General features: G+C 47.4%; 1 protein-coding gene across 1 annotated transcript; it reads right to left on the bottom strand.

The window, feature by feature from the left end:
* Positions 1-17,203: 17,203 nt before the first annotated feature.
* Positions 17,204-70,955, bottom strand: SLC47A1 (solute carrier family 47 member 1). Its single transcript, XM_036278318.1, has 18 exons — positions 70,911-70,955; positions 70,449-70,670; positions 60,208-60,309; positions 52,127-52,195; positions 38,840-38,988; positions 37,888-37,930; positions 34,469-34,513; positions 32,976-33,073; positions 32,602-32,699; positions 32,384-32,497; positions 32,239-32,306; positions 27,734-27,842; positions 27,549-27,624; positions 24,278-24,347; positions 23,929-24,061; positions 20,343-20,437; positions 19,320-19,395; positions 17,204-17,515 (listed from the first exon to the last, which is right to left on the bottom strand). Exons 1-18 carry the CDS (start codon positions 70,953-70,955, stop codon positions 17,292-17,294), a joined length of 1,836 nt encoding a protein of 611 aa, XP_036134211.1. The 3' UTR covers positions 17,204-17,291.
* Positions 70,956-71,536: the final 581 nt, after the last annotated feature.

Raw genomic sequence — 71,536 nt, 5'->3', positions numbered from 1 at the left:
TAAGTTTGGTGTAACCTAAGTGGGTAGTCTGGTGCAGCTGGTTGATTAAAGTCTGATCTAGAGCCTCTGAGACTAATAACCTCCCAGCAGGCAGTGTCTATTATTCGTTGATTTCCTTTATGACTTGTTTCTGCTTGGCTAAGTCATTTTCTGACCCAGTGTAAGTAGGAGTCAGAGGCAAACTTGGGTTTGGCGTGGTGACTGATATCTGGAGAGGTCCCCACTGGTTTTAGGGCTATCTGTTGAGCTTTCTTATTTGCAGTACGGTTTCCCCTTGCCCCATCAGAGAGCCTGGATTAGGGCTATGAGTTCAGCCCCTTGGGCTGAAGTTCCTCTGTTTAATGACTGAGACCAAATGACATGGTCCAGAGTTATTGTTGCTGTCCTAGCATACCTGATTTCTTCCTGGACATAGCTGCTCCTGTCAGTGAACAATACCCCATCTGATGATGGCAGAGGGACATCCTGAGGTCTAGGCAGCTGTCTGCACTGTCGATTGCCTCCAGGCTGTCCTGCAGAGGTTACTCCGGGTCATCATCTGGAGGCAGATTGTCAGGATTGACGGCCAACGTCTTGTGGAACTTGATCTGGGGGCTGGCCTGGAGTGGCAGTGGCCAGCAATTGAATAATCTCTGGAGTAGATCATGTCCAAGTAGGGGGTATGGGCACTCCGGCAGGAACAGAAACGAATGAGTTACAGTATTTTTCCCAAGGTCCATAGTCCTCTTTGAAGTCCAGGGGTAGGTTAGGGCCCCATTGGCTCAGTCAGGACTGAGTCTACTGCACCAGTGTCTACCAGGAAACTAACTAGTTTGTCCCCTATTATTTAGTATTATTCTGGGTTCCAGAGGGCTCGGTTGGAAGGAGCCCTAGCCCTGTCATTTTCCTAAATTAAGAATTTTTTTTTTTTATTTTGTTCCTCTATATCTGACTTTGCCTTTGTCTTTTCTATCCCTAATTGGGACCTAGGCCTGTTGTCTTGACTCTTCCTCATGTTTCCCTTCCTAGGGTGACCCTATTCTATGGGCCCTGTGTCCCTTCAGGCAGCTATTACTATCTTTTGCTAATTCAGCCAATTGGGCCAATAGACCTAACAGGAGAACACAGTGAAAAGTGTCTAAGGAAGCCTTTCCCCCGACAGTGTTGGGTCCCATTGCAGGTAGAGGAATGGGCACGTTTCCTCTGACCCTAGGTTTACAAAAGGACACAGGAAAGGGAAGTGACGTCCTAACATGCATGTTTACACGGGACAGAGTGTTTTTTAATTCTCTAAGAGTATTTCGTGTCCATGCCTGGATCCCTATATTCAATTACTCAAAGTTCAGAGAAGCCTGTTGGAAATCAGTTGCCATCAAACCCGCTGCAGATGAGCAGCCTAGGCTGGCATTTCAATGGTTAACAGTTTGCCTGTGAGAATGTTAATAGGCCTTGTAGAGAGGCCTTGAGACCTCACCATAAAGAAGCTAGCACATCCGAACACATCCATATCCATTCAGACGTTGGGTCCTCCCATACACAGGGGACACAGCAACTGAGGCTCTGAGAGAAGCCTGCCCTGCCGACAAGGCAGGAGAAAGCGGCAAAGAATCATCATCTTTTTTATTCCTTTTTTTTTTTTTTTTTTATCCTCACCTGAGGACATTTTTCCATTTTTTGTTCAGGTAGAGTGGGGGGGGGGAGAGAGGAAGAGAGAGAGAGAGAGAGAGAAATATCGATGCGAAAGGGACACATCGAGTGGCTGCCACCCGCACAACCGACCAGGGCCGGGGACAAACGGCAACCGAGGTACATGCCCTTAGCGGGAACCGAACCCGGGTCTCTCAGGACCGCAGACCAACGCTCTAACCGCTGAGCCAAACCAGCCAGGGCATCTTTTTTATTCCTTTATGTCAATTTTTTATTTTCTATTATTGATAAATCTTAAAATTTTTTTATTTTAATAATTTCCTTTTCATAAAGCCCTTCTCAGGAGGAGACCCAAGTACATCAGAGGTATCATTTTATTCATGCTATAGTAACCATAGCTCAGATCCATTTTTTAAAAAATATGTGAGTACATTGTAGCACCATGAAAAAAAAAACTTTCTTAGTTAAACCAAAAAGAGCTTGATCTTCAGGCCTCTGGGGCTTAATTAGGTTCTTTTTAAAAAATAATCTAAGCATGACTTTAAAAAATGTCTTATATTATATGCCCCTTTAAAGTGAGGACTCTTTGTATAACCCACAGCATTAGTAGAGACCTACATATAAGAGGCATCTGTGCATCTGCTAAGTGAACAAATAATCACTCTCAGTAGTGTGTATGCTCTTGCACTTGGAGTTTGCTGTCCCCTTATCTATACTCCAGTGGGGCACAGACTGTGTTAAGCCATCTACACTGATTGGTTTTCTTTCATAAGGAGAGAAAACAAATCCTTGAGGAATTCCAGGTCCCACTGGAATGACTCAAAACTAATTCCAGGTCAAGAAAAAGTTTTTTAAAATTCAAATCCTGGAAAGGTGGCCAAACATATTTGACCAAAAGATTATAAAGTATTATTATTATTAAATAGTATTTAATTATTTATTCATTTGAAGTGATGACAGATGTTAAACATAAACATAGGTCAGTGAGATTTCAGTTTTTATGATTAAGAAAATGTGTCTTTAAGGAATCAAGTACTTGATTAACATAACATAAAACCATTTCAATAATATATATATAATTTTTGTTTCCCAGGCAAATATTGGGGAAAAACTTTTTTCCTTTTAACAGGCTGAAAAAGAACCAAATAAATTCTATATTAATTTATTTTAGATTCACATATCTTATTAAATTCATTATTTATTTTATTTATGATTTCCTTCTAAGATTTCTTAACAAATCTTTTAACTTTCATAAACCTTTTTATTCATTCAGAAATAACCAGTTTTAGAACAATTTTCTTTTAAAGAATTTATATATATATTTCTTGAAGTTTTTCTCTCACTCTCTCCTAAGTTTCTAAATCTATCGTTCCTTCTTCTGGGAACCAGGGACAAACTTCTATAAGTCCCCCCAGTTTTTCTAGTAGGTCCTTACCGACCCTGACTCCTTTAGCTTGTATCTCTTGGTGAAGCTGGAGAATATTGATTGATTCATTAGCATCATACCATATACCTTGCAAATGAGATTGTATCTTTTCCCAGGCAATTTGATTATCATTGTATTTAGGTGAAATATAAATCCAATGATATTTTGCATGACATTGCAGCTGCATTCTAATTTTCATAGTTACTAATTCCTGTCCTATATTTTGTATCATGTCAAACAGAGCATTTACTTTTTTGGCTAATTTCTTATCTATATCCTCTTGAGTACCTAAAGCAGTTGTAACATTTTTGGACAGCTCATTAACATAATGTCCCGTCTGGATGGACTGACTTAAGGCCACCGCTGCCGTAGCTGCTGTGGCAACAATGGTGACTAGGGCTGCTATACCAGCAATTAGTAGCCCAATAAAGCGGCGGGGTCTATTAAGCCCCTTTTTTATTTTTTTCAATTTGAACCTTAAGGGTTCCATGAGCTCTCTCTACAATTCCTTGTCTTTGAGGACTATAAGGTATTCCAGTCTTATGTTGAACAGTAAATTTGGCACAGAATTTTAGAAATGTCTGATTAGTATATCCTGAGCCATTGTCAGTCTTAATGACTCTAGGTATTCCTAGAATTGAAAAGCATTTAAGGCAGTGGGCAATTATGTTTAGTTGCCTCTCCTGTCTGTGGAGTGGCAATTATAAACCCTGAAAAAGTATCAATAGTTACATTATAATCTTTTGTTTTCCAAATTCAGGAAGTGGGTAACATCCATTTGCCATATTTGATTAGGAATAAGGCCTCTTGGGTTTACTCCTAATAGAGGAGCAGGTTGAGTTAGAGGGCAGGTTGCACAATTTTTAACTATTTGTCTGGCAGCCTCCCAGCTGATTTTAAACTGCTGATGGAGGCCAGAGCTGTTTTGATGATGTATGGCATGAGATTGCTGAGCTAGCTGTTCCTGAGTGAGGAAGACTTGCCTAGTTGCTGAATCTATTAATACATTTCCTTCTGCCAATGGCCTGGAAGTCCTGTATGAGCTCGTAGATGACCAGCATAACAAGGTTGACTGCGGTTTCGTAATTTTTGCTGAGTAGTGTTAGAAATTTAGCAGCCGCCGCGAAGGGAAAAATGAACCAGAGAGGCCAATAAATTAGATAAAAACAGGTTCAGGTTTATTGGGTACACTCCAGGCAGGTTCACCGACTCTATGATAATGACAAAGGGGCGCCGGTATCTTTCTGGCTACTTCCTGCTGAATGGGGGCGTTGTCAGGGGAGGGGGCCCATGTCGGCATGATCCGGGCCTGAGGATCTGGTGAGAGGTTGATAACGGCTTAGCATCATGATCTCGTGCACCGTCTGGCTGGTGAAGGCCTTCAGTCGGTTTTGTAGTAGGGAGGAGAGCAGTCGCAGGAGACAGGGTCCGAAGGCTAGGGGTAGAAAAAGGAGAGTTAGGGGACCCATAAGCAGCAAAACCCAGTGTGCCTAGTTGGAATTGAACCAGGTGCTCCAAGATTGATCTCGCCTCTCCCGAATGCGTTGTCCTCTTTCTTTTAAGTTATTGGCAGCACTTCGGACAAGGCCTGACTGGTTAAGATAGAAGCAGCATTGCTCTTCTAGGAAAACACATATACCTCCCTTTTCTGCAGTGAGGAGATCTAGGCCCCTTCGATTTTGAAGGGTGACTGCTGCTAAGGAGTCTAGTTGATCTTGGATGCTGAGAAGGGTGGAGGCTATTTCTTCTAAAGAATTTTGTAGGTCTTCAGATAGGATGTGGAAATATGATAGAGAGGTTCCTAACCCACCTGCCCCGAGTCCCAAAGCTCCTGTAATGCTTAGGGCAGTGAGGAGGGGTACCAGCTGTATAGCCCGTTTGTGTCTTCTTGTATTAATCAGGGTGACGTTGGGAACAGGCAGGGAGGCATCCTGGGGGACAATATTGATGTTGGGGGTGAGATATACCAAGGTGCAGGTGCCGGTCCAGTTAGTGGGGAGACACATATAGGTGGTGGACCCACACATAAAGAAGGCCCCGGCCTCTGTAAGGCAGGCCGAGAAGTGTAAGGAGAAGAGGTGTATTAAGGGTTGGGTCCGTCTTACTGTTTCTGCCTCCCAGACGGTGAGAGTAGAGGATAAGGCCGCTCCGATAAGCGGAGAGAGGCCGGCAGTGCGCTGCTGGGTGCATTGGTATCTCTTTTTGGAGCGTAACCAGGGATGTATATTGTCTGTGGGGTATGAGCAATTATGGCCAGTAGCAGACACCTGAGGAGCCCCCGAAAAACGGACCTCGTTTGCGAAAAGCCCGTTGGCTTCAGGGGAGATGGCATAATCCACCCGGTTATTCTGGTGGTCCCAGGGGTGAGAGATGGTTATGGTGGTGCTGCAATGCTGGGAAGCTAGGTTTCCAAGGGACACGTTGCCCCCTTGAGCCAAGAAGCATAAGGGAGCCTGGGTTAGGAGGGGGGTGTTTATGGTTACCGGGCCATGGATGGGCGGAGTGGAGCCCTGAAATTGGGTGAGTCGTTGAATATAGGACTGGAAGAGTTTATTCGCCCGGTTGGCAGCAGAGGTGGGGTATCCACCAATTAAGGTGTCCGCTCTTTCAAAGAAGGTGGCTCCTTTCTGTACCTTATAGGGCAGAGTAACCTGGAGCTTTGAGGCCTCATATTCAGGTATAGGTATGGCAGAGTAGGCTGAGGAGGACAGGGATAGGCAGACCCAACAGTCAGGCGCAAATGTGGAGTTGGCCTTATAGAGGAGGCGCTGGGTCAAATTCAGGGTACGGAACAGATGGGAGGATTCCAGAAGCGAAGGAGAGAAGGCGGCAAGAATGAGTGGGCAACCAGGGGCGAGGCCCAGAGTCAGAAAGATGTATAGCAGAATCATAATGACTTATCGTGGATGATCCAATTAGGGCGTCTTGTGTATTCTGATTTTCATCGGCCCTAATGGAGTGCAGGTGAAGCGAGGCTCCGGGACTGGTTGCTCTTCTGGAATCGGGGCTTTCTTTATCCTAGAGAGATGGATCCAGGCGGAGATCCCCAACACCTTAACTGCAGAGGGAGTAATCAGAACCATGGTGTACGGTCCCTCCCATTTAGGGTGTAGGGGTCGGGGAGAGAGGGTCTTGATTAGTACCCAGTCTCCGGGTGAAATGGGTTGGGAGACCTCTGATCCCAGGTCAGGTCCAGGTTTAGGAAGGGTACGGTTAGCGTGTTCCCGGAGGAGGGAGCGAAGGAGGGAGAGGTAGGGAAGGTATGAGGCCAGAGGGGGTGGGGAGTCTATAGATGGAGTAGGAAGGAGGAAGGGTCTTCCGTATAGAAGTTCAAAAGGACTGAGGTGAGAGGGTCCCCGAGGCGTGGCTCGAAGACGGGTAAGGGCCAGGGGTAGCAGGTCAGGCCAGGACTGTCGGAGTTCCAGGCTGAGTTTGGTTAGATGTTCCTTGATGAGGCCGTTGGCCCGCTCAACCTTACCCGAGGACTGGGGGTGATAGGCCGCATGTAGTTTCCATTTGATGCCAAGAGAGACCGAGACCGCTTCAGTGACCTTGGAGATGAAAGCTGGCCCGTTGTCTGATTATATGGAGATTGGCAGCCCAAAGCGAGGGATGATGTCTTTCAGTAGGTGAGTGGCTACGGTTTCTGCAGTCTCTGAGGCGGTTGGGAGGGCCTCGATCCAACCTGAAAAAGTATCAACCATGGTTAAAAGATATTTTAGTTGTTTGTGTTTAGGCATATGAGTGAAGTCTATCTGCCAGTCTTGTCCTGACAGGTGACCCCGCATTTGGTGTAGGGGCCTGCGCACATGGCAAGCTCCTTGGCTGTTGGACCTGGAACAGACAGAACATGAGGCATGTGAGGCCTGGATAGCCGGCCGGAGTTTGTCAGGGTGGAGGATTGGGGATAAGAATCGGTGAAGGGCATCGGGGCCTATGTGGAGAGACTTGTGGATCTCCGACAGTATTTGCAGTCTTTGCGCATCTGGAAGAATTAGGAGGTCGTCTTGAAAGGCCCATCCATCCTTGAAGTGGACCCCGGGAGAAGACTGGAGAGACTTTAATTCTGTGGCTGAGTATTGTGGAGTATAGGAGCCTGAAAGAAAACAGATAGCAGGAGCCCGCCCCAGACGAGCGGTGGATAGGGCCGTTTTATCAGCGAAAGCATTTCCCTTAGCTACAGGAGAGTTCGAAGTCTGGTGGCCCCGGCAGTGAATGACAGCTACCTGCAGGGGGAGCTGGATGGCTCGGATGAGTTTTTCGATGAGTTTTCCATTTAGGACCGGGGTGCCTTTGGTGGTGAGGAAGCCTCGTTCCTTCCAGATCATACAGTGGGAATGTGCGATCAGAAAGGAATATTTGGAATCAGTGTAGATGTTGACTATTTTATCTTTAGCCCATATGAGAGCACGGGTTAAAGCAATCAGTTCAGCCTGTTGTGAGGTGGTCCCCGTGGGGAGCTGTTGGGCTTCAATGACGTTAGAGTCAGTAACTACAGCATAGGCCACCTGTCTGGTCCCGGAGGGGTCCAGGATGGAGCTGCCATCAATATAGAGAGTGTGGTGGGCGTTAGGCAAGGGATGGTCAGCCAGGTCAGGCCGGGGAGACTGATGATGTTCCAGGATTTCTAAGCAGGAGTGTGTGGGGACTTGCTGGTCTGAGGCAGGCAGAAGGGTTGCTGGGTTGAGGGAGCCACAGCTTGAAAGAGAGATTGAAGGGTTTTCTATAAAGAGGAGATGGTATAATTGAAGTCTAGAGGGCCCAAGGTGGGCCAGGGCCTGATGCGAGAGGAGGTCAGTAAGGCGGTGGGGGGAGAAAACCTGGAGAGGCTGTTGTAGGTTGATCTTCAGTGCCTCGTGGTGAGTTCTCCCACTGCTGCAAGGGCCCGGAGGCAAGGCTGCCATCCACAAACAGTGGGGTCCAGCTGCTTTGAGAGGTAAGCAACAGGGACCAGGATGGGGCCGAGTGGCTGAACCAGGACCCCTATGGCTAAGTGATGTTTTTCGTCTGTATAGAGGAGAAAAGGTCCTTGGGGACTGGGGGGAGCAAGAGCTGAGGCAGAGCACAGAGCCTCAAGGAGGGTCTGGAAAGCCCGGCGGACCTCCTTAGGGGAGGTCAGGGGTCCCTCGGGGGTGTCTCTGGCTGCCTGGTAGAGTGGTCTGGCTAGGAGGGCAAAATTGGGGATCCAGTGCCTGAAGAACCCCATAAGCCCAAGAAAGGACTGAATTTCCATTGCCGAGGTTGGGGGTTGTAAGTCCCTAAGGGCCTGCAACCTGTCGGAGGTGATTGCCCGGTGTGTCGGAGTGACAAGGAGCCCTAGATAGGTCACCGAGGGAGTCACGATCTGGGCTTTCTGTGCAGACACCCGGTAACCCTTGGTGTAAAGAAAATTGAGGAGAGTGGTGTTGGCTGAGATATCATCTCCTTCAGAGGGGGAGCAGATGAGAAGATCGTCTACATATTGGAGAAGAGTGGATGGGGACAGATCACATTCCCTTAAGTCCTGAGCAAGAGCCTGACCAAAGAGGCGCGGACTGTCTCGGAATCCTTGAGGGAGGACAGTCCATGTTAACTGTTGGGAAATATTGGAGACCGGATGTTCCCAGGTGAAAGCAAAGAGAAAATAGGAATCAGGATGTAGCGGGATGGTAAAGAAAGCATCCTTTAGGTCAAGAACCGAGAAATGAGTAGTATGGGGGGGAATATGAGAGAGGAGGGTGTAGGGGTTTGGGACTATAGGGGAGATGGGCATGACCGCAGAATTAATTATGCGAAGGTCTTGGACAAGGCGGTACTGCCCCGAGGGTTTCTTAACAGGCAGAATGGGGGAGTTTCAGGGGAAGTTGGTAGGAATGAGGAGGCCCTGGCTTCTGAGTTTAGATATAATGGGGTGGAGTCCTAGTCGGTGAGCCTGAGAGATGGGAAATTGGGGGCGATTGGGGTAAGATGATGGGTTTTTTAGTTTGATGAGGACGGGGGCGTGATGTGAGGCAACCGAGGGGGTGTTTGTTTGTGTTCCAGACCCCAGGGTGGACTGCCGGTAAGAGCTGGACCGCGGAAGCTGAGGCGGTAGCCTGGGTGGGGCCAGAGAGTAAAGCTATTAGATGCGGCTGCTGGGGGAGGAAAGAGATGGTAGTATGGAGTTTAGATAAGATATCTCTCCCCAAGAGTGGAACTGGGCAGGCAGGCATTACTAAAAAGGAATGAGAGAACGGGTAGCTTTCGAAGATGCAGTTAAGTAGGGCCGTTCGTTTGGGGGTTGTAGGGAGCCCATCAATTCCCATAACCGAGACCTGGGAAGGAAAAGTGAGGCCCGAATGGGAGGGGAGGACAGAGTAGGCAGCCCCCGTGTCTATTAAGAAGGAAATAGACTTACCCGCTACCTGGAGCGTGACCCTGGGCTCGGCGAGGGTGACCGGAGTCGCAGAACCAGGGCCGCCTCGGTCATCCATGAGCCCTAGTAGCTCCAATGCTGGGAAATCCTGGGTCTCATTTCCCCGGCATCGAGGTGCTGAGGATTGAGCCAGGGTCGGGCAGTCCGACTTCCAGTGTCCCATTGGTTTGCATTGGGGGCAGGGCTTGGTAGGTGGCCTGGGCTGTGGGCAGGCTTTGGCCCGGTGGCCTTCCTTGCCGCATTTGAAACAGGCGCCTGGAGGCGAGCGAGGTCCCCCTTTTGGGGCCTGGTGTCTTTTCGGGTCCCCTGCCGGCCGTAGGGCAGCTACCAGAGCCTGGGTTTGGAGGCTGACCTTCTGCTGGAGACTCACCTGGCGGGCTGCTTCAGCCGTCTCCTCCCGGGCATGAAAAACCTTAAAGGCCATTTTTACCAGGTCTTGGATGGGAGAGCTTCTTTTTGATATCAGGGGAGGACTGGGAAATGAAGTGGGAGGCAAGGACAGTGGCCCCATTTGGGGACCCCGGGCCCAGGCGGGTGTATTTGACCAGGGCATCCTGAAGTCGGTTAAGGAAGAGAGCTGGGTTCTCATCAGGGTGCTGGGTGATTTCTCTCACTTTATCATAGTTGCCTACCTTGTTGGAAACCGCGTCCATGCCTCGAAGGAGATATCGGAGCATGAGGTTCCGGCGCGGGATGTTAGACCCAGGGCCGGCCTGATAATTCCAGGCAGGATCGTCCTGGGGAACCGCTTCATTGCCAAGGGGGACAGTATTGTCCACCAGGTGGTCCCTATCTGCCTGCTGCCGGGCCTCCGCGGAAATGCGCTCATATTCCTCAGGAGTTAGGGTGGAGGCGCCAATGGCCCGAATGTCATGCCAGGTCAGGTCATATGTCTGGGTCACGGATGTAAAGGGAAGGTTCCGCCGAAAAAGAGCCCAGGCGCCTCTCGATTTGGGAAAGGTCTTGTAAGGAAAAGGGGACGTGAACCCGTACAAGGCCCTCAGCGCCCATGACTTCGCGAAGAGGGGCAAGGAGAGAGGGCCTTGTTGGTGAGTGGGAGCGAGTATGAGCGGAGACAGGGGACCCAAGGGGATCCTCGGGAAGAGGGGCTGTGGGAGAGGAGGGAGGTGGGTCCTGAGGAGGCTGGCGGACCGGGGGCGGCGCTAGGTGATCTGGGAGATCATTGGGGGGGTGTAGGGAGGAGGGTCAGTGGGGTAGTTTTAGATGAATGAGGGGCTGTCTGAGCCAGGAGGATCTGCAGAGTAGAGCAGCGGGAACACAGGTCGAGGCGGGAACGGAGGTCCCAAAAGGCCTGAACATAAGGGATCTCAGGCCGCCGGCAAAAGTTATCTAAGTCACGAAGGACATTGAAATCGAAGGTGCCCATCGGGGGCCATCGTGATTGATTGTCTAGGGTATATTGGGGCCAGGCGACCTGGGATAGGAAGATTATTTTTTTTTTCCAGAGAGTCTGAGTGTATCCCTATTTGGCGAAATTTTGGAGTAGACATCCCAGAGGGGTCTTGGGGTCAGGCTTGGATTCGGAATTACCCATGAGGCAAATTTAGTAGAGGGACTGATTCTCGGGGAGCAGACGTTCGTAAGGCGTCCCTGACAAACGTTCGTTCCCGGACGGAATCGGGCGAGAAGCAACCCTATGGGCGTCCCCAAGGGAAGCTTCTACCCGGGGACGAAGGAGTCCCGGAGAGAAGCGGGGGTCGTCCTGGCTTGGCCAAGTCTAGGACAGGAGACCCGGAGAGGAGAACCAGTACCCTTAGAGAGCCAAAAATGACTTACAGTCTGTTGTATTCAGAGGGCGACTCCGGATCCAAGCCTGGAAATCGGTGGCGGCGCTGGGAGAGGAGGGGGACTCTCGGCCCCGGGGTGGGCCGGGTTGCCAATTCCTCCCCCCGGGTTTCAGATGTTAGAAATTTAGCAGCCGCCGCGAAGGGAAAAACGAACCAGAGAGGCCAATAAATTAGATAAAAACAGGTTCAGGTTTATTGGGTACACTCCGGGCGGGTTCGCCGACTTGGGGGACAGGAGTCCGAGAAGCCACGCTCAATGTAGGGGCTTGTGTCTTTTATATCTGCCTGTTGCAGCTGGAATTTGTCTGCTAGGGTTTGGCCCTGCGGTTTAACACCTGGGGGACTGTGCCTGGGTGCAGCCTTGGGAACAAAAGATTCGTGGGAATGAGATCAGGGCAAGCAGTCCCTGGAGGGGGCGGAGCGGGCCGGGCCTCTGTGACAGAGCTTGGGCAGACAGTTCCCGGAGTAGGGTGGGAGTTGCGCAAGCGGGGCAAGGTGAGAGCCATTCTTATGGATTCGCACCAGGCCTCAGATCCCGTGAACAAGTAGACTGGAATCAAGCTTGAATTTTATTATTAACAGTTTCTATAAAGGCAGCAGTTTCCAAAATTTGTAAGGTGTTCATAACATAAAGACTGGCGGAATATAAATTAAATTTTTGTCTTGTGATTTTATTCAAAACTAAGCATATTGCTCTTAATTCAACAATTTGAGCTGAGGCTGGGGTGGCTTTCCCCAAATCCTTAGCCATCTGCCTTCTTTGTTGCCCGCTTTTAAAGGTATAAATCAGAGAAAAAAACGACATCCTCTTGGCGCCGCTTTTGGCACCATTAAGGGGGGGCGGGGGGCCGATACAGAGAAGGGGGAGAGAGGAGCTTGTTAGGTCAGGGCAACCATTAATCTCTCTTTTCTCATGGTTCCTCTGAGTTCCCCAAGGCCATTATTAACCCCTTATCTTTATATTTTGGGGGGGGTTCTCAAGGCCCTTCTCCGGTTAATTAACATTTTAGTATATCCTCAAGGGGGGTCCTGAAGGACTGGATAGAATTTCCTCGGGGGGCTGGGAGGAGTTAACTGTCCTTCCGGGCAGGCGGAGGCATTGTTAACAAAACTGTTTTTCCTTTCCTCTAGTCCACATTGAGAGCCTCCTCTCGTGTGGGGAGGACTTTCCCATGCCAGGGCTAATTGTGGCCCGAGGGGCTTGGTGCCGCCGGGGGTTGGGCGGTGGTGGAGGCGCCTGAGGATACGGGGCGGATTGAGGGCTTCCTCTAAGATATCCTCAGGGTCCCCCGACAGCACCGGGTAAAGCTGGTTTCGGGCGGATTGAGGGCTTCCTCTAAGATATCCTCAGGGCCCCCGACAGCACCGGGTAAAGCCGGTTTCGGGGAGGTGGCTCATCAGCCTTTTTGCCCTTCTCTGGAAGACTAGGGTTTTTCTTTTCTGGTCTCCGGGGCTTCGGAGCTGCTACAAAAATGGTGTTTCCCACTATCTTTGCTTTAATTTTCTTTTGCGACGGGCCCACCTGGCATTTCTTGATATAGCTAGGCCCATCTGAGACTGCATCAATCCATACATCAGTATAAACCCGTTGGTCAGGGTGGGGGACCTTATAAACTACCGATCGCACTGCAAACAGGAGGGACAGGTCAAACGAGCCCTCTGATGGCCAGTCTACTTGGAAAGTAGCCGCTCGAGTTCGCACAGAGCGTGGAGGAACCCTGGGTCCGCGGGCTTCCCGTAGTCGCACCAGCGCTTAAAGACACCAGAAAAGTTAGCAAGCACACATTGGGCGGGGGGGGCTTCCTTGTCCCATCCTGGAAGGCAGAAGGCAATGAAAACACAAAACAAGAAACACGAACAAAGATTACACTACACCGCGGGTGATTCCATTCATTCACCAAACCAACTTGGTACTGCAGAGCAGAACGAAACAACAGCCAGAGAACAGCGTCCTGTTCTGACCAGGGTGATGCAGTGGGTGCGGCGTCCTGCCCGCAACACCACCAAATGCCTCGAGGCACTGACAGGCAGACAAAAGGGGATTCCCCTTACCAAATTGTCCCGGAAACAGAAAGCTCCAAACCCAATCGAAATGTAGAGGCAGAGGATGTGCAGGCTCCTTCCACCTATTCTGAGGAGGTCAACCCCTTAGAGTGGGGGACCTCGCGGTTGATCTCGCTGGGGCCTCCAAATGTTGTAACCCAGGAGAGTCAACCTCACTGGGATACAAAGTTGGGTGAATTAAAGGTGAGCTTTATTACCTGCACAGGGACTGCAGCCAACCTACACAGAGGAGAACTGCAGCCCCAACTGAGGGGGAGGGCTGCTTATACAGGACAGGGGTCACTCAAGAGTTTAGCAGAGCAAGCAAGCTACCTGTACAGAAGCAGAGGCAGTTAGCGATAAGCAGGAGGGAACAGAGATGGGAGGGAGCTGAGGCAAAAGGGAACTGGGTGAACTGGGTCAGCACACATCTATCCTGCTATTCATTCCATTATCTAAGTTTTAAAAACTAAAATTCGAGATGGATATCAGTGGTTAGCCAGGTGCAATACATATATTTTTAATAGTTACAGTTTTATGGGGTAAAGGGAGCTTCGGTTTCTCCCTATCAGTTTCTTTACAGAGCATGCAGGACACTCTGGCCTTGGGGCCGTTTCTGTCCTCCCTTTTCCTGAAGGACGTTGCTTTTCAAATTCCCAGTGAAGGTCAAACTCTGGTTAATTTGTATGGGGCTAAAGCCCTCTATAACATCCTCATTGTTTCTCTTGTTGTCCCTGAGGTTGTTAATTAGGGCAGCTCAAAGACAAGTTGGTTTTTCTTTATTGAATTCCAAGGATAGTGAGCTATAACAGTCTTAATGAAGAAAAATTTCATTGGCTGATTCTTGTATGTGCCCTGACCAGAGATCGAAGCTACAATTATGGTGTATTGGGATGACACTCCAACCAACTGAGCTACCCAGCCAGGGCTCAGTGGGATATTTTCTGAGCCTGGGAAAAATCACCTGCCATCACCAGCAGGAAGAGTTTTTTCATCTGTGAAAGCCTGGATGCAACTTTCCACTACATCGCCAACCACAAAACCAGGAAGAAAGAACTGTTGTAATTCAGTCCATGGCTGAAGGGAGACACGACAGCAAGGATGAGACAGTGCGACCTTAACGCACTGCGTAAAGCAAATTATTAGCAGTTGACCAGATTACCTAAAAGTTCTTTGGTTTAACTTCATGCTGGGAAAAACTGCAGCTCTTTAATTTTACCTAATTGCTACAAATTCCTTGCAATACCTGGCCCCCCTGTAGTTAGAGCCTGGCCACTGTCCGATGGCCTGGGGACTGGCGCCAGGCAAAGTGCTCGACCACTGTCTCCTTGCTCAGCCTTGCCTCCCACCCTGAACGGCCGGCCTCGAGCTTGTAGATTAACTCCCATCTTGCTCTTATCGATTCACGTTCCAGAGGCTCCATGCATAGCCCCCCGCAGGGCCAAACCCTAAGGGACAAATTCCAGCTGCAACAGGCAGATATAAGACACAAGCCCCTACATTGAGTGCGGCTTCTAGGACTGGACCCCCAGAGTCTGTGAACCCGCCCGGAGTGCACCCAATAAAGCCTGATCCCTGTTTATTCGGCTGATTGGCTCTCCAGTCTCTTCTCTGCTCAATGTAGGGGCTTGTGTCTTTTATATCTGCCTGTTGCAGCTGGAATTTGTCCCTTAGGGTTTGGCCCTGCGGGGGCTGTGCATGGAGCCTCTGGAATGTGAATCGATAAGAGCAAGATGGGAGTTAGTCTACAAGCTCGAGGCGTTCAGGGTGGGAGGCAAGGCTGAGCAAGTGAGACAATGGTCGAGCACTTTGCCTGGCGCCAGTCCCCAGGCCATCGGACACTTACCATCTTGTCAGCCCAAATAAAATAGACAAACACTTAAAATCCTGCCGATATAGCCGGACTTTCCCCAGATGTCCACCGAATAGGATGCCGGTAAGATCACCAGCTGTGCCCGGCTGCGCAGGAAAAGGGGGAGCAGCAGTTAGACCCATCTTGCGGGACGCCCCACCAAGTGAGAGGAGCGATGGCATCCCCTGGACCGGGGTCTCCTCACGGGGCAGAAGGCAGGGGTATGGCGCAGGGGGCGGGGAGAGGCAGGGAGTCCTTTCTAGGAAAACAAAACGTGCTGAAAGGGGGTCATCCATCCTTCCTCGCTCCCCAGAGCACTTGGCTGGCATTTCGGGCGACATTCTCCCTCCCGCTGCGGGGGGCTCCTGGCCAGCACCGCCTGGCAGCAGGTCGCCGGTCGCCGCAGCCTCCTGCCCCAGGGCTGCCGCCAGGCGGGAAGGGCAGGCAGTGTGAGGAAGCTGAGGAAGGCCAGGGGTGTGCAGTGGGGCGGCATGAAGGTGGGTGCGTGGGCTTCCCAACAGAGGGCTGGAAGAGGGGGCGTCGCTGGGGCCCCGCTGGGAGCCGATTCAGTGGCCTTGGTTCCCTGCAGAGTAAGCAACCCTCCACTTCCAGGCCCAGAGAGAAGCGCTGAGGGTAGACATGCCTGAAGGTGGACCTGGCCAAAAGGTGCTGTTAGGAGTTTTTACTCAGCTTAGCTGACTTTTCTGATTCTGTCCATTTCAGGGCAGAGGCCCTGCCTGGTTCTGTATCCATCCCAGCAACCAGCGTGCTGAGTTCGTCCTGAGTTTGTCCTGAAGCTACTGTGCTCAGGGTGTGGACCTGGCCCCAGAAGACTGAATGCAGGTATTACCGCTCACTCTACCGCTGGGACTGAGGCCCTTGTCCTCCGACCCCTCCCTCCCCCGACACCCACCCACCCACCCACCAGGTCAATTTCGCAGGGGTCCTTTGCCTTCCTACAGCTCCAAAGATTTCCCCAAATATTTTCTAGGGCCAGGGAAAATGGAGCATTCATAACACTTCCTTTTCTGAGACATGACCTCACATAAAACCATGTAAGCCGCCAAAGCCTGTGCCTTTTTGAAGACAAGAACAGACCCAGACAGAAGATAACAGGGCCCACCAGGACCCAGCCCCTGCTCTCCCAGCATTTCTGCTACCTGCCAACTTTATCATCCCTTCTATCCATCAAGACGGGGAAAGGCCTAACTTCCTCCAGTCAGCTCTCCGAACCCCTTGTCTCCCTCTGCGGGGTGCTCACCACTCTAGAAAAAATGAAGGTACTGGTTCCCAGGGGGGCTTGGTCTGCAGCTTTATCCCTCTAACCGCTGCCGTCCATGCCAGTTGAGATGGGTGCTGTGACAGGCCCCCGATGGGAGACATGCTCAGAGATGCCCTCGGACTCCTTTCTTCTGAATAACCTCTTTCCTCTTCCCACTTCTTAAGCATCTCCAGTGCCCTCAGTGCCTGAGATCTGACTGCAGATGAATACGAACTAATGTCATTTCCCACTGAATAATAATCTAAGGCACAAGGAGAGATACATTGTAACATATGTTTAAATTTTTTTCTTTATTGACTTTAGAGAGAGAGGAAGGAAAAGGGAGAGAGAAAGAAATAGAAACATTGATGAGAGAGAACATCAATTGGATGCCTCCTGCATGCCCCCCACTGGGTATTTGGCCCACAACCTGGGCGTGTGCCCTGACTGGGAATTGAACTGGTGACCTCTTGGTGCATGGTTTGACACTGAACCACTGAGCCACACCAGCCAGGCTGTAACATATATTTTAAATAATTCAGATAGCAACAATCCTTAAGCACTCAGTACATGGGTTTGCATCTAATAAAAAAGTAAGCAGACTATGAAAACCATAGATGAATGTGGTCAGTACACAGTGGTCCTTGGCTGAGGCAGTGATGAATGAGTTATTACTCTAATGTAATCTTTTGGACATTGTCTTGGACTAGAACATAGTTCATGTTCTTCATTAGAAAATATATCTTTGAAATTTTGATTATTGAAATCCATGAGCATGGTTAAATTACCTTAACTGAAAACAAATTCCTACCTTTGGGTCTATGAATTATTTGCTGTGAGCTCAAAAGTATCACTTGACCTGACTCTCTCTTGCCACATCACTAAATTCTGACATATACTCTCACTAAAATCCCCACCAGCAGGACGGCAGTGACCCCGAGGAGCAGGAGACCTCGCCGCAGCACCAGCTGTCTCCCGGTCAGCGCGGTCAGGTCCCTTGGATGGACCGGAAGACGTTCTTCTTGGTGCAACTGCTGATCCAACTGGGTCTCATCTTTTTTTTCAATATCTCTCATTAAAATTTCTCCATGGTTTTCAGGGCCCACTGAGGGGGAAAGGAACTTAGTTAGCTTAAAAGGATTTTTTCCATCAGTAAGAACGATACATAATGGGTGGTGTATATTATGTGTTACCAGCTGGGAGAAAGTTTATTCGGGAGCAGTTGCTCTGCTCGGTAAATGGAAGAAACTCTGTGTACAGCAAACACTGCTGGGTGCTGCTGCTGCAGGGAGTCCTCCCCGCGCCAGAACAGAGAAATGCCGTGGCTCTCCAAATTCAGACTCATAGGAGAAATTTTCAAGGGGCCAACACCTATGTAATCATTTCAGAAAGAGAACAGGCCAAGAGGGGAGAAAAATAACCTAAGAAATAATTCAAGGCCATTCGCATAACTGAAGACGGAGGTAAATCTGCTCGCCAGAGGCCTGCTGAGTACCCGACGGGACGGTGACTCAGACCTAGATTTACTATCATGCTACTTCAGAAGAGTAAGAAGAAAAAAAATATCCTAAAAGCTTCCCAAGAGACAAATAAAGGCAGATAACCTAACAGAACAAGAACAAGACTGGCATTGACTCCTTAACAAGCATGAACGGGTATGAGGAATACTACAGTGCCCTCGAGTTCTGAGAGAAAATAATTTTGAGTAGAATACTATCTTCTCGCACTTACAAAATGCTTACTTTGCAACAGGCACTTCACATGGGTGAACCCACCGAGCTCTCACAACAGTAGTGTGAGGTAAGTACTATTAGTATCCCGGCCTTTTACAAATGGTGAATAGCAAAACCTTGGACCAGCCTCTTCTCTGGAGATGATTATGAAAGCTGGATAAAACAGATGAAGAATATCCTCTTGGAGGTGTCCAAGCACTAACAATGAAGTCAGTCACCAGGGCAAGATCTAGGGGAAGGTGGGAACCCAAACAAGTAAGCCAGGATTTGGGGCCATTTTTGACCTGAGAGTTGCCCATCTGGACAGAGTAATATTTTGGAGAGCTCAGCACCTTCCAACATAAACCCCTCTGTATGTCAGGGTGGAATGCTGAAGGGCTGCGTCCAAGAATTAAGGGTGAACTAGAAGTAAACCAGCCCTTACACTGGTCACCTTTGGGTCAGCAAGGTGGTCCAGAAACTTCCATTTCTGAAATTGCTCTGGACTGCTGGTAACCCTGAGTGTTATAAGCAAAGGAAAATCCTCTCTGCAGACAGACAATATCACCTTGGGCCTCAAATTCCTTCGACAAACAATTTCCAAATACAAAATGTCTGGAACACAATCAGAAATAACCAGGCACATGGGAGACTAGACAATACGAATGAGATATGCAGCCACTGATTGTAATCCAGCCAATCTATGAACTCAAAAGTATTCTGTTATAAAGGAGCAGAAGATCTAGTGTGAGTGCATGACAAATGCCTCAGGAACTGGAACTTTAGGGATTACTAACCTGACAGAAGGAAAATAATAAAGACGTTTGCATATTTATCAGAAGCAGCAATTAAAACAATCTGTTTAAAGCCCATGTTAGCCTGATGAACAGGAAAACCCCACTGAAACAAACATACAAATGTCAGTTTCTAAGATAAGGTCAAAGCACAGGATCACCAAGCATTGGAAATGTCCCAGAGTGGACCATACATTAGCCAGGAAGTGGCTACCTGTGTCTGTAATCATCTATAGCAGTGTGTTAATGTCTGGAGTTAGAGCAAATGAACCTCAAGTCTGTTTGCCTCAAATTGGGTGTTCCTTGCCCTATTGAAATGGGAGCTCAGAGTAGCAAAGCTAGTTGTGTCCCACAAATGACCCCTCCAGGACCACCTAGAGAGGCTGTTCCAGTTATATCATACCTGGGCAAAGTAAGTCCTGAGCAGGAAAAGTCCCGTCCTGGGCCATAGTTAGTTTCATATTGGCATGTACCTGAGCCTACAAGATGAAATGCAAAGTAAATCCACAGGCTGTACCACAGTGTAGTTAAAATATCTGACCTGACCACCCAGCTTAGGGGAATCCAAGCCCTTTTCCTTCATCGACATGTAGCACTGGGGCTTCTCTAGTTCGCGAGCGTGGAACCGTCTTTCATAATGATTGACATGGGGTGTGCGGGTGGGGGGAGGTTGGATGGAAAAGCACAAGGGGAAGATGGGGCCCAAGATCCTTTAGAGTCTCTTTTCTCTTTCCTGCATCTCAACATCTATCACCCACATTGACCTTAGAAAGTTGGAGAGAAACACACACACAAGTATCTTAACGGAATATTTTGGAATCATGAAAACAGTATCAGTATAAATTTGATGGCATACCACCCTTCCAGTTCCAAATTGTTGTCCTGAAATTGGCTTTTCAGACACAAGGGAGGTAGCCTAGCATGGGATCTAGGATAAAAGGAACCCCCTATTTTTTTTTCTTTATTGATTTTTAGAGAGAGCTGAAGAGAAAGGGAGAGAGAGAGAGAGAAACATTGATGAGAGAGAACAGCAATTGGCTGCCTCCGGCACACCCCACACTGGGGATTTGGCCCACAACCTGGACATGTGCCCTGACCAGGAATCAAACTGGCGACTTCTTGGTGCAGGGGTCTATGCTCAACCACTGAGCCACACCAGCCCAGTGGAACCCCCTATTTTTATATTCAATGAATAAACAAAGGGGGATAGGTAAAGCAATCTGAATTCATACATTTATGAATACAATTTGAGTCTGAATTACATACAATTAAAACAATAACAACAAAAGAGTAGCATCTGTGATAAAAAGAACAAAACACCTTCCAAAATGAGAAAAAGGAGGAGGGGAGCCAGGGAGAGAGCCAAAGCGGGTTCTGTTTCTTTCTAGAAGAGGAGCCTTGACTGGGACAGCGGCGAGCAAGTTACCTGCTGACAGGCTCTCTCCCAATTTAGCCGAGCGACAAAGCCTAGAAAACACACAGCTTGGCACATGGTACAGATGGTGATCCCTGACCACAGACCTAGAAGTGGAAATAGTTAACAGGTTAATTCGGTGGAGAACTGGCCACCGTTGGGGAGTATGTTTCTCATGTCTCACCTCTCAGAATCTGCTTTCATGGCTGACACTGAGCCAGTGACCTCTATCCTGCTCTGTCCTTTGGTTTTGAGAAGGTTCTGGGAGGCCCAGGGCTCCCTGAGGCTACTTCTTGGGGTTTTGGATCACAGAACAAATGTTCAGAATCATATTAAGAAAAATGACAGTTATAAGGAAACAAAATTTCTAGAACAACTTTCTATTTCAAATAGTACTACCAAACTATTATGCCCTATTTTATTCAAAAGAGGGAACTAAGTCCTGGCAGGTTTGGCTCAGCCGTAGGAGCGCCAGCCCACGAACCAAAGAGTCTTGGGTTCAATTCTGGTCAAGGGCACTTACCTTGGTGGCAGTTCAGTCCCCAGCCCTGGTCGGGTCATGCAGGAGGCAACGGATTGATGTGTCTCTCTCACATTGCTCTCTCTCTCTCTCTTTCTCTCCCCCTCTCCCTCCCTCCCTCCCACTCTATCTGAAAAATTAATGGAGAAATATCCTCTGTGAGGATTAAAAACAAACAAAACAAAAAAGGGAACGAACATTTTAAATGTGCAGATGTGACCAGTCCTAACCATCTTAAACAGAATGTAACCAGCTATCTCCAGCTGTAATTGGAAAGTTATGAACTAGATTTCTATGAATTTCACTATACACTCTTTAAAAATTGCTGTTTGACTCAACCTAAGGACCCTAAAACAGGATGATTATCAGAATATTTTAGGCAGGGCCCAGGAATTTGTGTATTTGAAAAGCCTCCCAAGAGAGCATGAAGGGCATTGTGATTGGCTGGAGGTGCCCACGGGACCTGTGGCGTTCCGATGCTCCCCGGGCACCTGGGGCAGGTGTACTGAAACCCACCAGAGGTGGCGCCACACTCAAAACCAGCTGGCACTGTACTTCTCTTATAGGTGGTGGGGGCAGAGATCGACTGCAGTCTTCTTACAGAGCCCGCCCCTCCCCCAGAGCCCCCAACATTTTTTATTGAGATGTAACTAACATACAGTGTTATATTCGTTTCAGGCATACAACACAATGATTCAATATTTGTATATACAGTTGACCCTTGAAAAATGTGGGGGTTAAAGGCACAGATTACCTGTGCAGTCGAAATCTGCATGTAATTTTTGAGGCCCCTAAAACTTCACCACAGTTGGCCCTTTGCATCCTCAGATTCAACCAATCATGAATGGAAAACAATAGTTTTGATCTGCAGTCAGGAAACGGCTATTGAGAATACAAAAATACTATTTTTGATCCATGGTTGCTTGAATCTACAGATGCGAAATCTGTGGATATGAAGGGTTGACTGTATTTTTTGAACAAAATCCACATATAATTGAAACTGCACAGTTCAAATCCATGTTGTTCAAGAGTCAACTGTATTGTGAAATGATCACCACAGTAAGTCTAGTGAAATCCATCACCTCAGCCCTGGCCAGTGTGTCTCAGTGGTTAGAGCTTTGGCCAGCAGACCAATGAGTCATGGGTTCAAGTCCAGTCAAAGGCATGTACCTCGGTTGCAGTTTCATCCCTGGCCCTGGTCAGGTTGTGCAGGAGGCAACCACCTGATGTGTGATGTCTCTTACATGTCGATGTTTCTCTCCCCCCTCTCTTTCTCCCCCCTCCCTCCCACTCTATCTAATGATAAAGAGAAAAAGTATCCTCAGGTGAGGATTAAAAAAAAAAATTCATAACCTCACATAGTTACAGTGTTTTTCTTATAATGATAAGATACTCCCTTACCAACTTTCAAATATACAATATATTATTATTAGCTATAGACACCATTCTGTATATTACACCCCCATGATTTACTAATTTTATAACTAACTGTAAGTTTGTACCCCAGGATTTCTATTAAGTTACTCTTAACTGCCTGTACTCTGCACGTAGTAGATATGCTTGTTAAATAAATTAGTGGGCCTAATACAGCACTTGGGACATTAGATGCATCTATATTTTTAAGTGGATTCCTCTAATATTTCCCTTAGCTCTGCCCTTATCAAACCTAAAATATGAGTAGTGCCAGAAACTCAGCTAAATGCTTTTCTGCACCATGATGCAAGCCCAGTGAACTTTGCATTGGCGACTCCATTCTTTGTACATCTCATGTATTTTTCATTAAAATATTATTGAACTTGAGAAAAAAATGTGCAGCCTACTGGGACACTCTGGCCTGCAAGTTCACTCTAGGTATCAGATGACTTCTCATCACCTCCGAACCTGCCAAGTACTGATAGATGAAAACAAACCATGGTTAAGTCAGCCACAACTTCACCCAAAGATAATGTGTTCAAATTTTAATATAATCATTTATTAATTGTGAATGTATTCCAAATTATTATTTTAGAAATCAAAGCTAGGCAGTCATTTTTTTTCCCTTTCCCTACTTTTTTTTTTGTTAATCCTCACCCAAGGATATTTTTCCATTGAGTTTTAGATAGTGTGGGAGGGAGGGAGGCATAGAGAGAGAGAGAGAAACATTAATGTGATAGAGTAGAGATACATTGATTGGTTGCCTCCCACGCGACCCCAGCTCTGGCCAGGGATGGAACCTGCAACCCAGGTACATGCCCTTGACTGGGAATCAAACCCACAGCGCTTTGGTCCAAGGGCCAATTCTGAGCCAAACTGGCCAGGGCTCTATCCCTACTTTTAAAAAAATTAGCTCTGGTAATTACATATGCTGTAGATTAAGTTCTTTCCTCTAAATGTAGTAAAGTGATAAAGCGGTCCCCTCCAGCCCTGCCTTCCTTCTGTGCCATTCACACACCTCACACGCGTGGCCCTATGGGAAGACCCACGAGACACACGGCTTACAAGGCCGTGCCAGCTGGAGGTGGAGGCTGAGAGCGGGGTGAAGGTGACAGGGAGAGCCCCAGGACCGCCCCCTATGCATGGCCCTCGTGAATCCCTCCAAATGCACGGCTAAGACGGGGCACGCCCTCCAGGATGCAGCCGCCACAGATGCTCCCACAGTCCTGGGAGAATCACGCGGAGGCTGTCCGGTGGCGTTCCCTGCCTGGTCCCAAACATGGCCAGTTTACATGGCCTCAGCCAGTCCTGCAGACGCACTCTCCGGGTCTCGCCACACACGGGCTGTCCCCCAGGGGCAGAGCCGGAGCCAGCTTTGAGCAGGGGAGCCCTCAGTGACACGGGACAGGAGGTGAGTGGACCGGGCCCAGTACTCTGCTCAGGTATGTGAGTGTGGAAGGGGGCCCACCTGGCAAGAAGGGCGTGAACATGCAGCCTGGGCCTCTGCTGCCTGCCGCCCGCCCCCTGCCAGGGCTCTCTGGCGGGGCACAGAATGAATGTGGGAAAGCTGGAAAGTTCCAGAGCTCTCAGCAAAAGCCTACAAGCTCTGAGTTGTTTCCCGGGCTGCAAGTAACTCAGCTCCGCCTGCCCACGGTGAAAGCTTACCCAGCACTCCCAGGCTGGTTGCAAACATCAGCGAGATTCCGATGGGGAGACCAATCACATAGTACCCGATGACGTTGAAGATGGCTCCCACCTTCTGGTTCCCACTGCCCCTGAGGATGCCGCCGCCGGTGCACTGCAGGCAGACGGGGTCGCGGTGGGCCAGTGCTGATGCCCCGGGAGGCCCCAGTCCCGGCCGCCCCACCCGCGGGACTCCCCCACGCCAGTGTTCTTGCAAAGCAACTCTGAAACTGTTTAGTGTTACTACTTACCCCACTCCGTTTCAGTTGCCGTCATCAGGTGAAACACACAGATTGTAAAGGTGCTTAAGGGGCTACTGCACAGTACTTACAGCCAGACCTTCAAAGAGGTGGGAAACAGCATAAATCGGAACCACGCGAGCCACGAGAGCGATGATTTCCCTGATAGGAAAATAAAGCGCAGGGTGATCAGGAGCCAGATGTTCAGAAGTCAACTGCAGGCCCCGGTGAGGGCGCTCAGCTGCCGTGTGAACCGAGGCTCACACGCCAGCCAACGTCCTGCTCAGAGACAAGGCCACTGTTCCTTGGCCCGCAGGGGAACCAACTCTACATTGTATCTCCTGACGCTCAGAAAAATCTCAAGGCCATTTGGTCAGTGCAGACTGTTAAAGCAAACGGTCCAGCTCCACGTGGGTCTTTCTGTTCCTCTGAAGGAAGCACAATGGAAGAGGTAAGTTTCACTCTATGAAACCGAGGTTGGCAGGTTATAAAGGCCACAGATACAGTCCACAGAACTATCTTTGGTCTCCAGCAAGGGCCCTAACCTCTAAAGCTAGAGACTTGGATTTTAATGCCTAAACTCTAAGGGAGACTAGAAAATGCTGCCATGACCTGAGAAGGCATTGATTCATTCTACCTTTGAGTAACGGATAAATAAACCTAGAACACTGTCTGGCAATAAATATTTGTTGAATGAATTAATAGATAAGAAATCTAGCACTGAGCAAGATGATTGCTCTCTCCAATAAAGGACAAAAATATAGTTCTTTTATTTAAACTTAATTTTTTTTTTTTTTGAATAGGTAATATGCAAATGGCTAAAAGAGATCAAACAATATGAAGAAGAAGCCGACCAGGCAACAGTTCCTACCACTGACTGCATTGTTCAGCGTTTATGAAAAATAAGGAAATACAAAAAAGTATATATATATATCTTCCTTTCTAGACTCTATTATTTCATATTATAGCATTTTCTCTCTCTCTGTTTTTTTGTTTCTTTTTGTTAATCCTCACCTGAGGATATTTTTCTGTTATTTTTAGATAGAAGGGAAGGAGCAGGGAGAGAGAGAGAGGGGGGAAACATCTATGTGAGAGAGACACATCGATTGGTTGCCTCCTACACAACTACAATCAGAGCTGGGATTGAATCTGCAACCTAGGTACATGCCCTTGACCGGGAAGTGAACCCGAGACCCTTCAGTCAACGGGCCGACACTAACTGCTGAGGCATACCAGCCGGGGCTTGTAGCATTCTCTAAATGACGTTCTGCACTTTTCTTTTCCCACATAATATAATCCATTTAATTTTATATTCCAACAAAATATATCATTTTTAATGTCCTGCTGAATTCTGTCCAATATTTTTATTTTGGATTTTAAAATGGATATTAATAAGTGACTTTTTTTAGTGGTCTGTGACTTTCTTTTTTTATATATATATTTTGTTCAGATAGAGTGGGAGAGAGAGAGAGAAAGAGAGAGAGAGAGAGAGAGAGGAATGTCGACGTGAAAGGGACACATCGAGTGGCTGCCACCCTCACAACCCAACCAGGGCCGGGGACAAACTGCAACCGAGGTACGTGCCCTTAGCGGAACCGAACCCGGGTCTCTCTGGACCACAGGCCAGCGCTCTAACCACTGAGCCAAACCGGCCAGGGCTATGACTTTTTTTTTTTTATTGTGCTAAACTTCTCAGAGTTTACTACCAATGTTACATTTGTTTCATTAACAGAACGTGGAAAGTTTTTTTTTTCTGCTTTCTGGAACGATTCAGACAGCATTGGAATTACCTAAGTTTTAAAGGTTTTATAAAATCCTCCTTTAGAACCCTCTAGGATTGATCATTTTGACATTTTAAAATAATCTTTTCTGCCCGGAGAGTGTGGCTCAGTGGTTGAGCGTGGACCCATGCACCAAGAGGTCGCCGTTCCATTCCCAGTCAGGACACATGCCCCGGTTGTGGGCCCGATCAGTGGGGGCCTGCAGGAGGCGGCCAACCCATGTTCTCGCTCATCGATGTTTCTATCTCTCTCCCCCTCTCCCTTCCTCTCTCTCTAAAATCGATAAAGGAAAAAAGATTTTTTAAAATAATAAATATTATTTTCTTATTTCTTCTAAGGAAATCAGTTTTTTTAGACCTTCCATGTTTTCTAGGGTAAGTTCTAATCAATTATTTTCCTAGAAAATTATTTAGTCCTTCTAGATTTTTAAATTTACTTGCCAAAGTTATGCAAACTAGTCTCTTGTACTTTAAAAAAGGATTGTTTTGTAACTGTCCCTTTTCCTTCGTCCAGAGGTGCTCTCCCTTCCCCTTTGGTCAGGTCGGGAATCTGGGTCACTGTTAGGGTCTATGTGGGGGATTCTGCTAGTCTCAGATGGTCCTGGCCTGCTTACAGATCATTTCATTTTTCGAGTTCTCAATGTCTTCTAATTTCGTCAGAGATATAGTTTGTGAGCCTCTCGCTTCTCCTTCTTTTTCCTGCTCTGCATGGCTTCTGGAAGTGGACAGATTCAGAATAAAATGTCCACCGTGTTCCTACTGAAGCCATCAAGGCAGGATACACATCGGATAGAGTGGATTCTGATCCCCTTTGAGAAAACGAGAATGACTTCCGGCTGCCTTCCCCCTCGTTCTGAAAGGACGATCAGTTAGACACCTTGGGTTCCCATAGCAAAGTGGCCGAGACCCAAAGATGACAGCCTAACACCAGCCTGAAGGATAGATGGTGAAAGTTAGTCCTGTCCACTCCACCTGCATTTTGTGATCACTGATAAAAAACGTCCCAGATGAGAGGCAGTCCACAATATAGCTACATAGAAATGCAGCACTAGCCTCACCGATGACAGCAACAACTCCAACCAGACAGATTTATTGTCCAGTAATCAATCTGACCATGTAATTTTTAAAGACAGCTCATTGGTGAGATTTTAAATTCAACTGTGTTTGACAGATGTGTATATATATATATATATATATATATATATATATATATATTATGCAAACACTAAAAACCAGTTGCTCTGGCAAATTCTGAGATATCATGATTTTTTTCATTGGAACAAAATAATTAACTGAAAATGTAGTCGATGGTGCCAAAGAGGAGTTTCCTTCTTTCAAATACATGAGTACCTTGAGTACCAGAAGCAGACGTCACCACCGGTGCCCATGAAGTTGGCACTCTAGGTTATAAATTAGTTCCTTCACCTAATCAGTTCTTCCCAGGTAACACCAGTGAGTTTCTGGTTTTGCAAATGACTCCAGAACCTTCCAAGATGCAAACCCCAGGAGGCCCAGCGTAGGAGCATCTGCCCAACCACATCTTTACCACTGATTTCACATTTCACGAAAATCTCAGCACTCACCCGTCGGTGGTGAAAATGTACCCCACAAGGTCCTTACAGCTTAACAGCAGGACACAAAAGGTCACCGCAAAGAGTTCTGGGGGTAAATGGCAGAGAAGCGCACAGTGAGGAAGGTCTGCAGGGAACAGGGCCTGGTCTTCCCATGCGACTGCTCAGGTGAGTCACCGACTAAAAGGCTAAAGCACCTGTGACCAGCACAGAGACAACCGAGCACCTCTTGGCCCGCTCAGTGTTGCCGGCCCCCAGCGCATTCCCGATTCGGACGCTGGCAGCCACGCTGAAGCCCGCAGGTACCTAGAAGGAAAAGGAACAATGAGACAGGGAAGTAGCCCTGCCTCTCAGCTCTGCCCTCAGCCTCACCACACACTTCCCAGAGGACAGGCCTAGGTGCATCGTGCTTCACACCTCACTGGTAAAACCTGGTCCTAAAGTGATAAGAAGAGTAATTTGCAACATCCCTGTGTCTGGCTGGGGGCCCCCAGGCTAACATGGAACCTGGAACCCTGGGCTGTGGTCCTTGTTACAAACCTGACTTTTCTACAGAGCTTCCAACCTGGGCACTGGGGGGCCCTGCAGTCACATTTGCCTTCGGGGTGTGGAGGATGGACTGCTAGGAGTCCAAGATAAGTCTGTTCTGAAAGACCACCCAGGGGCAGGTTTAGAAGTCAGAATCCTAAAGCAGCCACCTTGCCCCTGCAAATGGTGAATAGAAATAACTTAAGAAATAACTTAAGAAAACAGAGAGACACATAAGCAAGAGAATAGCAGTGCTGCCTTCCTGTGAGGGCAGGGGTGGTGCAGAAGGAGACACAGGAAGGTAGCATAGCACTGTGGTTAGGAGCAGGGATTCTGAAGCCACAGTGCCTGGGTTCAAGTCCTAGTTCAGCCACCCACCAGCTGTGCGACCCTGGGCAGGCTCCTTTTCCTCACTAGACCTCCGTTGTTATCTGTGAAAGAGACCTCGTAATAGTACCTACATATTAGGGTGACTGTCAGGATTAAATGAGTCCATACATGCTAACGACTTAGAATAGTGCCTCACACATGGTCATTGTTCAGTAGAAAGTAGCCATTACTATTACCTAAAAATTTACCACTTGAGAAGTTAGTATTAATTAAGGAAAAAGATTCATCACTCATTTAAACATGGATTTTGCCTTATGAAGAGGATTGCTGAAGGACAGGGCTATAGGAAATCTGGTAGAGAGGTACATAAAAGAAATGGGAGACTAGTCCCTAGTGGGAGCAAACACATGGGTCTCCCAACAAATTATTTATTAACTGCAATGGAAAAGAGAGTAACTTGATGGTGGAGAAACCAGGCAGACAGTGCTTTAACCAAGCAGCCAGTCCATATCACCAATAATGGGACTGATCTGCTACTGGCAAAGCAGCACCAGATGTTAGACCTCGGTTCAGCAACCTTGGTTCTAGAGTTCAGCTGGGAAAGAATTTAGAACCAAGGAACTCAAATGATAAGCAAAAGTTTATTTAGAAAGTCAAAGAGGTGGCAGAAGTGAGCCAACTGGGCTGCATGGGTTCAGGAAATAAGTTACGGAGGCAAAAGAAGGGTCTTGGAGCTCAGGAGAAAGAACGGTAAAGGTAACATGCCTGGGGAAGAAGGGAGTGGGAAAGGTGGGGTGTGCTCCAGAGAGAAAACAGTGCACATTGAGTCTTTGTCTTGAGGGGTTTTATCTGGAGGTCTCAGGAGAGGATCTCAGACTATTTATCATCTTTCCAGATGTGTGCTTTCAGGATTATAGATTCTACCGATGGATCAGTGCCAGGGCACAGGGTCAGTAGTCAATGCAGCTGGTCCTGATGTCAGCCCTGGTACTGCCCCACCTGGCCTTGCTGCTTTCCTGGGCCTGAGCTGAAACACAGCTGGGGCCTAGATGCTGTCTCCAGGGCTTAGTGCTTGGAGTGGGTGCGCAAGGGCTTGTCTGAGTCGGACGAGGCTATTCTCTGGCCCCACTGTTATTCCTCCAAGGAGTTCTCCCGCATGAAGTGACTGGCCAGGGAAGTAAAGGTCAGGGGAAGGTCTGAACCACATGACCTGCAATATGAAAAGACAGGGGGTCTAAACCTCATGATATACTAGGGGAGAATAGGTCACCCTGCAACTGTCCATGGCTAGGCACCCAAGGCTTTCTGCCTAGGTGACTTTCCATGCCTGGCTTATCACTCCTACTCTGCTCATGTCTGTCTAACACATCAAATGTAGTATGTGCTCATGAAGTAGTGTCAGCAACAACCACTGAGGGAAAGTCGGTATGTAACAGCTTCTATTCTTCTAAAAGACCAAGGTCAAGAAAGACAAAGAAAGGCTGGGGATCTGTTTTATTATTTTATTTTATTATTTTAATTTATTTTATTTATTATTGTTTTTTAATCCTCACCTGAGGATATTTTTTTATTCATCCTCAGACAGAGTGGGAGGGAGAGAAAGGGAGATAGAGAGAAACATCAACATGAGTGAGAGAAACACATTGACTGGTTGCCTCTCACTCCGACCAGGGCCCGGGGCCAAAGCTCTACCGCTGAGCCGAACAGGCCAGGGCAAGATCTGTTTTAGATTGAAGGACACTAAAGAGTTGTGACACCTTAATGGGGGGAGTTATAAAGGACATTATCAGAACAATGGATGGAGTCTGAATACAAGCTGTGGAGATTGATGGATGGATAGGTGGGCGAATGGATGGATAGATAGATAGATAGATAGATGATAGATAGATAGATAGATAGACAGAGATAGATAGGGCAAGTGTATGGGGTGAAATGTAAACAGTTGATTACTATAAGTAAAGGGTAAAAATCTTTTGATTAGGGAGAAACATGAATTCTTGTGAGTCTGTTGGAAAGCATGTGGCAATATACAGTGTGCAAAAGACTTAAAACTGTAATTACCTTTCCTATTTAGGAATTTGTCTTAATGAAATAATCAAACAAGTATACAAGGATATTTGTCCTAAGATATTCACTGAAGTGTGATTAATAATATTGAGCCCTGGCCAGTTTGGCTCAGGGGTTAGAGCATGGGCCGTGGACCAATGAGTTGTAGGTTCAATTCTGCCCAAGGGCACATACCTCAGTTGTGATTCATCCCCAACGGGGTCTTGCAGGAGGCAGCCACTCGATGTGTTCCTTTCACCCTGATGTTTCTCTCTCTCTCTCTCTCTCTTCCTCTCTCCCCCTCCCACTCTCTCCCTCCCACTCTATCTGAACAAAAATAGAAAAAAACTCCTCAGGTGAAGATAAAATAATAATAATAATAATAATAGTGAAACACTGGAAACAAACTAAATACTCAACAGCAGGAGATCGGTTTAAAAAGTATAGTACATACAATGTACCATTAAGCATTTTGAGTCAGATATAGTTCCTGAAATTACCGAAATCCAAAATACATATAAATATAAAAGTGTTGAAGTAAGACACTTTAAAATTCTGCCAAGAATAGAGAACAAAAACAAACAAAACATAAGTTCTCAAGGGAATGATTCTTTTTTTTTTTTTTAAATCGTCACCCAAGGATATTTTTTCCCATTTATCTTCAGATAAAGTGGGAGGGAGGGAGAGGGGGAGGCAGAGGGAGAGAGAAACATCATTGTGAACAAGACACATCAACGATGCCTCTCGCACGACCTGACCAGGGCCTGGGACAAAGTGCAACCGAGGTATGTGCCCTTGACTGGAATCAAACCCAAGACTCTCTGGTCTGCGGGCCAGTGCTGTAACTGCTGAGCCAAACCGGTCAGGGCTCAAGGGAATGATTCTTAACAACAACAACAACAACAAAAAACCCCACAGAAAATGCATACCTCTGTATCTTTAAAATACAACCAATCTGGGGGCGGGGCAGTCTAGGTGTTAGCACAAACAATGCCAAACCTCATGTGCTGGATTCAGGCTCTTTCCACACTGCACACTCCTGCTCTGTCCCCATCTTTCATTTCATATTTCTCAAGTGACACTTGCTAGCTAGAGAAGAAAGCCCATCAGAACTTCCAGTTGATGTTTCCAGTGAAACAAAGTCTAAATAAAGCCTCTAACAACTGGGGCTCTTCTCTAGCATATCAAAATTCCCTTTTTTTCAAGGCTTAATAAACATGTAACTGTGTGGATAGACCATATTTTCTTTGGCCACTCATTTGTGGACAGACAACTGGGTTGTTTCTACCTTTGAGGTACCATGAATAATGCTGCTGTGAACATAGGTGTACAGATGTGCTCTAGACCCTGCTTTTGGGTCTTTGAGGTCTAACCTTGGTGTCTGACCAAGTTTTAAGAAGCGTCAGACCGAGGCAGGAGCAGAGCTTGTTGAGACACAAGGTGCTTGGCCTTTACAGAGTAAACCCAGTGCAATCACCCTTATGCCCCTCTGCCCTTAAGGCATTTGTGTTGTGAAAACTGTTGGCAATATGGCCAATCCAATGAAATCTTCAGACGTGAACCATGGTAAGGGATGGAGACTGGCAGTGCACGAGTCCTTCAGTGCTTCCCCAGCCCTATTCAGCTCACAGGAAGACCCCACCAAACCAAAAGGACCCTCACAGTTTCTAGGATAAAATTTTACTTCCTTGAATCATGTCACAAATTATGACTGAAGGTTATGAACACCTACACTCACCTTGGGACTCTTTCAAGAGACACAGTTAGCACCTCCACACGACCAGTCTTGGACACTCACCATGAATACAACAGTGGCCAGTTCATACACGATGGACTGGGCTCCCAGCTCGACCATGCCGAGGATCCCTGCGGGAGAGAGACAGCTGACCCTGAGCTCGGCCAGGGCCCGTGCCTCCACCAGCGTCCCCCGTCCCCGCACTGACCGCTCAGGAAGCTCCCGATCTCGTAGGCCCACCACTCGATGCACAGCATGAGCATGCTGGGGACGGCAAGGTGGAAGAAGGAGCCCCAGTCCTGCAGGCACTCCCGGGACCACCCTGCAGGCAGGACAGACACATTCACAGTACACCTGGCCATCAGCCTGGAGCTCAACCCCAGACGCAACCCATGTCCAAGTTGAAAAACAAATGACAGCCTTTACCTCCCCAGGTAGCTTGATGCAGTTTCTTCCAGAAGATGTAGAGAAAGAGGAACAGAGCCAGGGAGAACTGGGAAATCAAGTTTGCGAGTGCTGAACCCCTGGGAAGAACAGTCCCAGTGAGGGGCCGCTCTTCACGCTCCCAGCCTCACAGAAGATGAGCGCCCGTGCCCTGCGGGGATGTCTGCGGCAGGCCCGAGGTCATCTTTCCAGGGCAGGACTCCTCTCCATCCCCGACTGTATTCTCCAGAGAGGTTCAAGGAGGGGACCACACAGGGACACAATGACCAGGTAAAAGGCTCACTCTCCCCCACCTCCCTGGAAAAGCCACATGCAGGTCATTACTTCTCCCTGTTCCACGAATTGGCTGGACTCACATCACCCCAAGATGCAGTTGATGGAGGAACAGATAGTTGACGAGGGCATTGACAATGTTGGCCGCGACTCCAGTTAGGATCTGAGGCAGTAGGATTCCCTAAAATGAGGAGACCACACCCTGCTGGAGATCCACGGAACAGGCCTGTGTGACAGCCAGTCACAGGTGAGCGAGGCGTCCCAACTGTGGATGCCGGTCCCTGCTGCTCTTACATCCCCACCCTCCCAACACCGCCTTCCTCCTCCTCTCTGAGCCGTGAAGAACTCGGTTCTGGCCGCCAAGACCTGGGCAGGAGGTGGGCAGGCAGCAGAGAGGCGAGAAATGGCTTGTCTACAAGAGTGCAAGGACCGGCAGGGGTTAAAAGCATAAACAAGTTCCTTTCCACCTTAGACTGTGGGCGAAAGTGTAACACTCTCTCAACCAAAATGGGAATTGGGAAAACTGACCTAAGCAGAGCTTGTGAAACTGGGGTGTGGAACATATTCCATCATATCTGGCTCTGCTGCTAAGTGCAGGGGCAGAAACATCCGGTCTCATTTGGCATCTCAGACTGAGCCGGACACATGCGCGTGCAGGGCGCTGGGCTAAGGAAGCAGCCGGGTCTCGCCTGCCCGGGCGTAATAACCCAGCAGACTGAGCCAGCGGCCAGGGAACAGGAAACACCGCGTCGCCCTCTGCTCGCCCTCTTCTTGGAACGACGATTGCTTTCCTACTCTCTGAGAAACTTGGTTTTCTAAAACCACATTTTTTAAAAGTCTTGCTGTTTGAAATTATATCAGCAAAAATAAAACCTCCCGCTCTTGCCTGGAGGATTGAAGTCAGTTTCATACAAACAAAACAGCCTGAATCTCCAACCCAGGGGGAAGTTTCACCAGGCTTCCTGACACAGAAATTGACGTCTGTCCAAGCTTTGCAGTTTCCAAGGAGGGCCCTGGGTGGAGGGTGTGCAGACGGCGCTGATTTCTTCCCTCACAGCCTGCTTCGCTCTGAGCCGCCCAGGCCCGGCTTCTTTGGGGTTTCATCCAAACTCCATCTGTCTTTGTTTGGTGAGAACCCAAGGACTCTGATCTCTCTGTAGGTTGATAAACCTGACTGCTGGACTGCACATTTGTCTCTGGTGGTCCCGGTGGTCTTGGGCTCAGGGGCCCGGACAGGGTCTTGGCTCACCACTACGTGGGTCACTTATTTATCGGGAGGCCCTGGTTAGTTTTAAGCAAGGGAGTTAGGTGATCAGATTTGCATTTCAGGTAGAAGGTAAAAAGGAGCAGTGTGGTGTGCGGCTGACCAGGGAAAGCCCGGCCCCAGGGAGGCGAGGTAAAACCCTCCGAAGTAACGGGGGAGAAGGCACAGGGGAGGAATTGAAGGCAGCGGCTCCTGGCGACGAGCTCCTCATCCCAGGCTCCCTGGTCTCTGAATATTCGGGGCTCCCCATCCCTGAAAGCTGTAAACTCCCATTAGCCCCAGAAAAGAAAGAAAAAGGAAAGTCTGCATTACCTGGGAGAGCAAATACTTCACTTGCAATGTGTAAAGAAACGTTGCCTACAAGAGAATCACAAATGCATGTTAACATTTGGCCTGTCCATTCAGAGAGCTGACAGCCACTGCTTGACACCTCTGTCCCTCAAGGAGCTGAAGGGGTGTCGTCTGAGGAGGGCGTGAGGGGTCGGGAGGGAGCAGAGGTGTCCAGAGCCGAGGTGTCCAGACGGCCCTGGGCTGGGGCGGGCTCCTTGGACGCACCGCCAGGACCTTCTGCAGGTTGTCAGTGCAGAGGAAGCCCCTTGGGCAAACTCCGGGGCCTCCTTTCTAGACCAGGCTACAGTCCTCTCTGGTGGAATAATTAATGAATACTAAACATTTTAAGTTCTCAGGATAAATTAAAGACCACAATACCAATTAATGAGAGCAAATAGCTCCTTTTAAGGGCCAAATTGTGTATCTACCATTCATATGTTAAAACTTTGATCCCTAATGTGACTGTATTTGGCGACAGTCTTTAAAGATGTGCTTAAATCAAAAGGAGGCCATTAGGATGGGCCTAATCCAATTGGACTGGTGTCCTTATAAGACAAGAGACACAAAAGGTGCGTGCACAGGAGGCCATGACCATGTGAACAGGCCGAGGGCAGCTGTCTGTTGGCCAAGGAGAAAGGCCCAGTGGAAACCCAAGTGCGACACCTTGATCTTGGGCCTTCGGCTTCCAAAACTATGAGAAAACAGATTTCTGCATTTAAGCCACCCAATCTGTGGCATTTAGTTACAGCAGCTAGCAAACTAGTACAGTCATTCACAGCTTACTACGGGAGTACATCTGACAGGTGCATCCCTAGGTGAGTTCGTTCTGTGCGAACATCCAGCCGCACACACAGAAGTAGGACAACAGCCTCCTACACACCCAGGCTGTCTGCTGCCACCTACTGCTCCGCAGGGGAGGGAAAACGAGTTCTCCTCTAACCCTTTGGGGCTCTTGGCTGAGACATCCCTGCAATAAAAGACAGATTAACAGAAGAAAACTTGCCCACCAGTGTGGCTCAGTGGTTAGGTAGCCAATTCAATTCCCGGTCAGGGCACATGCCCAGGTTGTGGGTCCGATCCCCATTGGGGGGCATGCAGGAGGCAGCCAATTGATGTTTCTACCTCTCTCTTTCTCTCGCTCCCTCTCTCTCTAAAACCAATAAAGGGGAAAAAAATTAAAAACAAAAAAAAACGGGTAAAACAAACTAAAGTTTAATAATACGTATACCTCCCAAGAAAACAGTGAGTCACCAAAATGACTGAAGGAATCACCTTAAATACCATCTTCAGCTGAAGACAGAAGAAGATAATGGGGTTGGGGGAGTCAGTTATGGGAAGTGACCAGGAAAAGCACAGTCACAGGCCAGGTTACTGTGCAGATTTAAGTGCTTGTCTTCTGCACCGTTTCTGCAGACGAGGTCACACTCCCATGGAGAGTGCCCTTACAAATGCAAGTGCGTTTTACAAAGGGCAACTCTTACTTGGTTTCCAGAGCTTCTCCTTTGTCTGCTGTTTCTGAAAATTAACCAGCCTACAATAACCCTTCTGCCAAAGAGACATATTTTCGGGTGACAAGTTGTTCCCCGGCAGCTCCTAGGCTGTAAGTCTGTCCAGCGTGGCACGGCCCTGGGCGCGGGCAGCTGCAGCACAATGGTGAGCACGTGTGCAATGCGCTGTGCTGCTGTGTTGGCGCAGCTACAGCTTCACTAGGCGCCGGGAATGTTTCAGCCTGTGGTGCCCGGAAGTCGCGCCAAGACAGGCCTCAGGGGTGTGCAGTTTGTTCTGAGCTAAAGGCCATTGTAGCTTCAGGTTCAAGAGAGACTTCTGCTCCTCCCTTTAACTGTCTAGAGGAACCTGAATTAGGGGTGTTGTCCATAATAAAAGATTATCAGCAATAACCTTTTAGACTCACCCATATGAAGGGAAAACCTTTATTTAATGAACACCTGCTCTTTTTATTATTTTACAACAACCCTTTGCAGTCCCCAAAACGCTTTACCTCATCCTGAGCTCAGAACATCTTATATACCCAGACCCCCCTTTCTCCCTGAGCGTCTCCCGCATGTGGGGTCTCTCACATGTGCGGCATTCTCATTCATACGTACTGTCGACATCAGAAATGTCCAAACCTGGAGAGAATTTCATGAGTTTATTTGAGCCAAACATGACAGTTGCCAGAAGGCAAAATCTCAACGGACTGAGAAAATGCTCCAGAGAATGGCAGTTTTGCTCCTCATTTTACACATTAGAGTCGTAGAGAAGACGTAAGGGGGGTAAATCACGTGGCTGGTAACAGAGTAGGGAGGCGGGAGAAAGCAAAGCAGGGAAACCTCTGGGGTTGGATTAAAAGTAAAATAATAGACACAGACTGATTTTACACCGGTGGGTCCAGGAGAGTTAGCAGCCAGCATTTACAGCACACAGGGATGGTACGCAAGAGAACAGGGTAACAGTGAGGGGTCTCCTGCTCTGGGGGAGACGTTGTGCCCTGAGGGGTCTGGAAAAAGAGGATTATGCTGACATGTCAAAGCATGTTATCACAGATGCAAAAAGACAACACACAGGCTCAGGTACGGTACAGATTGACCTTTGTCAAGGAAGATACTGGACTAGGGCATGCCTACCTGCTGTGACACGCTTTTAGTTAGGAAGCTTTCATTTCAGATGATCCTACGTGGTTACTTTCGGTCTCTGAGTTTGTAAGGCCACCATGCAGGCCTCCCCTGAGCTTGGAAGGTTTAGTATGTGGCCTCTTTTTCATCCACATTATGTATTAAATTTGGTTATTTTTCTCTTGCTCATCTGTTTCATGTCTATTTGATTATTAGACCAGCCAGAAGAACCTTAAGGCAGAGGAAACATCTTCCTCCCTCACAAGCTCATTGATCACCCTCTGGGACCACCACTGTCTCTGCCGTCCACCCAAGTCACAGCTGCACAGCTGCTGGGTCCCGCTGAGCGATGCTAGCTTAGACCGTTCGTTGACCACACAGGGCGGTATTAAACATTAACACACACTTATGGTTCTGTGTGATCATATTCAGCAAGTGTAAAAAAAAAGTCTAAAAGCTCAGAGTGAGGCCCTCAGGCATTCGAAGATGCTGAAGAATTTACCCCTATACCAAAAAAAAAAGAAGGCCTGGGCTCTCTGTGCATGGTTCTGCAGGACCCTCCAGCCATGAGTTCAGGACAGTGGCCTAGTAGAGTCACTTTAACCTTGGTATTTCTTGAGGGACAAATGTTTGTGTCTTTCATGGGCATAATTAAAACCGCACTTTCTTGAATGAGCCAACGCCACGTGGTTATCTTATAAGATGGATCCAATTCATTGAGCTCATGGGCAGCTCAGCTGCCTTTTATCAGTGAACCACAAGAAAACAGCTTAACATTTGAAAACTTACAGGGAGAGCTGGAATGAAGATCATGACATAGGTGTGGGTGAGCCTACACAATAAAAAGAAAACAAAAGTGACTGGAGGTCTCCATTTCCAGGGAAAGGCAGGCAGGATGAACCAGCTGTAATTGCTTTTCACAATCTTGGCTCTTTCTACATAATGAACTTAAACTGCTGGAGCAAATGTGAAAATTTACAATAGAACTTGTCATTTAATAACCCAAATTACCTCTCTTGGTTCCTCCAAGTCTTTAGATTTAGGACAGCGACTTTCAAACTCGGCACCATGTCTGGTTAATTCTCTGCTGTAGGGACCTTTCCTGTGTGTCCTAAGATGGTTTGCAGCATCTTGGGTTACTACCAGTAGCGCTGCCCAAATACCAGTTCTGATAACCAGAAAAGTCTCCAGACATTGCCAAATGTCCCCTGGGTTCAGGGCCGCTGGTCTAAGACAAGGACTTTTAAAGGTCTTGAACTAAAGCAGCGGGTCTCAAACTTGGCAGCACATGGCAATCACCTAGGTGACCTTCGAAAGGCACTGATGCCCAGGCTGCACCCAGGCCAATTAACACAGAACGCTGGGAGGGAAAGACAACCAGGCAGCTGTGGGCTTTCAATCGCGGAGCTGATGTTACTACCAACTAGGGTCAATCATCACAAAACCACAGATAAATACCATAAATGACCATCTCACCTGGAGGATGTTGGCAAATCCTATTTCTTTCAAAACGATTTACCTTTGAAGTTGCCCAGGTGAGAAGGGGTCTAGATCTGAGGTGCCAGATGTGCCAGGCATGAAGACCAGGCACGAAGACCTGGTAGATGTCAACTGAGGAAGGCTTCCCACCTCCTGATGCGTGGCCTTGTCCCTGGCCTTCGTCATCTCCAGAGGCTAAACTTGGGTGGGAGCATCTTTCTGCTGGGATGGCCCCATCCCGCCCTGGCATGGCCCATCTTACCTGGACACGTGCGGGTCCTGCCTGAAGAGCAGCAGGATCTGCTGGGTGTTGAGGAAGAGCGCCCAGCAGGGGAAGCAGCAGAGCATCAGTATGAGCGTGCCCCTCTGCAGGATCACCCCCACGTGCTTCTTGTTGGGGCTGCCGTATGTCTGGGTGCACACAGCCAAAGCACACCCATTAGTACTCCCACTGTTCCCCAAGGCCGTCAATCATGCCTCCGGAAGAGACAAATGGCCCTAAAGACTTTGCTACATTCTTTAAGTGTCAGTGGTTCTCCAACTCTGCTGTCTGTTAGAATCACCTGGGGACAATTTTTTTGTTGTTAATCCTCACCTGAGGATATTTTTCTATTGATTTTTAGATAGAGTGGAAGGGAGAGAGAAAGAGAAACATCAGTATGAGAGACACATGATTGGTTGCCTCCTGCATGACCCCCGGAGCCAGGGATCAAAAAACCTGCAACCCAGGTGCGTGCTCTTGACCAGGATTCGAACCCGAGACCCTTTGGTCTGTGGGCTGACGCTGTAACTGCTGAGCCAAACCAGCCAGGGCTGGGGACATTTTAAAAACATTGATGCCATGGTCCCACTAAACATAGTCTGGATTTAACTGGTCCAGGGTGGGGCCCAAATAGCAATAATTTTTCAAAGCTTCCCATGTGATTCTAATGTACAGTTAGGGTTGCATCACCTGGAAACTTGTTAGAAATGCAACATCTTAGGTCTCAACCCAGACCTACTAAGCAGAAACTGTGGGGGTAGGGTGGGTGGCATGCTGAGGCCAGCTGCTATTGGCTGGCTTACCAAAGCCCAACAGTGATATCTCTCCCCAGGTCCCTCTTCAGTGACATGTGTGGTAGGTTGAAATCAGCTACAGAAGGAGTATTTACACCACTGGAATCAGTCAACAATAGAAGTCAAAATGTTTCTCTTCCTGTGGGGAGAGACTATTCCATGACCTGACTGCTGCCTCGTCCACCACCAGCCAGATCCTGACCATAAAGAGGCTGCTCCTGGAAAATACCCCCAGATACTGTCTAATCAGCCTCGCCCCTATTACTCAGGCAAGGTTGTTGCAACAGGCTGTTGCCCTGCCTCAGGCAAGTATGCAAGGCATTTTCCCTTCTCTGGGGTGGGTCACCTCTGCCCATCCTGCCCTGCCTGCCCTGTCCGATACAACCCCTCAGCACCAGCCACATGGGGTGCAGAATAGCCAGGTCATTTTACCACAGCCCAAGACACTCCTCCTTAATAAATTCTGGATGGAATAATGGAGCTATCAGCCCCAGGAAATTTTACATGTAATTATTGGCGAGCCAACCAAGAGATCCAAGGAATGGGTCTTAGGAAAGAGGCACCCATGGGGAAATCACAGGTTGGCCACAACCTCCATGTGAGTATGGGAACGCCCCCCAAATGCCAGCTGATCTTACGCATTTGTTTGAAGAAGTTCACTTTACACACTGTGATGAGAAGAAAAGTACATGGCCCCAGCTGAGGAAGGGCTCCTCTGATGGGCAGTTTGGGTGACCACTCAGATGGAGGCAGGAGCCAGTGTTAGAAACATAGAGGATGGATTCTCCAGATGGCAGTGGACAGGACCGGAAGGAGGGTGAGTGTGTGAGAAAGTGAGCTAGTGTGTGAGAGAGTGTGAGTGGACCTGAAGGTGGACGACCAAACCCAAGCAATGCAGAGCCACAGAGCAGAAGGTTCCTGTGCTGTGGATGGAGCAGCTGGCTACTGCGGTAAGTGGCTCTTCGGGGCACTTCTCCCTGCAGGGTGAGGAGGTCCCACCATTTTGCAAGATCCCCAGTCTTCCCTGGGAGGAGGCAGTGGGAGCTGTTAGGGCCCAGCAACCTGAGCCCACAAGCACACCTGGCACCATGGGACCAGTGGACACTCTGTGTCAACACAGACCCCTGCACAGTAGTGGAGCTCCCAAGGTGCTGGTCACAGAAGCCGCAGACAGCCTGGAGCCCAGCACCATCCCCCATAGTAGCAGCCTGATCAGATTCGATATATACCCCCAGCAACAGAGGCTGAAGAGCAGACATCCATCCCCAGGCAACAGAAGCACAGACCAGCAGCTGAGACCCATCCCCCAAAAACTACAGCAAAAGCTGAGCAGGAGTTGAGCCCCATGGGGCAGCAGAACTCCCCAGCCTCCAGCAGCGGGACCTGGGGATCCACAGAGGCTTATGCAGTCCAGCAGTTCACAAGAGCAGTGGGAAGCCGGAGCCCTAGAGAGACTGGTGTGATCCAGCTGCCCGTCCACAGGATCTGCAGGGTGTGGGGGCACCAGAGAGGCCTGTGTGACCCAGCAGGGACTGTGTGATCCAGTTACCCACCAGACCTGCGGGGTGCTGAAGCACCAGAGAGGCCTGTGAGACCCAGCAGCCCATAACATAGGCATAGAGCTGGGTCCCCAAAGGGACTGTGTGATCCAGTTACCCGCAGGACCTGCAGGGTGCAAGAGCACCAGAAAGGCCTGTGCCACCCAGCTGCGCACAAGATAGGCAAAGAAGATGTGAAAATGGAGGCAGAGTGAATAGAAGTTACACAGACGATCTCCCAGGACCAAATGAGAATTACAACTAAAATAAAGACAAATCCTCAGAAGAAGGCGACAGAAAAGCAGCAGGACAGGACCGTATAACCAGGGACACTGGTAGGATCTGTGGAGTCATGAGAGGGTGGAGGGCTGAGAGCCCACAGACAGCAGCAGTCTTAGCGGTGAGTAGCGCCCTTGGGGAATAAAGACCAAGCCTACTCCACAGCACAGAGAGCCAGGACAGAGTACTAAAATAGCCACAGCCACTCACCTGGGGGCTACAGCAGAGGGAGGGCAGACCGGGCTAGAATTCTGTGGGGAAACCCGGGATTTGGAGGGCACTCAGAGTTTCTGCTGAGTTGTGGCCACAAAAGACTGGCCAGTGTGCTCCTTCCCAGAGCTGTGGGGGAAAAGCAGCAGCCCCCCGCCCCCTGGAGATTCAGCCTTTCCCTGGTGAGGCAAAGAAATGCATATTGAGGCTCATTAATAACCAGCATCTATCCCCCCTCTGGAAATCCTTTTATGCAGAACACCAGGGCTACATTCCAAGGCACTGAGTAACTGAGACTACTTATCCTCCAGGAAAAAGCTAGAGGATAACTGAACCTTTCCTGTGCTTGCAAATCTACCCAGGAAAGTAAGACTTGACAGTGGTGTTTAATGTGGGCCCACCCAGGCTCATCCAAACCCAGTAGAGGGAGCCACAAACAGCAGAACACCAACACCCACAGGGAAAATTTGGCAGGTTCCAAAACCCACTGAGATAGCCAAAATGGTGAAACAAAGAAACAAATCCCAAATGAAAGAACAAGAGAACTCTATCAAAGATGAGATCCATGAAATGCAGCTAAGCAAATTATCAGAGGTTGAGTTCAGAGCCATGATCTTGAGGAAGCTCAACAGCATGAGTAAGGACATCAGCACCATGAGTAAAGATATAGAAACATTGAAAACCAACCAAGTGGAAATGAAGAATGACATAGCAGAAATAAATAACACATTGAAAGGACTAACCAGCAGAGTAGAGGAAGCCGAGGACTAGATTAGTGAATTAGAAGACAGGGTAGAAAAATCAACCAATCAGAAAAGCAAAAGGAAAAAACAATAAAAAAACAGGAAGACGGCTTAAGAGAACTGTGGGACAACTGGAAACGTAATAACATTCACATCATAGGAGTCCCTGAAGAGAAAGGAAATGAGCAAGGGTTAGAGAATATATTTGAAGAAATAGAAACAGAAAAATTTCCTAATTTGGTGAAGGAAGAAGGCATTCAAGTTCAAGAAGCACAGAGAGCCCCAAGTAAGAGGAACCCAAACAGGCCCACACCAAGACACATAGTAATTAAAATGCCAAAAATGAAAGACCAAGAGAGAATCCTAAAGGCAGCAAGAGATAAGCAACAGGTTACCTACAAAGGAAACCCCATAAGGCTCTCAGCTGACTTCTCAACAGAAACACTTCAGGCCAGAAGGGAGTGGCATGAAGTCATCAAGGTCATGAAAAACAAGGATCTGAATCCAAGACTACTCTATCCAGCAAGGCTATCATTCAAAATAGAAGGTCAAATAAAGAGCTTCCCAGACAAAAAAAAGGCTAAGGGAATATATTAACACCAAACCAGCACTGCAAGATATGCTAAAAGGACTGCTATAATTAGTAGAAGAAATAGGAAGAAAAATAGAACCACACTAAACAAAAATGGCAATAAATAAGTACATATCAATTATCACCTTAAATGTGAATGGTTTGAATGCTCCGATAAAAAGACACAGAGTAACTGACTAGATAGGAAAGCGTGACTCACATATATGTTGTTTACAAGAGACCCACCTCACAACAAAAGACTCACATAGGTTGAACGTGAAGGGATGGAAAAAAACCTTTCAAGCAAACGAAAAGCAAAAAAAAGCCGGGGTAGCAATACTCATATCTGATAAAGTAGATTTCAAAATGAAGACCATAACTAGAGACAAGGAAGGCCACTACGTAATATTGAAAAGATCTATCCAACAGGGAGATATCACCTTGATAAACATATATGCACCCAATTTAGGAGCACCAACATATATTAAAAATCTTCTGGAGGACTTCAAAGGAGAAATCGACAGCAATACAATCATATCAGGGGAGTTCAACACCCCGCTGACATCACTGGATAGATCACCTAGACAAAAAATTAATAAAGAAACACAGACTCTTAATGAAGTGCTAGATCAAATGGATTTAAGAGATATCTACAGAGAATTACACCCCAAAACTGCAGAATTCACATTCTTCTCAAGTGCACATGGAACATTCTCAAAGATAGACCACATGTTAGGGCACAAACTAAGTCTCTACAAGTTCAAGAAGATTGAAATCATATCAAGCATCTTCTCAGATCACAATGGCATGAAACTAGAAATCAATTGCAACAAGAACATGCAAAGACATTTGAAAACATGGTGGCTAAATAGCATGTTATTGAACAATGAATGGGTTACCATGGAGATCAAGGAAGAAATTAAAAACTTCCTGGAAACCAATGAAAAATGAACACACAACAACACAAAATCTATGGGATGCAGCAAAAGCAGTTCTGAGAAGGAAGTTCATAGCACTATCGGCCTACCTCAAGAAGCAAGAAAAATTTCCAGTAGACTATCTAACCTCACAACTTAAAGAACTAGAAAGCAAACAAAAGAAAACCCCAGAGCAAGTAGAAGAAAGGAAATAGTAAAGATCAGGGCAGAAATAAATTACATGGAGGCCAAAAAAAAAAAAACAATTCAAAGGATCAATGAAACAAAGAGCTGGTTCTGTGAAAAGATAAACAAGATTGATGGACCCTTAGCTAGACTCACCAAGAAACAAAGAGAGAGAACCCGAATACACAAAATCAGAAATAAAAGAGGAAAAATAATGAATGACACCATAGAAATACAAAGGATTGTGAACAAATATTATGATCAATTATATGGCAACAAATTAGACAATCTAAGGGAAATGGACAAATTTCTAGAAACACATAGTCTCCTAAAACTGAGCTGGGAAAAGATAGAAAACTTGAATAGACCAATAACAACAGAAGAAATTGAAGATGTAATCAAGACCCTCCCAGTATGCAGCTGTAAGAAAGAAAGATCTCTTATCCTTTGAGACGACATGGAGGGACCTGGAAAGTATTATCCTAAGTGAAACAAGCCAAACAGAGAAAGACAAGTATCATATGATCTCACTTATTTGTGGAATATAATGAACATAACAGTCTGAGGAATGGCGTAGTACCAGAGACGTGGAAGTGAGGTACAGACTGACAATCCCCAGTAGAGGGGTTGGTGGGGGAGAGATAAACCTCAGAACTTATATGCATGTGTGCATGAACAATGGACATGGACAACAAAGCTGGGGACAGTGCGGGGAGTGTTGGGGAGGGGGGAATCAGTGGGGGGAAAAAGAGAAACATCTGTAACAAAAATAAATTAGTTAATTAAAAAAATAAAACTAAAATTAAGATTTAAAAAATATTATTCTCTATGATATTATAAGGGTAGACACATGTCATTACAGATTTGTCTAAACTTGTAAAATGTACAACACTAAGAGTATTCGAACCCTAATATAAACTATGGACTTTGGGTGATAATGATGTGTCCATGTAGACTGATTAATTGTAATAAATGTACCTCTCTGATGGGTGTTGTTGATAAAAAAAAAAAAGGAAAGAAAATTAGAGGATGATCTGTAACTAGAAAGAGATAATAGAATACTGTCTACAGTTCTGAGCACTGGGGCTGGATGATAGAGGTGGGAGGGGAGAAAAGGTGTCTGTAGTTCCCACTGTCATGGAGGCCACATGGTCTTCCCTGCATTGTTCGTATGTTCACGTGTGTCTACACATGTGCTGTAGAGGTGTGGTATTTCCTACCTCTGCGTGGTATTGATGACTTGTAAATGAACTGTGTTTAATTGGCTTAAAAACAAACAAGCTCTTATAAGGATTGGCTAGTCTAAAATTTTCAGAAACGCAGAAAGTAATCCAAATGCCTTTCTAGTTCACATGGGATAAGATGAATCTTTAGTGAATAAAAGCTCATTTACGCTTGTTGGCTTGTGTAGAACAGATATGTCCTCGAACTTAGGGTTTAAGAACTCTAATAAGATGAAAGGAAAAGAACATGTGCTTTCAGTTAAAGGGAAAGGTCTGAAAAAATATTTTTGAGAGGAAGGAGAGTAATTTTGTCCTAAAGTGAGGCTGGTTGTTTCAGAATAGAAGAAGGAAAAATGGGGCAAAACCCAAATATAAAAAGAGAGAGTTATAGGTTTGTAAAAAGTAATCTTGAGAACAGAAATTTTGGGTGGTCAAACTGAATTAATCAAGTACATGGATTTTAATATCAAGAGTAATCTGATGCAAAATTCCCGTCTCTTTCTTGAAATGGCTGTGAAGTACTCTCGAGGGCCCCTGGAATATCTAAAAAGATTTGTTTTCTCTCCTTATAAAAGAAAAATATTAAATGAGGCTTACCTGGTATGCTGAAATTACATAGGTAACACCGGCAAATAAGAAATAACACTGAACCTTCTTTGTATCGTATTTGTATGTAAGTGTTCCAGAACGTCTGTGAAATTCCTGGACACCTGAGCTATCCTGGCAGAAGATGTCTGTCATCAACCTGAGGGGCCCGACCTGAGTGTCACGTGGCACACGGGGGTGAGGCCCATCCTGTTTCTACAAGAACAACCCCTCACTGCCTGACCTCGGCCAAGTCCTTGTAAACATGGCAACACTCAGTTCTCGACTCCGAGACATTCAGGTGGGTAAACAATGGCTGTGAGTTAGAGGATTGGCTGGGGCCACGGGAATTGCAGATGGACGTTTGGTTCTTCGTGGCTCGCTGGCAATGCCACGGACTCACTACTTGCTTTCCTTCAGGCGTCACTAATACTTTTCAGCTGGCTTCACTCACCTGCCAGTCGTATGGGTTATCGATGTTCTTGTCGTATGTGTACCTTCCGGATGGGCTGAAGCTTTCCCCTGCCACTGCCCTCACAGTGACACGAAAAACTGTTAAAAAATGTTTCCGGCCTGGCTGGTGTGGCTCAGTAGATGAGCGTTGACCCATGCACCCAGAGGTCGCTGGTTCGATTCCCGGTCAGGGCACATGCCCAGGTTGTGGGCCCGATCCCCAGTGGGGGGCATGCAGGAGGCGGCCAATCGATGTTCTCTCTCATCGACGTTTTTCTCTCTCCCCCTCTCCCTTCCTCTCTCTCTCAAATTAATAAAGAAAAATAAAATTTTTTAATGTTTCCCACTTGGGGTCTGCCTTCCAAATGTTCCTTGCACACAAGGCCACCGCATGCCATGGGAGGGTGGTGGGACCTGTCACCCAGGAGGCAGGAGGCAGTGAGGACGGGCCCTGCGGAAGGAAGGCCGAGACACGCCGGAAGTTTGAGATACTTGGAGCTCGGCACACAGGCAGGCAACCAGTACGCAGCATACCTGGGGTTTACTGGGACTCTACAGATCTCCAAATCTAAAATCAACTTGGCAAATTTTTGCCTTCAAGGCCAGAAACTCCCAGCCCCCATTTATAGAAATGCAAATCAGAAGCTCCAGGAAGGAGCACAGGTCAGTTACATAACAAAAACAGAAACAAAACAAAACAAGCAAAAAAAAAACCAAAAAACCAGAAAGGCTGGTTTCAGGCCAAGGGGGAAACAATGATTTTATAATTCCAAGGAATTTTATTTTTTTTTAAATATAGTGTTGGTGATTCTGCTGGGAGCAAGGCAACAGGACTGCGAAATGATTGAATTTGGGGGAGAAACCAAGAGCAAGCATAGTGCTTCTCCAAGGGCATGTCCCCTCCTCCTCACTAAGACCCTGAGTGAAACTGAAATTATCATAAAAAGGGCAGCCACTAAGGCCCCGTAAATGGATGACCTAGGGTTAAACCCAGTCAGGTGGAAAACACAAGCTTTAATTATGAATGTGGCTAAGGCAGAATTCCTTGAAAGGACCAATCAGAGACTAGAGGTATTCATCTACCCCTAGATGAGCCCCTTGGGCAGCCGACGTGGGTCCCCTCCCTGCTGTCGACATGGGTCCCCTCCCTGCTGTCGTCTGTCTGTCTGTCTTTCAAATAAACTTTCCTATCACTCACTCTGTAAACTCATTCTTTGATTTCATGAGACCACAAACCCGAACACCACTTGGTTTCATCAGTCCTCCCTCCAACCTCTGGGAAACAGGCTCATTCTATGGATGACAAAACGTATCCCGTGAAGATTAGCCTCTGTGCAGAAAGCCTCACAGGCTTACTGGACCACCACCACCAACAGTGAAGCCACAGAAAATTTCAGGTCTGGGCACCACAATCGAGCTTTGGGGAACTGAATCATCTAGTTGGGCAAGACCTGCTTGGTCCCCAAGGCTGTCAGGGACAAAGTACAAGCCTATCCAATACCAAAAACCATAACAGAGGTACAGTCTTTTAGGGGAATTCTGGGGTGTTGGTGAACTTTCATACCATTTAGTGCAATGCCTTTGCCCATTATATTGCCTGGGTAAGAAAGGACAGATACAGCCCTGGCCGGTTTGGCTCAGCGGTTAGAGCGTTGACCCGAGGACCAAAGAGTCTTGGGTTCGATTCTGGTCAAGGGCATGTACCTAGGTTGTGGTTTGGTCCCCAGCCCTGGTCAGGGTTGTGCAGGAGGCAACCAATTAATGTATCTCTCTCACGTCAATGTTTCTCTCTCTCTCCCTCACACTCTATCTGAAGATCACCCTGGAAAAATATCCTCGGGTGAGCATTTAAAAACAAAGGGCAAATGTGGGACTGAGGACCCAACAACAGGCTGTCTTTGCGAAAGCGAGTGCTGCTCCAACAGATTCGCTCGTGGACTCTCACGGGCGAGGCTGCCATTTGAATTATATGTTCCAGGAGCCCTGGAAGGCATGAGCTGGGCAAAATAACAAAACTGGCAAAAAGAGTGTCCCTTGGATTTTGGTCCCAACTGTGGAAGGGGACAGAGATCAGCTACACCCTAATGGAAAGCCAACTGCCATTGACCTGGGCTATTTTAAAAATTAAACTCCATTCTGATCAGTTATTCCTGCCCGGAAACACCCTAGCAGTTTTCTAAAAACCCTGGGACTGACACCCAGAGGAACCATAAAGATAAGGGGTTAATGGTGGCTTTGGGAAACTTGGAGGGACCATAAAAAGACAGAGATTAATGGCTGCCCTGACCTCTGTAACAAGCTCCTCTCCCTCGTCCCCTGCAGCAGATCCCCCCTGCCTCTGGAGCAGTCTGTATCAGCCCTGGCACCAATTAAGTGGAGCCAAGAAGAATGTAGGTTTTTCTTGAATGTACTTTGTGTCTATATAAGCAAAGAACAAAGAAAGCTCAGGGCTATCGATTTGGGAAAACTATGCCCCCCTCAGCCCGCCAGTGAATAAAGTGCTCCTTGCAATTCGGTGTGTGTCTCTGGTTATCTCGCTGACACATTACACCACCATAAGAACTTACCTTCCCATCAAGGAGAGGATCAACATGTTCCACTGCCCAGCCTGACTCAATGGCATGTCTCTTGACAACAGAGGAGCGCTCTAAGTCCTGTCTGCAGCGCACTCAGTCACCAGTGCGCCCTGCTGACTATATATATCTCCAATGCTCCTGCTCACACAGGTGTCAGCCTCTACGACCTGCAGAAAAGGGAGCTTCTGGCCGGAGCTGGTGGCTCTAGCCAGGGCAATCCGTCTACCCAGCTGCTGTCACCATTCAGCCAACCACTGATACTATTTGGATGGAAACAGGCACAGATGATGCAGCCAACGGGCTGAGTTAAAAGTGGCTTGTCTGGTAATCACACGAGAACCTTGGCCAGGGACCCCGGTACTTACAGTTGGGCTGTTCTAAAAGGACTGCCTCTGGTTTTGACCATGGGAGGCAGGGGCGGGTGACAACAGTGAGCAGAGCTGTGTAGGAACACTTCCAGGTAATCAGGAAGCAGATGCCTTGGCAAAAACATGTGCCTTAGCAACGGACCCATCAGTGGACACAGCAAATTGGGCACATTGAAAAAGTGAACACCCTAGTGCCCAAGTAGAGTGACACATGCTAAGCAGGAGATGCTGGAGCTGAAGCTAAGGGTTCAAGCCTATCTATTCACTGAAGCCCCCAACCAGTAAGGGACCAGCAGGTGGACTACACAGACCCTCTCTCCTTGAGTAAGGCTCCAAATGTGTCTTGGTGTGTGTCCACCCTGCCTCTGGTTGAACTCATGCCTTCCACGGGTTGGCAGTTGAATCAGGCTGTTCTCATAAATGGACTAAAAAATCTAAGTACTATGTGTGGGAGGGTCACATTTCAAAGGACATGATGTGCATACAAGAATGGGAAGAATACAATACTGAATGGAGGGTCCACCTCCCCCATAACCCACAGGCAGCTGGGCAGATAAAACAGAAAAATGACGTCCTTCAGTAACAGATAAAATCATTAGCTGGAAAACCTACCTTGGCTGGGTAGACAAAGGTGCTTTCCCAGGCATTGAGACATTATGTTTTTTTGGATATTATTTTTTTTTTAGAGAGAGAGAAAAAGATTGATCTGTTGTTCCACTCACTTACGCATTTATTGGGTGATTCTTTCCCCCTCCCCACCCCCATTGGGTGATTGTTGTACGTGCCCTGACTGGGAATCAAACCGCGGCCTTGGCATATTGGGATGACACCTTAACCGACTAAACTATCTGGCCAGGGCCCCAGGCATTATTAATACAGCTAAATGACCAAAGTGTAGGGGCCTGTCACCACATATACTCCTACATGGCAGAGGTGTGGGCATGGGACGCAGCAATGGTGCTCACACTGGCCATGGAGCAGTGGGCCACGATCATAAGGGCACCAAGACCTATGTCCCCGGAACAGGGACCATTTACTGGAATCTGCAATGGGGCATTCTGCTGGGATGGGTCAATTACTTCACGTCCCTGGATGGAGAGAAACTTCTCCGTCTCCTGTGGACCCTGTCATCCTAAGACAGTTGGGACCCACGGAGACGCACTATATATGGACTGGTACACACACCACTGAAAGAAGGGAGATGGTACGGGTCCCAGTCTGGCATATTCTTCCCCCTGTTTACCTCCTCATGCCAGAGAGCACCTCCCCTGGCCAACATGTAGAGGTCACACAGCCTGGCCAGGTCCCAAGGCCATGGCTACATTAACACCAATGATCAGGCTACAAGTGTCGTGCTCATAGAAGATGACCTCCCAATTCAAGTCCCTACTAAATATTTGTCTTTCTGACCTTAGACTTCTGTTGTTCCTGTGGCATCCAATAGTTATGGGGGAGATGGGCACCCCAACTGAATGTTGTGTTTTTTTTGTTTTTGTTGTTTTTTAATCCTCACCCGAGGATATTTTTCTACTTATCTTCAGATAGAGTGGGAGGGTGGGAGGGAGCAAGGGAGGGATGGAGAGAGAGGGAGAGAAACATCAACATGAAAGAGACACATCAACTGGTTGCCTCCCGCTTGACCCTGACCAGGGCCGGGACCGAACCACAACCAAGGTACATGCCCTTGACTGTAATGGAATCCATGACTCTGGTCCATGGGCCGATGCTCGAACTGCTGAGCCAAACTGGCCAGGGCTGAATGTTGTTTTTGATACCAGACGAATTGCTAATACGTAGTTCTTCTTTGCTCACACACGAAGGCTCATGTAAACACCCCAGGTCTAGGTGACCTAACACACTAGCTCGGATCCTGAGAGGCATGATGGAAAACATCATTACTAGTACTTGGATTCCTTCTTTTAATTTTTTCTTGTTCTTGAACATGTTTATATTGTTGCTGTGGACTGTGTCTATGTCCCTAAGGTACCCAACTACCTTCCTACTAATGAAGCCCCTTACTGATCACTCAAGGCACCTCTTGTAAGAGCTGCTCATGAGGGGTGGAATGTGGAGGAGAGACCATTCCGTGATGTGACAGCTGCCAGACCTGCCAGCTAGGTCTGGGACAAAACAGACAGTCTGAGTGAGCGCCCCCTGTGCATCACAGCATGCTGGTGTGTGCTGGTTCCGCCCTGCCCTGGGGCAAGCCTGGACAGCATTTCCCCCTTTTCTGGGGTGGGTCGCACTGCAGTGCCCCATCCATACTGCCCTGTCTTGTATTACACTTAGTGCCTGCCACATGGCACACAGGACATCCATGAGGTCTTGCCAACCAGCCAAGACACACCTCCTTTGTAAGTTCTGTAATAAACTCCAGATGAAATGATGGAGTTGCCAGCCTCTCTTTGGGCTCTTGGTCCAGGGAAATTTTATGAACACTCCTCCACCCACGACCTGGTTTTTCAGCATTTACCAGCATGCCCTTGGGTGTTTTAACAAGCCGCCAGGTGATTCTGATGGACACTGAAGTATGAGGATCAGGGACTACACCAAACTCAATGATGTGGAAAGTGAAGAAAGGACTTTTATAAAATGTCCCATTTGGTCAAAATATAGTGTCAGGGAGTCATGCAGATAAGCACTACTTCCACAAGCCCGAGAGAGACTCTCGCCACAGTCCAAAGGAAGCGGGAAGGAGAACTGGAATGGGTGGTTGACACAGTGCTGCAGGGTGTAAGATTTTGTCCCTCTGTGCCCATGACTTCCTGCTGGTGGGGCTCTTCCAGATACACCCAAGAGAGACAGCCAGGGTCACTGTGAGAGTGACCTGGGGCTTCCATTTACCTGAGACATGAGGGTGTCACAAGCAGAAGATAAGCCAAATCCCACCGAGATACCAGTAACATTGATAACCTGGAAATAAACACAAAGGAGAGGCCACTCAGTTACAGGAAGACAGGAAGGCAAATTCTCTGTCTGCGCTGGTAGGAGCATGCAGGGTGCCTCCGCCAACCCTCACTGTCAACTTAACCAACTCTGATGGGCCCTGAGCCCCGGTGCAGACCCGCTGGGCTGGTTTCATTAGAGGACATGCACAGGTTTAGAGAAGGAAGAAAAATCTAGGCCAGAGGTTATTACTCAGCTTTTCTCTTTTAAATCTTAAGTGTTTTGCTCCCTAATTTCAGAGGAACACAAATCCTCCCTGAGGAGAAAGCAACATGGCACAGTGGCAGTCTTGGGTCAGTCTACTTGCTCAAGACCAAGCATGGCTTGTTCCAGTATCCTGAAGGCTCTGGGAGCACGGAAGCAAGTCTCTGAAGTCAAGTCTAGTGCCAGCGGCTTTCCAGATGTACTTGTCTTGACCAGGTCAGCACCAAAGCCCTGGGGCTCCTGGGGCTTTGGGGAGCCCAGGGCAGCAACCCCAAAATCAGGGAGTGGCACAGCAGAACATCTGATGCTCTTCTTGTCTGGAACCTGCCACCTCCACCAGAGTCTGCAGGGAGATGCCTGGGACCACGGTCCACACCGAGCCCAGCCTAAAAGCACCAGCTTTCTTGTACTTCCTTGACCAAAGAGAATCTACTGGAGGCCAGCATTTCAGTCTTCCCCACATTTCCAAACATTAAAAATCAAGCATGGCTTGTTAAAGGAAAATCAAGCACAGCGTTGTTCATGTTGCCTTCTGAAAGCAAAATCGTCTGTTTATACCTGGGGACTAGTTCAGAGTAGTCTTGTACAGTTCACAGGGAACAACTCACATGCCTGGAGGGAGCAGGCAGGAGAGGGGAATGTGTGTCGTGTCAGGGCAGGGCAAAGGGGAGTCTGGGAGGCCAGGCACAGGGACACACTTGCTGAAAGCCACTGAATCCATTTTTCTAGAAATAGCTTCTGGCCAAACCAAGCAAGCTGGCAGGGCCCTATGGCCATACCTAACCAGTGAACCCTTGGCAGAGGTCAATGACATAGGTCTCTGGTTTGGGGAGATTTGCATCTAAGACACAGAGGATTTGGAGTTCTTTTTGATTTTCGCTTTAGATATTAGGATACAGGATTTCATCTTCCAGCTTAATTTCTAGATTAGAACGGTCAGTGAGACAGACAAGTCACGGGGATGGGAGTGTAGGTCATAGTTTCTTTTTAAAAAATTAAATGTATTGGGGTGACATTGGTCAATAAGATCATATAGGTTTCAAGTATACAATTCTATGACACATGATCTGTATATTGCATTGTGTTTCCACTACCCAAAGTCAAACCATCTTTGTCACCATATATGTGGCCCCCTTTAACCTCTACTGCCTCCCCACCCCCTTCCCTCTGGTAACTACCATGCTGTTATCTGTGTCTATGAGTTTCAGTTTTATATCCCACATATGAGTGAAGTCATATGGTTCTTAGCTTCTCCTGACTGACTCATTTTGCTTAGAATAATATTCTCAAAGTCCATCCATGTTGTCGCAAATGGCAGTATTTCATTCTTTTTTATGGCTGAGTAGTATTCTATAATACATTTATCCCACATCTTCTGTATCCAGTCCTCTATTGAAGGGCACTTTGGTTGTCTCCATGTCTTGGCCACCGTTAATAATGCTGCAATGAACATAGGGGTGCATATATCCTTGTGAATACATGTTTTTGAGTTTTTCAGGTACATACCCAAAAAAGAGACCACTTAAAAATTAAATTCTTAATTTTTTTGAGCAATTAGCAGTTTTCCATAGTTGGCTGTACCATTCTACATTCCCACCAGCAGTGAATGAAGGTTCCCTTTTCTCCACATCCTGGCCAATATTTGTTATGACTTGTCTTATTGATAATAGCCATTCTACCAAGTGTAAGGTGGTATCTCATTGTAGTTTTGATCTGCATTTCCCTAAGAGCTAGTGAAGTTAAACATCTTTTCATATATCTGTTGGCCATTTGTATATCTTCTTGGGAGAGGTGTCTGTTCAGGTACTCTGCCCAGTTTTTAACTGGACTGTTTGTTTGGTGTTGAGTTTCATGATAAATATAACCCTTTGGTGGAATAATTTTTTAAATCCTTACCGGAGGACACGCTTCAATTTTTGTTCAGATAGAGTGGGAGAGAAAGAGAGGAAGAGAGAGAGATAAACATTAACATGAAAGGGACACATTGAGTGGCTGCTTCCTGCACAACCCCAACCAGAGCCAGGGACGAACCGCAACTGAGGTACATGCCCCTGACCAAAATCAAACCCGCGACTCATTGGTCAGTGGGCCAACGTTCTAACTGCTGAGCCAAACCGGCCAGGGCTCTGTAGAATAATTTTAAGTCAGCTAACATGGTAACTCCATCTTTGTTTGGTGTTGAGTTTCATGATAAATAGAATTACCATATGACCCAGCAGTCCCTTTCCTGGGTCTTTTTTCTCAGGATTGCTTTGACTACTAGGAGACGTTTGTGGTTTCCAATAAATCTGATTTTTTTGTTCTATTTGTTTAAAAAATGACATGGGGCCTGGACAGTGTGGCTAGGTGGATACAGTGTTGTCCCATAGACTGAGAGATCCCGGTTTGATTCCTGGTCAGGGCACATGCCCAGGTTGTGGGCTCGACTGGTGACAACTGATGTATTTCCCTCACATCAATGTTGCTATCTCTTTCTCCTTTCCTCTCGCTCTAAAAAATCAATAAAAACATTTTTTAAAAATGACATGGGGATTTTAATGGGGAATGCATTAAATCTGTATATTGCTTTGGGTAATATGACCATTTTAACTACGTTGATTCTTCCAATCCTTGAACACAAAATACCTTTTTAGTTCATTGTGTCTTTTTCCACCTCTTTTAATAATGCTTTGTAGTTTTCAGTATGCAGGTCGTTCACATTCTTTGTTTATTCCTAGGTATTTTATTATTTTAGTTGTAATTACAAAAAAAATATTTTTTTCCATTTTCTTTTTTTTTTATCCTTACCCGAGGACATTTTTTGTTCAGATAGAGTGGAGGGGGAGAGAGAGAGAGAGAAAAACATCAACGTGAAAGGGACACATGGTTGGGGACAAACTGCAACCGAGGTACGTGCCCTTAGCAGGAACTGAACCCAGGTCTCTCCGGACTGCAGGCCAACGCTCTAATCGCTGAGCCAAACCAGCCAGGACTGAACTTTTTTTTTTTGAGAGGTTTTGATTTTTTTTTTTTTTATCCTCACCTGAGGACATTTTTCCATTTTTTGGTTCAGATAGAGCGGGAGGGAGAGAGAGAGAGAGAAACATCAACGTGAAAGGGACACATCGAGTGGTTGCCACCCACACGACCAACCAGGGCCGGGGACAAACTGCAACCGAGGTATGTGCCCTTAGCGGGAACCGAACCCGGGTCTCTCTGGACCGCAGGCCAACGCTCTAACCGCTGAGCCAAACCGGCCAGGGCATTTTTTGAGAGGTTTTGGATAGCTGTTTCAATTTCCTCACTGTTTATCAGTCTATTTAGATTTTCCAGTTCTTAATGATTCAGTCTAGGAAAGTTATATATTTCTAGGATCTTATCCATTTCTTCTACGTTGCTGAATTTGGCAGCATATAGTCTTTCATAGCATTCTAGTATGATCCTTTGTATATCTGTGGTAACTTCTTATTCATTTCTGATTTTATTTATATGAGTCTTTTCCCTTTTTTCCTTAGTGAGTCCAGCCAGGAGTGTGTCAATTTTATTAATCAACAAAGAACCAGCTCTTTGTTGTATTAATTTTTTGTATAGTCTTTTTGTTGTTTCATTCAATTGTGCTGTAATATTTATTATTTCCTTTCTTCTGCTGACTTTGTGTTGCTTTTGTTCTTTTTTTTTTTTTAGTTCTTTAAGATGTAATGTTAGATTGTTTACTTGGTATTTCTCTTGTTTCTTGAGATAGGCCTGCAGTGATATAAACTTACCCCTTATTACTGCTTTCACTGCATCCCAGAAGCTTTGATATGTCATATTGTCATGTTCATTTATCTCTATATGTCTTTTGATCTCACCTTTCATTTCTTCTTTGACTCAGCCATTTTTAGCAGTATGTTGTTTAATCTACACAGATTTGCGGGTTCCTTGACTTCCTTTATGCAGTTGATTTCCGTGGTCAGAGAATATGCTTGGTACAATTTCAATCTTCTTGAGTTTGTTGAGGCTAGTTTTGTGACCCAACATATGGTCTATTCTTGAGAATGTTCCATGTACACTGAAGAAGAATGTATAATCTGATGTTCTGGGATGAAAGGCTCTATAAATGGCAATTACGTCCATTTGGTCTAATGTCTCATTTAAGGCAGATATTTCTTCATTGATTTTGTTTGGATGATCTATCTAGAGCTGTCAATGGGGTATTAAGGTCCCCAACTGTGATTGCTTTGGTCTGTTTTTCCCTTTAGTTCTGTTAGTAGTTGCTTTATATATTTTGGTGCTCCCTGATTGGGCGTTATGTCTTCTTGATGCAGTGTTCCCTTTATTATTATAAAATATCCATCTTTGTCTCGTTACCTTTGTTATCTTGATATCTATTTTGTCGGATATACGTACGGCTACACCTGCTTTCTGCAGAGGTAATTTGCTTGGAGAATCATTTTCCACCCTTTCACTTTGAGTCTAACTTTATCTTTGCAGCTTAGATGTCTCTCCTGAAGGCAGCATAAGGTTGGGTTTTGTTTTTGATCCACTCTGCTACTCTGTGTCTTTGATTGGTGAATACAGTCCATTTACATTTAGGGTAATTATTGATGCTTAAGACTTTCCTATAGCCATTTATCTTCTCTTTTCTGGCAGCTCTGTGCCTCCATTGGTTCTTTTCCTTTGTTTCTGTCAATTCTTTTTGTTTGGTGGTATTTCATACATCTTTCCTCTGTGTCCTCTTTTTTTAAAGCTATGTGTGGTTATCATTAGGTTTATGAAAAAAGAAGTTTCATATATACAGTAGTCCTTTCCTTTTGAATGCATCTGATCTCCATCCTCCTTTGCACATCCAGACCTTTTCCCTCCCCTTTTATGTTTCTGCTATTACAAATTATCCCTGTTTATGCTTTAAGTTTGTTAGTGATCTTACTGATAGTTTTGTGAGCTTTTATTCTTTGTTTCAGGTAGGAAAACCCCCTTGAATATTTTCTGCAATGGATGTCTTCTGGTGATAAATTCCTTCAGCTTATGTATTTCTAGAAAAGTCTTTATTTCTCCTTCATATGTAAAGGATAACTTTCCTGGATACATGGTATTCTTGGCTGGTAATTTCTCTCTTTCAGTAGTTTGAACATTCAGTTCCATTCTCTCTGGCTTGTACAGTTTCTGCTGAGAAGTCTGAGGATAACCAAATGTGCTTTCCTTTATAGGTTACTTTCTTCTTTTCCCTGGCTGCCTTGGGAATTCTTTGTCATTAACTTTTGACAGTTTTAATACAATGTGCCTTGGGGGAGGTCTCTTTGCATTGAGCTTAATTAGGTATTCTGTTTGCTTCTTGGATTCAAGGATATAGCTCTTTCCGTAAGTTTGGAAAGTTCTCATTCACTATTTGTTTGAATAGACTCTGTTCCTTTCTCCCTCTTTTCTTCTTCTGGTATGCCTATAATTCTTAGATTGTTTTTTCTCATGGAGTCAGATAGTTCTCATAGAGTCCTTTATTTTATTTTTTTTAATGCTCAAGTCTCTCTTCTTCCCACTGCCTTATTTCTATACTTTATCTTTGACCTCAGTAATTCTTTCCTCCATCTGGTCTGCTCTATTTCCTATGATCATTGGTTCATTCTTGAACTCTTTTATTGAGTTCTTCATCTCCAGAATTTCTGCTTGGTTCTTTTATAAAGTTTTCATCCCTTTGGTAAAGTATTAATTTTGTTTGTTAATTTGTTTTCTGAGTGCATTAAATTGCCTGTCTATATATATTTTTTTGCATCTCATTGAGTATTTTCAGAACTGCAAGCTTGACTTCTCTGTCATTTATATCACATATTTCCATGTGTTTAAGTTTGTTTTCTAGAGATGGTCCATTTTCTTTCTGAGCTGCCTAGCTACATTGATTATTCATGGTATTTGATAGATTTCTTCTCTGTCTAGGCATCTATGTATGAGTGGTATTTTTCTAACAGATGACTACAAAGACATCTTTCAATTATCTTTTAGTAGGTGGCACTGAATCACAAGTTTTTTAGCTCTGTTAAATTGGAATGCTGACCCCACCCCACCCCACCCCACCCCACCCCCACCACAGTGGTTCTGGCTGCTGTCAGTGTAGCTACAATGTGTGGGGATGGGTCTAGCTGGGGGAACCCCGCCACCTTCTTTGTTTTGCCCTTCCAGTACTGGCAACCTTGGACCTGCATGAGGTACCCCCTGTACCCCACCTGAGAGCCAGGCACAGAATACACCCTTTGCTCAGGGGAAATAGTGATTTTGTAGTACCTTTTTTTGGGTTTGCAGAGAATATGCTCCACAACCCCGACACCAAGGGTGAAGGGAGATGAGTTCTGGGAGTCTACCAGTGCCTTGTGTCTCTGTCTACAATTCCATCTGACAGACAACTGCAGCAGCACCCCAGTACTGTGTCCTTGCCCCGGTCTCTGGGCTCAGCTGCAGCTCCAACTGTCCACTTCTGCAGGAGTGCCACTGAGTCTCTGCTCCCCACCCCCACCCCCACCCCCGCCCCGCTGAAGGAAATGCCAGCCACAACCAGATTCCTCCCCTCTCCGAGCTGAGCCCTGCTGTGAGCTCCTGGCTGCAAGGCTTCCTCTGTGACTCATCTGACTCCTCCTCCCTTCATACCTCCCTCATTGCTCATATTTAGATGCTTCAATGATCAGATCTTTGTTCTGCCTGTACGTTGAGCAGCGAATCCTTTGCTGAGTTACAGCTGTTCAAATTGTTGAAATTTCAAGGGGAGAGACCAAGGGGACCCCTCACCTCACCATTCCTCTGGCATCACTCTCCTTTATTTCCTTCTGGTGTTTGGGACAATGCTCTTACCAACTGAGCCACACCAGCCAGTCCTTTATTTTCTTTAAGACAGGTATACCTCAGAGATATTGCAGGCTTGATTCCAGAATATTGTAATAAAGCGACTATTGCAATAAATAAAATCATAATCTTTTTGTTGATGGAGGGTTTTGCCTTTCATTTGTAAAAATGCAACACAACCGTTGGCAGTAGGCCTATAAACTTCTCTTTATGGTGTCAACTAGTCCTTCTCGTCCTCCAGTTTATTCATGATTCCTGGAGTAGAGGGTGTGAGAGCCTTCAAACACTTACATCCTCATGACCCCTCAGCTCTGCCACTTTCCTCCACTCACTCCCGCATGTTGGGCTGCGACTGAGTGATCGCCAACTCAGAAGCATTGCTCCAGCTCCCTCCCATGCTCAGAAGAAAGCCCTGCCACGTGCACACTCACGTTCCCGTGCCTTCGTGCCCCCTCGTGCCCCTCCATCTAGGCCCTGTCCGTCCACAGTCTCTTCTGAAGTCAGAGTTCAACCCCCTTTTCCAACTCCCTTCTCCCAAATGTGGGACCAAGAATCTCCATGGATTACAAATTAGCTAATGTGGCAGACAAAATAAAGGTCCTTCACAGAGGTCCCTGTCTTAACCTCCAGGATGCACGAACATGTGAAGTTACAGGGCAAAGGAGAATTAAAGCTGCAGCCCTGCCAACACCTTGAGTTTAGTTAGCTCAGTGAAACCTGTTTTAGACTTCTGACTTCCAGTAATGTGAGATAGTACATTTGCATTGTTTTTGTTTTCTTTTGCTTTTTGTTTTTTGGTACGTGTCCCTAGCGGGAACCGAACCCGGGACTCTGGTCTGCAGGCCAACGCTCCAACCGCTGAGCCAAACAGGCGAGGGCCATCTGCATTGTTTTAAGATGCTAAATTATGTAATTCCTAGTAGTAGCAAGAGAGAATACAGATGGGTTTCATACATAACGCCAACATGTCAGAACAGTCCCATACATACTGCAATCGCAAGTGTGACAGCATCCAGTTCCATCTTTCCCAGGTGGCCACAGAACACGGAGCTTATGAAACTTATCAGAAACACCATCAACTGGGCTAAGAACTGGGAAGAGACAGAAAACAAAAGTTATACATGAATGCCAACCATCACAGAAGGAGAGGGGTGCGGTTCCTGGGGTGCTGCTCCTCCCCCTCCCGCTGAATCAACTCCAGTTAGAAGTACAGAAGCAGGGCTTTTAGGAAGCACTGCCAACTTTCACTGATAAGTGTGACTTCTGGTGGGCTTCTTGGAAAACATTTACAAGTTCCTTTGTAAATGCTATCAGAAAAACATTTTTGAAAACTTCCTAGCACTTTAAATGTATTTTTCACTTTAGAGTCTCAGGCTGTAGATCCTATGTATATTTTTCTTGAAATTCTCAGAGGCTGCCTTCTGAGCTAGACTTCCTGCTATCCCAGAGTCACAGAGAGTAACAAAGAGAATACAGCCTCCAAGAGCCAGCAAGAAATTCCACCGACAGGAGCAGCTGAGGCCGAAATAAGACCATCCAACCAGAAGACCGGCGAGATCTGGGATCTTGGGGTGTAATGTTACCAGTCTGCAGAGGGCCATTAGTTCTTGCACTCTGTGAAGCCTCAGATATGAAAGCAAATTCAGCTTCTGGAACACTGAGCTGTTCTTCCTCACAATTTCGGGAACCACTAGGAATTGCTCAGTAATGCTTTCGCTGCAGGTTTGTACACTGATCTCCTTCAGTCAATTTAAAACCACCTCCCACCTTCCCTCACCTCTAAATCCCCTTGTCAGACCCAGTAAGTCCAGTACGTCTTGGGAAAGCCGCTCTCTCCCGGGAAGCTCATGGTCCAAGAGGAGGGTCCACCTGACGCCCACCCCGGGGAACGAGAACAGAATCCCTGCTGCATGCAGCAAGGCGGCCGCTCACACAGGGGAAACAGACTCCCAGTTCTGAGCTCAGACACGACTCTGTCTTTCTCGTGTTCCCGATGGCAGCTTCTAACCCTCATCTCCATCAGCCCACACAGCCAACACTGCAGCTGGTCCAAATTTCTTTTTTTATCTTTATTGTGGAATGCATTACAAATGTTCCTCATTTTTCCCCCATTAACCCCCTCCTCCCCACTCCCGCCCCCCTCCTGCCTTTTCCCACACTGTTGTCTGTGTCCATTGTAATAACTCCATTCTGACCCTCAGTTACTACACGTACACACCCTGGCAGACTCTTTTTTGTAAACATAAGTGCTTTGAGAAAGCCAAAGAAAACTATAAAGATAAGGGGTTAATGATGGCCTCGGGAAACTCAGAGGAACCATGAGAAAAAAGAGATTAATGGTTGCCCTGACCTCTAACAAGCTCCTCTCTCCCCGTTTTCTGTATTAGCCCCCCTAACGGTGCCAAAAGCGGTGCCAAGAGAATGCAGTTTTGTTTTTTCCCTGTAGTTTGTGCCTTTAAAAGCCAGCAACAAAGAAGGCAGGTGGCTGGGATTTGGGGAGAGCCCCCCCAGCCCGCCGGTGTAATGAAGTGCTCCTTTACAATTCGGCTGTGCGTCTCTGGTTATCTCGCTGACACCTTACACCACATTGGTTATGCATATAAGTTCTTTGGTTTATTTCTTCCCACCTCCCAACCCCCTTACCTTTGAGGTTTGTCAGTCTAGCAACCAATTTGTACTTCTTAATCCCTTCACCTTTTTCACCCATTCCCCCAACGCCCCTCCCATCTGGCAACCAACAAAATGTTCTCTGTATCTATGAGGATGTTTCTGTTCTGCCTGTTCATTTTGTTTGTAGATTCCCTTGCCAATAGATATGTATTCATTGCCATTTTGTTTGTTCATAGATTTTATCTTTTTCTTCAAAAAGTCCCTTCAACATTTCATATAATAACGGTTTGGTGGTGATGAACTCCTTTAACTTTTTCTTGTCTAGGAAACTCTTTATATGGCCATTGATTCTAAGTGACAGCTTTGTAGGATAGAGTAATCTTGGTTGTAGGTTCTTGCTTTTCATCACTCTGAATATTTCTTGCCACTCCCTTCTGGCCTGCAAAGTTTCTTTTGAAAAATCAGCTGACAGTCTTATGGAAACTCCCTTGTAGGTAATTAACTGCTTTTCTCTTGCTGCTTTTAAGACTCTCTCTTTGTCTTGAATCTTTTGCATTTTGATGATGATGTGTCTTGGTGCGGGCCTCTTGGGGTTCACCTTATTTGGGACTCTCTGTGCTTCCTGGACTTGTATGTCTGTTTTCTTCACCAAGTTAGGAAAGTTTTCTGTCATTATTGTTTCAAATAGGTTTTCGATTTCTTGTTCTCTCTCTTCTCCTTCTGGCACCCCCAAGATGCGAATGTTGGCACGCTTGAAGTTGTCCCAGAGGCTCCTTACACTATCCTCATTTTTTTTGGATTCTTTTTTCTTTTTGCTGTTCTGATTGGGTGTTTTTTGCTTCCTTATATTCCAAATTGATGGTTTTCTTCTTGGCTTTACATACTCTATTATTGAATCTGCGTAAATTATTTATTTCAGTTAGTGCCTCCTTCATTTCTGACTGTGCATCCTTCAGTTCTGACTGGTCCTTTTTAATGCTCTTGAGGCCCTCACTAAGTTCACTGAGGTTCTCACTAAGTTCTTTGAGCATCCTTATAAGCAGTATTTTGAACTCAGCATCTGTGAGGTTGCTTATCTCCATTTTGCTTAGTTCTTTTCCTGGGGTTTTGTTCTGTTCTTTCATTTGGGACCTGTTTCTTTGTCTCCTCATTTTGGCTTCCTCCCTGTGTTTGTTTCTATGTATTACATAACAAGAAGTATGGGGCTATCTGAGACCAGATGCTGCTTGTTTGAAAGAATTTAGGAAAACCTGAAGCAAGATCCAAGACAGGCCAATCCTATGGTTAAGCAACTGGCAACAGCTTGGGTGGGCCTGAATGTTGGGTGGGGCAGGGCCTCAGGAAATCACCAGGGCGAGGCAACCAGTGTGAGCCAGGTTGCTGGAGTCCCAGATATGGTGGCTCTCTGCCACCCTAGGGAAGGGCTCACCAAAGGATCAAAGGCCTCTGACAGCACATCTCTCCTGGAGAAAGCCCCCTCTCCAGCTCTTGTTCCAATGCCAAACAGTTCAGTTCTTCCCTGTATGTCTTTGGTGCCCCTCGATCTGCCTCCCCTCCAAGCCTAGAGGGAGAGAGTCTGATAAGTCCATGCGCGGGCCCTTTAAGAAAAGCTGCCTGGGGCTCCAGCCGCCTCAGCCTCCCTGAGCCTCAGTTCCCACTGGTTTTTCCAGCCAGAATTCTGGGGACTCTCTTCCTGGCACAGGAACCCTGAGCAGGGAGCCTGGTGTGGGATGGGGACCCCTCAGTCCTCAGGGAGGACCTTCCCAGCCGAGGTGTCCTCCTGATTTTTATACGCCACACACGTGGGTGTGGGACCAGCCCGTCCGCCTCCGCCCCTCCTACCAGTCTCGATGCAGTTGCTTCTTTAATTTCGTAGTTGTAAGACTTCCATTCTGCTCGATTTCAGGTGGTTTTGAATGATGGTTGTTCTGTAGTCTAGTTGTAACTTTGATGTGGTTGTGGGAGGACACGATACTGCATTTACGTACGCTGCCATCTTGCAGTCTAAATTTGTGATGTTGAGACCTAATCTGGTCCCTGCCCTTGGTGTTTCAGATGACAGTTTTCTTTCTTTCCCTGAATCTACATGTGGGGGGAAAGTTTTCAACTCTGCTGATGGACTTAGATCCTCAAACATGAAAGACCTGCTCCTAACTACATGGGCGTGGGAGAGCATACCCTTTCTGCGTCATCTCCCAGACTGTGGCCCACGTACCCCTCTCACTTCTGCAGAAACCAACTGTGACTTTCATCTCCAACCAGGCCTCCTGCTACTTAGCAGAAGGGATGCTTTTGGAATGTGTTGCAAACATAAGCCAAAATGAGACAGAAGACAGGTCACTAAAAAGCTGAGTGGCAAGGATGTAGATAAAAATGGTTGGTATGGCCTTAGCCGGTTTGGCTCAGTGGTTAGACCGTCGGCCTGCGGACCAGAGAGTCCCGGGTTCAGTTCCCACTAAGAACACATACCTCAGTTGCAGTTTGCCTCCAGCCCCGGTTGGGGTCATGCGGGTAGCAACCACTCGATGTGTCTCTCTCACATCAATGTTTCTTTCTCTCTTCCTCTCTCCCTCCCACTCTATCTGGAAAAAAAAAAAAAAAAAATCCAAAAAGGTTGGTATGAAAAGCCCAACTCTATCAAACCAAAGCTTGGGCCAGTGGACTCCTGTGGGCCTGTACCAGGAGATGGGCTGTGTCAACCACCCTCACAGATACTCTCTGTGGCTTCCTCCCGAGGTGCTTGCTGTCTTTTTCTGAATTTACATAACTTTAAAGGTCTTGGGGTCCTTTTTTTTCTCTTGGTAAACTCTGTCATGCCACATCCTCTCAGGTAGCTGTCCTTGAAGCCTTTGCACATGAGCTATGGCAGCCAGCTGTGCCCGGGCATCTGCCTTCCCTTTTCCACCGAACATGGTATTTCTACCCTGCGGTCCACACGTAAACGTTTTCGTGGCCTCACATGGAAACACACTCAGTCTCCTCTTTGGTCAGGCCTCTGGGTAGTTTCCCAGAATTTGATATTACAAATCCTATTGCACGGAACACAGTCACCACTGGATGGAGAACAGGCAGTGCCTTAGGGTGAGTGCCCAGTCCAAGCGTGGGAATAGTCATGTGCTGCATAATCACATTTTGGTTGATAAAGATTATGATTGAGCCCTGGCCGGTTTTGCTCAGTGGTTAGAGCATCTGCCTGCAGTCCGGAGAGACCTGGGTTCAGTTCCCGCCAAGGGCATGTACCTCGGTTGCAGTTTGTCCCCGGCCCTAATTGGGGTTGTGTGGGTGGCGACCACTCGATGTGTCCCTCTCACATCAATGTTTCTCTCTCTCCTTCCCCCCCTCTCCCTCTGCTCTATCTGAAGATAAATGCAAAAATGTCCTCGGGTGAGAATAAAAACTAAATAAAAATAAAATAAAATAAATAAATAAATAAATAAAAGCAAGACTTAAAAAAAAAGATTATGATTGAGACTTTCAATGAACGTGGGTGCTAGGGCTGACGGGTCCCCGTGCTCATGTCCCCGTGAGAGCCCTCCAGGAGGAACGCGATGCTGACAGCAAAGCGCTGTGGTTGCAGCTGGCCCTCCGTTATCTTGCTTTGCCCTCCACGTACACTTCTCCCGCCTTGGGCACGGCGGGGCGTGTGCGCGAGGCTGACACGCGGCCAGGTTTTCCTCATTGCACGAATGCACCCTCATTTATTAAGTAAATCCACAGAGTGTCCACAGTAATGAACTTCCCACTTACACATATTTCTTTGTAGACCTGGGGGAAGATATCCGTTAAGAGTAATTCTTAGATGTCTAACTGTTGTCAAAAGTATTCATATTTCAAGTTTTCATAGATAGTGCCCAAGTGTGTTTGTATACAGAGAGTTTGGGCAGGGAGGGAGATTGAACCCAGATTTCAAGGCTTCTTCAAACTGGTGCATGGGTTAGACTTTAGGGCACTGGCTCTTGTGGAGGTAACAAGCACACCCCTAGCAATGTGGCAGAAGTTACAGGCATGGGGAGGGCTTCGGCTGACTCAGTGGGCCCGGGGACTGAGCCCCTCGCAGCCTGGCTGACGGCGGAGGCAGATGGTGAGGCCCCCTCAGCACCCAGCTTCTCACAGGAGGCAGGCCGAGCGGGAAACAACTCGGAAAGTAAATCCCCAGGGCTGAGCCCAGGAGTGCGTGTAGGAGGGGCAGACCTACAGCCTGAAGCAGGGCCTCGGCCCTGGATCTCCCCCAAGGCGACCCTTGGCTCCACCCTGCGGACGCCCTCCGAGGCCGTAGCTCCTGCACTCCTGAACAGAAAACAGAGACCTGGAGCCTCAGGGACCTCAGTCACTCTCGGCTGCTGGGGGCGCCACCTCTGATCAGCTCATTCAGGCTCCTGGCCCCTTCCTGGCTCTATCACAACCTTCTTTTTCCTCAAATAAATCCTTTTTGGCCATGAAACACCCAGTCAATATTATTTTTCAGTCAACGTGGTCAACGATGAACCTAATATACACTGGTGGTCCCATAAGATTACATTAGAGCTGAAAAATTCATATCATCTAGTGACATCCTATGTCGTGAGCAATGGAGTACCCCGAAAGGAGTCACTCACACACACTTCTGTGTGTTTCTGAGAAAGGCTAGTAAGCCAGGACAAGTGGAATAGGGAAACTGGGACGGAGAGTTAACCAGTTAAGCAGTTTACAGCCATTTAGCAAACTGCAAAATCCTATCTTCCCTGACCAAGGACACTCAAGAGTAAATGGTTTGCACTCTCCTCCCCAGCCAGAGGGTAAGTAACTTAAATCCCCCACTCGGGGAGACAGACAGCGGAACTCCACTCAGGGCCACCACACCCACGAACGGATGGAGTCGGGGAATAAATCTCATTTTGGTGCATCAGCATGAAGCTGATGACTATTCTATTGAGATCCTTTCCCAAAGACCTTCCTTAAACTCTCAGCCTTTAAAACACTCAAGACACCCTGGCCAGGTAGCTCAGTTGGTTGGAGCATCGTTCAGTACACCAGAAGGCTGCCAGTTCAATTCCCGGTCAGCGTACATACCTAGATTGCAGGTTCAATCCCAGGTCAGAGTGTACCACAGGCAACCAACATCAATGTTTCTCTCTCTCTCTACCTCCCTTCCTGTTTCTCTAAAATCAATAGAAACATATCCTCTGGTGAGGATGAAAGAAAAAACCAAAACCCTCTAGACCAAGGACCCAGGAGCACGCCTGCACCTTTCCCCCCGCCCCACCCCCAGGCACGTACCTCCTAAATGCTAAGAGACTCCAGGAGGCTTGCAACCAGGGCAGCAATGGGCAGTGGCACTTCATCCCATGCAACCCCCCTGAACCTGTCCCCAAGGCCCCTTTTCTCTGACCTCGTAGTGAGCCAAAGCAGCCCTGTCTAGGTTCATTTCCCAGCCCTTCCTGTATCATTGTCCCCAGCTCTAAGATTCACCTGTGTTGTGAAATTTTTCCTGCACAAAGTCAAGAACCCACACACTACTGGCTGGCCCTAGGTAGACCCACCAAGGGCCAGGTCCCCTTTCCGGTAACACTGGGATCTCCCCTAAGACTCCCACCCTTAAAAGCTTTTAGGTGGGAAGACCCAGTGCACTCCCCATCCTGGGAGTACGGCCCTGCCTGCCCTCCCCCTCGTCCAGGCATGTCACCTTTACCTTGCTCACTTCTAAGCTCCAAGGGTCCTTCCTTTGCCTCTCTCATGCATTCCCTTAGCCCATCTCTTCTACAAATTACTTCTTCTACCTCTGTGAGTTTTCTAAATAAATGTTCTCTTATAGTTTGAGTCTTGGCTCTGAATTCTTTTCTAGCCAAAACTCAAGTACCGAGGCTGCTGAACCCAGGTCCTACCAGACTCTGGCTGTCTAACACCTGGTACCGTTCCCACTGCCACCAATGTAAGGATGCACTTCTCAGAATGACTGTGGTTAAGTCACCTACATGAAAGGCCACAAACACAATGCTCAGATTCCAACACAGAGGCTCTTCCTGAGCATCAGTCCCGGGAGGACCCTGGAGTTCATGGTTGCTAACCAGTACTGTTCTCGATCCTGGTTCCAAGCCTTTTATGAGGTGCTGGTCACAGGTTGTGATTCCCACACAGATGGGTCACCTGGGGACCTTGTTCGCAAAGCTGATGCCTATCTCAAAACAACAATTCTGATGCCTGAGGGGCTGAGGGATCTGTCTTGCGTATCCCCCTCTTCCCCATACACGCCCAAGCAAAATGTAGTGAAGGACCAGACCCTTCGGAACTGTCCCATCCCAGGGCATGCTGTTGTGCCCAGGGAATTAGCCAACCTGCATGCTGGTCTGTTCCCTGATCTCAAGGACTGCTGTCTCGACAGCCTGAACTGGCTCAGATGTGGCCAGACTGCCTTCCAGATAAAGGTCAAACCATTAGCCTGCCTGCTCTGTGTCCTCTGACAGCCGTCAAGCCAGTCTCTGCAGATGCTCCGCACCCAGCGGAGCCTTCCTGGTCTTCTGCCTGCAGCCCTGGCCGGTTCTCCGGCTCCCAGGTAGTCCTTTCTCCCCACAGGTGGAAACCAGCTCCCTCAGTCTGGGCCCCGGCGATTCTACCGATTCTACCTCGTTCCCTCCACCCCCTGTGCACAGCCCAAGCAGGTGGGGAACAGGCATTCCGTCCTTGGGATTATTGTCCAGAATTCTGACAATTCAGCCTGGCAATGAGGTGTTAGTGACCAAGAGAAAGCATGGTCGAAATGCCTGAGGCTAGGTAATTTCTACTACCACCCTCACAAACACACATTTTGCTACAGCTTTCTGTCTGATAAGTGAAAAGCAGGCTGAACATCTGTAATACATTCAATAATAAAGATGAGTTAAAAAAAAAAAAAGGCAGACCCCACGGCATCTCTTCAGGTGTGCACTGTTCACCTCCCATTCGCCTTTGTTACGCGTTATTCTCTCTTTCCGGGGTCATTTAAAGCTCAGTGGGAGAGTGGTAAGTGCTAACACCTTCATGTCAATCTTCTTGGACACTCATGGGTCAGTGTTAATGTGAGAGGAGACAGGGAATGGGAGAGAGATCGAAGAGGAAATCCAGACCAGGCATCCTAGCTAATGGATGGTGGAGCCTTGGAGATCAGAGTATGGGACAGGAGGGGACCATCTCCTCCTGCCCTTCTCCCTGCCCCTGGGGAGAGAGAAAACGTCACAGAGATAGAGACCAGCAGGGGCTCCATATCGATTCCTAAGAGACTACACAGGACCCCATGGATAAAGCAGTCACATACAAACATACGAAAGACTGGAAGGAAAATTTCCAAATGATCTCTCAGTGGTGACATTTCAGAGCTTTTCTGTTGTTTATCTTGGTTTCCTATTTTTCTACATGACATATATATGACATTTGTACTTAACACAGTTATACACATATACATATACACATATACATACAAACACAAAGGCTTAACATGTCAGTCCGGTGCTCATCCCTGGAGACCAGGAAGGTCCCCTCCATCAAGGGGACTAGGTTACTGCAGGAGTCAGCAGAGACAAAGGACCTGTCCTGGGAGGGGCTGGGTCCCAGAAAGCTGCCTCGTTTCTTTTTCTTTTTCTTTTTTGTACAATTAGAACAATAACAGCCTTGCAGAGACCTTTCTCACAAGTCTTCGAGGGAGTGCTGAGCCCAAGCACAGTTATTTCCCTCGTGCTATGGAAGAATGAGCAGAGCGGAACTCCAAGCAGGGAACTGGGCCCCCGGTCTTTCCCTTCTGCAAGAGATTCACAAAATTCCTCCTGGGGGACAGATTTTCATTTCATGGCATTGCCCCTGGCATTGTTCTTGCCACTGTGCATACCACCGTGGGTATCACAAGACCCCACAGACAGCACAGTCACCATGGCAGGAGGGCACACTTGCTGCCATAGGCTTTGCAGTTGTAGAATTTCTACCCAGGTCCAAAGACTTATTTGCCCCCTAAAATCACACAAGTTTCTTGTATAATAATAGCTCTTACTCTGTTAACTTGAAAACCACCCAAATTGGCAGGTGAACATGGATGGGTTTACATTTTTCGTGAGTCTTGTGATTTTTTAAAACCCATATTACTTTTAAAAAGAGAACTCAAAAGAGCCCTAACCTAGTAATAAACAATTAAAAACAAAAATCAAAAACTCAACCCAAACTTTTTTTTAGCACAATTGGGGGGTAGGGGGAGCGTGTGGGACAGGACGCCACTTGCTCCCTCCCGCAGAGGTTGACTCCAGATAACAAATATTTTGGAGCTCTTAATTCAAGACAGAGAATTCACCTTTCCCCACCCTGCCGCTAGATCATTTAGACCCACCAGCTCCAGGGCTACTAGTTTCCCAAGTTCCTGAGAGTTTTGCAGTTCGGGTAACTTGCTTACTTCGCCGGTACACGCACCCAGAGAAGGCGGGCCGAGTCCCTTAAAGCGAGCAGGTCCCCAGAGCTCCCGAAGCTGGCGCCGGCCAGCTGTGCCCCGCGCAGGGCGCCTCCGGGAGCGCGCGCCCGCCCGGTCCTGTGCACCACGCCGGCGGAGCCCGCTCGTTCGCCCGCCCACCTCACCAGTCACAAAGGGTGACAAGGCCACACACTGGGCTCCCAGCCGGCCGGGACTCACCGCGGGGCCCGCCAGGAGCAGGAGTGCCCTCGATTCCTCTCGGAAGGTGGACCACGCCAGGCAGCGCGGCCCGCGGCGCTCGGGGGCGGCCTCCGGGCCTTGGGGCGTCTCCATGTGCCGGGCGCAGTGCGGCCGCGAGTGCGGAGGCTGCTCCGGAGGCCGAGACTCTCCGCCGTCCCGCCCCGCCCGCAGCCGGGCCAGGTGAGCGCGCCGCCAGCCAATCTGCGGTGGAGGGCACGACCCTTGCACCTCTGCGCGAACGCCCGCGGTTCTGCAAGGGCGCACGCACGCCTAGATTTGGAAGGCAACGTTTGGAAAAGCTCTGGAAACAGATGGAAAGAGTTGCGGGGACTGAGTCCTCCGAGCCTCGGAAGCCGGGTCTGTGCCCGGCTCTGAGCCTGGGCGTGTGAGGGGCGTGGGGTGGGGACGTGTCAGGGTCTGAGACGGTGCCGGAGTTCCCACCCCGCTGGCACCAGCCAGGCGCGCAGGTTGGGCGCCCGCCCGCATTCCGGACACCTCTGGCTTTGGTAGCCATTCGGTAGACTGCCCTCAGCAACACCTTTAGTACAAGCTCTGAGACTGGAATTTGCGCACTGCTTTCTCCCATCAGCCCTTCCATTAAAGGATGTAGACTCTGCCCGGATAAAACAAGCAGCCCACATTTCCAAGTAGGACCCTTCGGGTTAGGTTGGCTGGTTTTCTTGGCTGGTTCTCGGGCAGCCTGATGGGGGGAACATGAGACCCTGAGCATCAGCAAACGTGGATTTAGGGGACCCCTGCCATGCTCCCCCCGGGAAGGCATGGATGCGCAACTTGCTTGCCTCCTAGATCCTCAGTTTTCTCATCTGTAAACTCAAACTAATATCTACATGTTGGGTTGTGATGGGGTTTAAGAGTATATAGGTGGACCACGTGCCCTCAGCCTGGTACACAGAAATTGCCTTAAAAATTATAGTTAATCAGGACAAAAATGAATTCTGTAGTAGTAAGAATTCCTTCTGTTGTAAATGACCTAACTTAAGCAAAAGAAAGAAAGAAAGAAAGAAAGAAAGAAAGAAAGAAAGAAAGAAAGAAAGAAAGAAAGAAAG

The sequence above is a fragment of the Molossus molossus genome, unplaced genomic scaffold (genome assembly GCF_014108415.1).
Source record: "Molossus molossus isolate mMolMol1 unplaced genomic scaffold, mMolMol1.p scaffold_m16_p_27, whole genome shotgun sequence".
Taxonomy (NCBI): Eukaryota; Metazoa; Chordata; class Mammalia; order Chiroptera; family Molossidae; genus Molossus; species Molossus molossus.
The sequence above is the reverse complement of the archived record's forward strand: the minus strand, read 5'-3'. Positions and strand labels throughout refer to the sequence as shown.

Excerpts from the sequence above, each read along its gene's own strand:
- SLC47A1 (XM_036278318.1), bottom strand. The coding sequence starts at position 70,955 with ATGCGGGCGGGCGCCCAACCTGCGCGCCTGGCTGGTGCCAGCGGG. Across the intron at positions 38,989-52,126 it reads GTGACACCCTCATGTCTCAG|ACATACGGCAGCCCCAACAA; the intron begins GTAAATGGAAGC and ends GTGTGCACCCAG. Across the intron at positions 17,516-19,319 it reads TCAGGACTTACTTTGCCCAG|TGGGCCCTGAAAACCATGGA; the intron begins GTATGATATAAC and ends TTTCCCCCTCAG.